Source organism: Canis lupus, chromosome 34 (genome assembly GCF_011100685.1).
Source record: "Canis lupus familiaris isolate Mischka breed German Shepherd chromosome 34, alternate assembly UU_Cfam_GSD_1.0, whole genome shotgun sequence".
Lineage (NCBI taxonomy): Eukaryota > Metazoa > Chordata > Mammalia > Carnivora > Canidae > Canis > Canis lupus.
Genome location: NC_049255.1, coordinates 41,735,959 through 41,808,047, shown reverse-complemented (window position 1 = coordinate 41,808,047; position 72,089 = coordinate 41,735,959). Strand labels below are relative to the sequence as shown.

General features: G+C 40.2%; 1 long non-coding RNA gene across 1 annotated transcript; it reads left to right on the top strand.

Annotated features, from left to right (window-relative positions):
- Positions 1-16,171: 16,171 nt before the first annotated feature.
- On the top strand, positions 16,172-43,870 carry LOC111093866. The gene is made up of 3 exons (XR_005383612.1): positions 16,172-16,241; positions 41,858-41,943; positions 43,305-43,870. It is a non-coding gene; the product is annotated as an uncharacterized LOC111093866 (long non-coding RNA).
- The last annotated feature ends 28,219 nt before the right edge of the window (positions 43,871-72,089 follow it).

The window sequence follows — 72,089 nt, the reverse complement described above, 5'->3', positions numbered from 1 at the left end:
AACTTCGGACTTTGCCATCGTGACGTGGACGTCCTTTCCTGGGCCCGCAGAGCAGGGCCTGGGCTCCAGGGGCTCCCCGCGCACCTGTGCGAGGTTAGGCCACAGGCTCCGGGGTGGCGCCACCTGCTAGCTCACTCTTCCCTTCAAAGCGAGCGGCCTCAGAAATACGTGAAAGCTCTGGAAGAGCAAGATCAGGGGACAGGGTCCCCGAAGGGACCTCGGCCGTCTGCTGGGGCCCCCACCTGTTTACAGGAGGCCTTTGTCCCCTGATCCCCGTCTCTATGTGGACTGGGCGGGGAGGGGGGGCGGCTACTACTCCAGGCCACGTCTCTAACTCGGAGTCTCCCAGGTAATATGCACAAACCGCTGCTCTTCCTCGGTGCCCCGACTTGGGGAAATTGTTGGCGAAGATAATCTGTAGTTTTCTTTTCCCTTTCTTGGGATTTTCTTTGATTTTGGCATCAAGATTGTAATACTAGCTTCGTAAAATAAATTGGGAAGTGTTACCCGCCCCCCCCCCCCCGGGAGAGACTGTGTAGAAGTCAGGCTAGCTCTTCTCCAAATGATGGGGGGCCATCTGCTCTGTGGGGTTCTCTGGGGGCAGGATTTTTTGATTTTTTAGAGAGAGGGCGGGCGAGCCTGCAGGGGGAGGGAGGGAGAATTAAGCAGGTTCCACAGCGCACACAGCCGGCCTCCCAGCCCCGAGATCCTCCGGGAACCGACACCGACAGGCGGCCCCCAGGTGCCCCTTGGCGGAGTATTTAAATCACAAGCTAAGTTTCCTTAGGAGCTGCTCCAGGTACGGCTCCCAACCTGGGTGAGTTGTGGTCGTTAGCGGGTTTTTTCTTTGCATAATTGATGCATCTTGTCTAAGTTGTCAATTAATGAGTAGATGTACCTACACTTGCTCCTACTGTCTCTTAATTGTCCTTTTAATGTCTGCAGGCCCTGTGGGAGGACTCTCTGTTCTAGTCCTGAAATTAGTAATTTGTGGGGGTTTTTGTTTTTTGTTTTTTTTTTTTTGTTTGTTTGTTTGTTTGTTTTTGTAGAGCCTCTTAGTAGAGGCTTGTCATTTTATTGACCTTTTAGAAGAACCAGTTAATTATTTTATTGATTTTCCTCTGGTATTCTTCTGTTATATAAATTTCACTGATGTCCGCTTTTATCTGTTTTATTCCTTCATTTCACTTGTTTTGGGTTTATTTTGCTCTTTTTCTAAGTTCTGGAGGTGGGAGTTTAAATTATTGATTGGAGCCGTTTCTTCTTGTCTAATGGGTCCATTTAGTGCCATTACGTTTCCCTCTCCGTGGACCTTTAGCGCGTCCACACACTCTGTGATAAGTGGTATTTTTATTTTCATTTTTCAAAATATTTGTTTTTATTTCCCTCAAGATTTCCTCTTTGAACTATGGATTATTGAGAATATGTTGTTTTGCTTCTGTTATCTTTGCTAGCACGTATAGCTATTATCTCTGTTGTCTTTATGTTATTGATTTCCAGTTGATTGCATGGAAGCTGGAAAACCTACTTCCTTGAGATTGTTTTATGATTCGGCACAGGATCCATCTCAGTAGATGTTCCGTGGGGACTTGAAAGGGATGCGTGTTTCGCTGTTGTCGGGTAGCGTCCTGGAAACGGGGATTAGATCCTTTTGTTCAATGGTGTTCGGCGAAGTGTTCTTCTATTCCTTGTTGAAGATCTATTTTTTTTTTCTATTAATTCTTGAGTAAAGGGTGTTAAAATGTCTGACTATAATTATGAATTCTTGTATTTGTCCTTTCAGTTCTGTTAGTTTTTATTTCACATATTTTGCGGCTCTATTTTTGACACATAAACATTTAAGACTGCTGTGTTTTCTCAGTGGATCGACAGTTTTATCGCGTAATCTCTCTCTGTATCCGGTAATTATCTTTACTCTGAAGTCTACTCTGTCTGGTGTCAATATAGCTGTTCCTGCTTTTCTTTGATTAATGTTTGTGTGAAATACATTTTTACATTCTTTACCTACAAACGTACCTATATTGTTGTATTTCAAGTGAATTTCTTACAGACAACATAGAGTTGGGCCCTGTTACTCTATTCCAGTCTCTTTTAATTATATCTAGATGACTGGTAATTATATTGATGTTAGGACTTACGACTGCTTTTTTCCTGTGTTTTTTTTTTTTCTTTCTATTTTTTGTTTCTGTGTTCCCTTTGTTGGCTCACTCTGAATGACTTGAATATTTTTCGCAATTCCATTTTCATTATTCTATGTTGCTTTTCCAGGGTATCTCTTCTTGCAGCCTTTTTAGCGGCGATACTACTGCACTAAAGCCAGATGCAGATAAAAGTGCCGATTTCCCATCAGCCTCCGTGAACATCTGGGGGCAGGGAGGAGTGGGAGTTCTAGCTCCTTTGGTGATTTCCATTGACAGTGTGGTCAGGGTGACCTCATTACCCCTGGATGATGGCACAATTCCAGACTCCCTACGTGGGCCCGCGGACACTGGAGGGAGGAGGACCTGCCCTGCTACTGGCTGGAAGGGATGAAATCCCAGCTTCCTATATGGCCTTCTCTTCCACCAATCTGGGAAGGATGCTGGATGCCTCCTTACAGCCTCTTGAACATGAGAGTGTCGCCTCCCAACCCAGCCTTTGCTAGTGAGGACACACATGGGGCCGTAGCTTTTTCACTAGTGTTTAGCTAGAGAGGCTACTGTCGTGAAGTTCCCTGTCTTGCTAGGCTGTCCCTTCCCTGTCCTTTAGCTGGAGAAGACAGTTTTCAATAGGGCTTTAGGTTTTGTGCCCGTAGGTATTTCCACGTTGTTGGCTTCTCAAGACTGGGGCGTGTGAGTTAAAAAGGGAACCCAGGAAACTCATCACCATATTGTTCCTCAGGTCCTGAGGGTCCAGCCCTCTGTTTTCTTCTCTTTACCCTCAGAGTCTCCTTGTCTTCTTAAAGTTTTTTTCTCTTTCTTTTTCTTTAGGGGGAGGGAGGGAGGGAGGGAAGGTAGGGAGGGAGGGAGGGAGCTAGGAGGAGGGATGGCGGAGGGAGGGAGGGCAGGGGAGGGGAGGGCTCTGTCTGATGGTAGGGAGGGGATGGATTGAGGGCGTGAGTGGGAGGGGGTGGAGGGGTTGTAGGTAGGAGGGAGTGAGTGGGATAGGGAGCGGGTGGGGTCGTTAGGTATTGTTCGGGATTTCTTCTTTGCTTTCGTTCTTGGTCTTTTCTTTCTTTCTGTTCTTTCTTTCTGTTCTTTTTCTTCTCTTTCTTTCTTTCTTTCTTTCTTTCTTTCTTTCTTTCTTTCTTTCTTTTCTTTTTTTTTTTTTTTATTTTTATACATAATGCCTAGCATATCCAGTTAGGAGAAAAAGGAAAAAGTCCATCTACTCCATTTCCCAAAAGTGAAAGTTCCAATTTCTCATGTGTGTATTCGCCTTTTATAAATCTTTTTTGGTGAAGTGTCCATTCAAATCTTTTGCCATTTTTCGATTTGGTTGTTTTCCATTGTTTACTTTCTGAGAGTTCTTTATATATTCTGGATACAAGTCCTTTGTTTTATATATGCTAGCAAATATTTTATCTCCATCTGTGGTTTATCTTTTCATTCCCTGAAGAGCACCTTTTGAAGAGCAGAAACTTCGTATTTATATAGAATTTAATTTTCAGTTTGCTTTTTATGTATCATGTTTTTGGTATTGTAGTCAGGAAACCTTTGCCTAATTCAGCATCAGGATGATTTTGTCCTGCTTTCTTCTAGAGGTTTCATAGTTTTGGGTTTTATATTTGGATTTAATAACTGAGGTTAATTTTTTTAATGCTACACAAATATTCCATCACAATATATTTAGAACCCTTTTCTTTCTGTACTGATTTGCCTCTTCACTTTTGTGAAAAATCAGTTGTCCAGAAATGTATGTGTACTTACGAAGTCTCAATTCTTTACCATTTATTTTTTTTTGTCTTTCTGCCAATACTACAGAACATTTATTTCTGTAAACTTATAATAAATCTTAAAATCAGTTGTTGGTCATTCAACATTGTTCTTGTGTTTTAAAATCATTTTGACTATTATTTGTTCTTTACATTTCCAAAAAATCTTTAGAATGAGACTGTTTATAATTTTAGCTCCAGTTTGGTTTTACACATACGCACACACATGGAATAAGAAAGGGGTGGAGAGGAGAGGGCAGAAAGGAGAAAGGAAAATTTAATTTTATTTACCAGTAGTATAATTTTATTTTTCTGTTCATTCTTATAACTTGCATCATATTCTTCACTTCTGTGTTTATCTTCCTTCTCATAGATGTTAAGTCCTTTAGTTGTTCTTTTAATGGCAGTCTTTTCAATAAAATCTTCTAGTTTTTGAATGTCATAAAATATTTTTACTCATTCTCAAAATATATTTTTTTCCTGGCATAGAATTTGAGGTTGGTGGCTAATTTTAATTAGCATTATGAAGACATTTTCCACTGTCTTCTGGAGACTCTCATGACAGCTATAAAGTCTGTACTTAATCAGTGTATCCTAAGCCATCAGGGGCCAGAACCACACAGAAATTTGAATAGGGAAAGTTTAATATAAAGAATCATCAACTGTGATGGGATTGGAATATCAAGGAATTTGATAATGAGAAAGAAAGTAGAATATAAACAATATAAGAATAACAAATATGAAGAATGTCTAATGTCAGATTGAGATTCAGACCGTGTTGAACTGTACACATTCATGACTCACTGGATCACAGTTTTGGGGGCACCACAATGGTGGACATTTCTGGAAATCTGCCTTGTAGGGTGCTGAGGAAAGCTCTTTGTGGGGAGTCACGTCATTAGAGGCTCCCTGCAGTGAAGACATCTGGGTAGTGGAGATTGAATATTGCCAAAGAGAGGTCTGGCCTTTGCCCTGGGCTCCTGGGATATATTGTTTATGAGACCTTGGAATACTCTGCCTCCTAAAAGTATCTTTGTTTGACATATTGGATAGTCTAATGTGGTTAGATTTACGGTAGGGGCTTTGGGCCATGTCATATCAGCCAACCTCCAGAGGGGATGGAAACCAAGGTAAGCCCCACAGGTGGCCAATGATGTCTACGTGACCCAAGACATCTGCACACCAAAGGCTGGGTGAACTTCCCTGGTTGGCAACACTCACAGAATATTGTTACACACACTGATCATGGCTTCACTGCGAAAGGACAACTGAAAGCTCTGTGTTGGGAACCCTCCTGGACTCTGCCCCATGGATTTCTTCCCTTGGCTGGCTGTAATCTATATCCTTTTATTGTAATAAGCTATAAATGTGAGTGCAACAACATTCAGTGAGTTCCAGAGGTACCTTTAGTGAATTATCACACCTAAAAGTGGTCGTAGAGAGCCTCAAACTTGCAGTTGGTTTCAGAAGTGAGGATGGTGTTGTGAATTATTCTCTAATTTTACACCATCCAAGAGAGGTGCCAAGGGAAGGTGTGGGGTGCTGGGTGCTGCTGGCAACTGAGCACTGCAGAAGGTGGGTCCTGAGGAAGGCATCTGAGGTACAGGAGGGCGGCACCGGAGAAGCTCCCTGCACCGTGCTGCAGAAGCTGGGGTTTGGGGAAGCTGCAGCTGTCGCCAGGTTCTGGAGAAGCCATCTGTGCTGTGGGAGCTAGACATATATCGTAGGAGCCTGATAAAAAAAGCAGGCTGAACCAAGAAGCAAAACCTCTATTTCCCATGTCACTTCAATGCCCTTTACTGGCAAAGTTTAGCCTCAAATCAGCTGGCAAGAGAAAATATTCAAATCTCTGTTTCTTTATAGCAGGTAATAAAGTATGAATTTGGAGCCAAGACACCATAAATATATATCTGGCATAATTAGATTTTAATTTCTGTTTACATTCTCTATGTTCTTTATGTTTTAAGATTTTTCTTGAAATCCTATAGCTTTGGTGTAATATATCTATGTTCTTTCCTTCCTTCTGGCCGGCTCTCCTTCCATCCTTCATTTATTTTATTGTTCAATCTTGCTTGGTATATGATAAACCAATTCAATTTGAGAATACATGTTATTATTTATCTCAAAAAATAATAGATATCCTTTTGCTTCAATGCCATTCTTTTTATTCTTTTCTTCTGGGATTGCTACTAGAAGGATTTTAAACTTCTCTTTCCATCTTCACTGTCTTTTAAGTTTTCCTTTATTTTTAAAGTTTCTTCTGTGTCTTTGTGATGCATCTCTAAAGACCTTTTCAGTGCTTTATTTGAAGGACAAATCTTCTCTTCATATGTGCTATTCTACTATATATGGTCTACTGAGGTTTTTATGGCTATTTCTCACTGGCCTATATATATTTAATTCTTTTAAACCACTTTGTTCATAGATCCAATATTGCATTCTTGAATGTCTTACTAATTAAGGATTTAAAAATACATGTGCCATCTCTGTTTCATTGATGTAAGTTCTTCAGATTATTGCTGTAGGGTATTTTCATAATGTTTGTCTTTCTTATGAACTTTAGAATTTTTGTTTTAAGGCTGAGTTTTGAAGGAATTTTTTTCTCCAGGAGTGAATCTTTCTTTAGGGTAGTTACCTATTAGCTTCAATCTTGACCCACAGGATGCCATTATCCGAATAAGCTCTTATGCTTAAAGTTTGGTTTGGAGCTCCAACTGCATGTGCAGAATAGTGGCCTTCAAACCTTTTTTTTTTCCATTAGAAAATGCATTTATTCAAGTGCATATGAGAAATTTCAATAATCGAATATCTGAACTTTTCTTTATGAAAAAGATGAGATTAATTTTTTTTTCCTTCTTGACCTTTCCAGGTTATCCACAGCAAATTCAGAGGCACTTGCTCCCAAGTACCACAGTTCTAAGAAATAAAACTTATGAATTACTAGCTAAAGAATTTGGAGTACCTTGTAAAAAAAATGGCTTACTAAATATATATGCGTGTTTAGTGTGTCAACATGACTGAAACATTCTGAAATCCCTGGATGACAGGCATCACACTGAAATATGTGCAGAGAATTTTTAGGGAATTATATCAAGACAAGCAATTTTTCAGATGTAAAGCGTGCTACTTAAAATGAAATGTTGAAGGGATAGATGTGGCCAGATATTGAGTTTACAGAAAATATTAATGAAATCTCATTTCTCAGCACTACATATTAAAGAAGGGAGGGCATGCAGAAAACTTATATTGCCAAAATTGTAACTCAAATATTTAGCATACATTAAGCTTTCACCAAATCTATTTTATCGATATGTTTTAACATTGCTGCTTTCTGTGAACATCTTATAAACAGCTGTGCAGTGTGTTAATTATACACGTTGATGATAGCTGTGTGCTGTTGGATAGTCATGTGACAAGGTGAGGAGGTAGATGCTTCTTTCTGGTAATGAGGGAAGGTTGGGCTCAGTGTGAGGATTCTCACATAATGAAAAGAGAAACATATACTCATTGAGAATGAGATCCCTTACTAGTGAATTAAGTTCAAATGGCAAGTTGAAAAAAAAAAGCAGAATTCATATCTTAGCTCCATAATTTTTTAGTTCAAGTGACTATTTCTTGTGAGGATCAGCTTAATAGCTTCCTGACTGTCCTCTCTGCTGTGATATGTATCTTTCCCTGATCACCTCTTCCAAGAAAAATCACTATACTGAATTTAATATTCCTGACTACAATTTTATGCATTTCCTAAGAATTTTACTATAGCTTTATGCACACACATACAATACATAGTTTTGTTCTGTTTTAAAATTTGATATAAATGCAGCTGGTTTTTGCTTAACATTATGCTTGTGAGATATATCTATGTAGATCTATAAAAGTTTACCTGTCTTAATTTTTATTTTTCACCACCATATAATGTCCTTTTTTATGAAGTTAATCATAAAATCATAATCATTCCCTTCAAGGACTTTTTTCTATTATCAATAGTGCTGCAAAAATTGTTATGCATATGCCTTTGTGCAATAATTTGTCTAGATGTATCTATAAGTGAAATTGCTGAGGAGTAGCATATTTGTATTTAATTTATCTGATACTGCAAAATTGCTATCTAAACAAGTAAATTTACCAATTTACCTATCACAGCAATATAGGAGTTCCATTACTGTTCATCCTTACTAAAATGTATTATTGTCAAGTATTTTAGTATCTGTTAATTTGATGGGGTAAGATGTTATCTCACTGGTTTAACTCGAATCTCACTAATTATTAATAGAAAATATATATTTATATATTAAATATATTATATATTTATGTTTATTGATCACTTTGGTTATCTCTTTTGTATCTATTCATATCTTTTCATTTTAACTGTTTTTCTTTTACTCACCGATTTTTAGGAATAGTTTTAATTTTCTTCTCTTCTGAGTTTTGTTTTGTGTATTTTATAATATTTCTTGATGCAAAACCACTCCAATGTAAGTATTTGTTTACCCATTTTTTCTTAATTTATTTCATTATTAGTGCTTTCTTTGTCTTGTTTTAAAACAAAGCATGTTTTTATTTGAAAGCTACAATGTTTCCATCCCTTTTCATATGCTTTTAATCTATCTCTTATTAACATGTGTGTATATGTGTGTGTGATTGAGGAATTCAAATATATATTTTTTCCATTATGGCATTCCATAAGAAGTTTTTTGAAAGAGTGAGTAAATCTTATCATTACATTCTTATTAAATTATTTGTAAATTATTAAATTACTTGTAAATACATCATCCTGGCTCTACTAGTAGGAAAATTACTCTTCTCTTGTATTATCATAATTTTAGTATATTTGATGATGATGCAGCAAGCAATATTTAGAAATGAAGTAAAATCCAAATGTATTTGGTGTGGGTGATAATTTTTAAAATCATGTTGCTAAATGGATGAGTAATATTTCAGTGAGAAAAATTCCACTTTTGGGGTACCTGAGTGGTTCAGCGGTTGAGCATCTGCCTTTGGCTCAGAGTGTGATCCCAGGGGTCCTGGGATCTAGTCCCACGTCAGGCTCCCCCCAGGAAACCTGCTTCTCCCTCTGCTTGTGTCTCTGCCTCTCTCTGTGTGTCTCTCATGAATGAATAAGATCTTTAAAAGAAAAGAAAAGAAAAATTCCACTTTCACCCCAAATATTTTCTGTAATCAGAGTTAATATAACTTAACGTGAAATGTAGAAACCTTATGATTAGGTCATTTTTCTCCCTACCCTACCCTCCTGAAGTCTTTTGTAAATTTTCATAAACAGTCAGATGCATTTTAAAGAAATTAAAATAAGGAAATAGCCTGTCATTCACTAAGATATTTACCTTTTCTGGTGCTCTTCACTTGTCCCTGAAGATCTGAAATTGTCCCCAGCTTCATATACTTTCAGCCTGAAGAACTTCAAATTTTCTTTTAGTGTAGATCTACAAGTGACTAATACTCTTTGTTTTCCTTTATGTAAAATGTATTTCTTTTATTCTTGATAGATATTTTTCCTGGATAGAGAATTCCAGATTGATTTTTTCTTTTTTGTTGTTGTTGTTTGTTTGTTTGTTTGTTTTTGTTTTGTTTTGTTTTGTTTTGTTTTATTTTTTGTTTTTTGCTGTGGTAAGTTAAAATAATGGTCACTGTCTTTGTCCTCTACAGTTTCTGATGCAAATTCTCTGTTACTTTATCGGTTATTCCTTGTTTTTTTTTTTTTTTTGTTTTTTTTAAGATCGGTTATTCCTTGTATGTAGTATGTATGTACATATGTTATATAAGTATGTTTTCCTGCCCTCAAGATTTCTCCCCTTGCTTTTTGTTTGCCACCAGTATGATATACTTGGCAGAGTATGTGTTGGGGAGTTTTTGTATTCTTTCTGCTTGGGATTTGCCAAGCTTCTTGAATCTGGCTTTCATCAAATTTGTAAACTTTTCGGCCAATATTTCTTCAGATTTGTTTCTATCCTGCTCACTCTTTTTTTCTTCCTGAACTACAATTATACATATGTTAGATATTTTGATCTATTGCAGGTCTCTGTTTATTTGTTAATTTTTATTTTTAATCTATTTTATTTCTTTTCAGATTGGATGATTGCTGTTGATCTCACTTCAAATCCACCGGATTTTTTCTCTGTCATCTCCATTCTATTATTAAGTGAATTATATTTGAATTTCTTTTATTTTTTAAAGATTTTATTTATTTATTCATGAGACACACACACACACACACACACAGAGGCAGAGACACAGGCAGAGGGAGAAGCAGACTCCATGCAGAGAACCTGACGTGGGACTCAATCCTGGGTCTCCAGTATCATGCCCTGGGCTGAAGGCGGAGCTAAACCGCTGAACCACCCGGGCTGCCCTGAATTTCTAATATTATTATATCTTTGCTTCTAAAATTTCCATTTGATTGTTTCTTTGTGTATTTTATTTCTCTGCTAATATTTTCTACTGTCTTTTTTATTACAGGTATATTTTTTTCATATCACTGAATATATATTTATATCACCTGCTTTAAAGTCATTGTCCGAGAATTCCAACTTTTTATCTCCATGTTGGACTCTGTTGATTGTCTTTTCCCTTGAAAATGACTCAAGCTTTCTTGGTTATCTCTATGTGTCATAATTTAGTTGCACATTAAACATTATAAATGTAATTCTGTGTAGTTCTAGATTCTACTGTATTCCTTAGAGGGGTATTAATGTATTTGGTTTTGAAGGCAATTAACTTGGTAGATTCAAACTGCAAACTCTGGCTCACTTGTGGTAGGTGACATCTACCGATGGTCTGTCTGCTATTAGCTTTCCCTATTCGTGCCTAGTTCAGGGATTTGCCAAAGACTTGGGGCAGACTTTATACGCACAATTTAGAGATTCCCCTTTTCTGAATCTCTCTTTTCCATGATCCCATCCCTCTCTCTATCACCTCTGTTTGTTGGAGCCATTCCCTGGTGGTTCTTCCGTTTCCTGGTTTCACATAAAGATGGTGGTCTTTCTATCAGAACATTCGAATTTTAGCCACTCCTCACGCAGCCAAGTCCATAGGAACAGAAAACATATGTAGTACTCTTCCCTCTTTCCTTTGCAGAATCTGCCTGCCTTATCTCCTTTTCAAAGCCCTCAACATGTTTGTGGTATTTTGTTCTCGGTTTATTGGCAGAAGGAATGTTTGAAGCTGTTTGGAGCTTATTCAGCCATTTGACAACTTTTTTCTATAGAATAAATGGAGTATTAGTATGGGATGGAATTTTTTTCTGAAGAAATAGAAATTATTAATTTTTATGAATTATTCTTTCCAGATGTAGTCATCTTAGGAATTTTATTCTGGCAAATGCTGAATTTTTCAGCACATCTTTAGAACTTCTTTTGGAATTGCCTTAAGAGTCTGGGATATATTTTTCAATTTATTACAAATTGGCATTTATTAAAATACTGAGTGTCATCCACCTCAAGAAAAAATTGATATTTTTTGTATAGGGAAAGGATTATTTGAGACTAAAAAAAAAGATGATTGTTATTGACTGAATTGTTTCCCCCCAAAACTCATGTTGCAGTCCTAATTCCCAATATATATATATTTCAAGGTAGGACTTTTAAGGAGGTAAATGAGGTCATAAGGTGAAGTCCTAATCCAATAGAACTAGTGCCCGTATATGAGGAGCAAGAGATACCAGAGCCCTCTCTCTTTGTTTCCCGTACACACACAGAGGAAAGGCCGTGTGAGGACACAGGGAGAATGGGGCCATCTTCAAGCTAAGACAGAGGACTCACCAGAAAACCACCTTGCTGGAACCTTGATCTTGGATACCCAGCCCCCAGAACTGGGACAAAATAAATCTGTGGCTTAAGCTACCCAGTCTATGGTATTTTGTTATGGAATCCCATGCACATTAATAAAATAACCTGCTTATATCATGTTTTGTGGGCAAAAGTACTATAAGTATATAATGCAATGAAAGAAAAAAGAAACTTGGGAAAGGAAAGAAAAACATTGAAAAGGAGGTTATACAATAGCACTACGTTTAACGTTAGCAGAGTCTCCTAAGGCTGCAACATTTAAGAGGAACAATCTCCATGATGAACATCTGGGCTTTGGAAGAAGAAGCAGTTTCATGTCATGATTTTAACAATACACCTAAATGTGCACTTGCACATTATTTATCCTTTTAGTGACATTTTGTTAGACTACTCTAAAATGGCACATTTCAAATTTGGTTTTGACTGTAGGACAGCCAAAAAATGTGATTTGTAGCCTGCCGATTTCAGTTCTCAGCATGCTTTCAACACGTATGGGTTTTTATTTTAAGCAGATATTTATTACCATGTTTAGGAACCCTTTGACCCCAGGTTGAAAAGATATTATTTATTTGGCTTAAATCTGCAGAACTGTCATGAATCCACAAGAGGAGTTACTTATAGAGCTTAGGAGAGATAAGAAAATAATCACTCATTACTCTTCCATCCAGCAGCTGTGACCCCAGCCGTGAGTGTTTGTATGTGTGCGTGTGTGTTTGAATTTGCTAAAGGAATGGGACGGTAAATCACCAACAATAACAGGAGGATCAATACTCTCTCTTGCCTCTTTTGTGAGATCTGGAGCATGGCCTGAATCTGTTAGACAGAATTAAATGGCTCAGGGTGTCAGGGAGGATGCCAACAAATAGACCTGCCATGCTGTCCATTAACAAAGCCCCCAGTGACCGCTGTCACTATTGTAACCACTTTAAAAAGGGGATGTTTGGGACCTGCCAGTTTTAAATGAAAGGTAGCCTGGTTATTCACTGCAGAAATTACGTGCATTTCTAACCAATAACATGTACACCGATTCAGGGATAACACTGAATAAACTCTGTGGAAAGGAGGAATCATTGTGCGTTACCATGATGGGAGAAATGACATTTGATCAAAAAACAGATAGAGGAGGTTACTGTGAACCTCAGGAACACAGCTCGTGGCTTGCGTGAAAGTTTCCATCACGCGCACAGTCTTTCCTTTGCAAAGGCTAATGCCTTAGGCTTTCTGGGCTCTTTTGTCTTTGTACGACAACAACAGCACATCATGCATCTGGCCAATTGTGCGGCGGGATACCACAGGGAGAGTTTCCATCCCAGCACCAGCTGGTGATGATTTTATGGCTACCAGCATGAGGATTGATGGCTTTCATAAATTCACATCCAGCTAGTGTACCCACAGATGCCATTCTTATTCTTATCTTGAAACTTTACTAAATTTTAGCCTGAGAAATATCCTGCAGCAGTGAATTCTGAAAGCTGATTATGCACCACATAAAAAGTCTTTTTATCCATTTTCAATCTGCTGCCTTTTGAATTCCATCCAGCTTCTGTTCTTTCTCAAATTAAGGTGAATGGGAGTATGGTATATAATTAGGCTGTGTTATACTATTCACTACTTCATTCACCTTAATCTTATTATCTCTGCAGACATTCTAGGTCAATTCCAGAAACATCGGAACAGAAGATGTGGTTAATTTTAAATGAACTGAATATAGCTATTAATACGTTTGATTGAGATAAACTCTAAATTGAAAGAAATCGTCATAGGAACTTTATTTTGTTATTAACATTGACAGGAGGGAAGGAGGCATTTTTACAGGCACAGTGCAAGGCCAAAGTCTCTCTTTTGAATCTGTGAAAAGCTGTAAAGACATGGGGAAATATCTAGAGATTCTCTATTCACTTTGAATAATAGATAGTAAATTTTCATTTGTGCGATTGTGAGCTTTCCAAAGGATGCACCCATAGCAGACCTTTGTAATATATCAAAAATATGTAGTCAGCAAATTCTAATAATTGGCATTTCTAGTGTAGAATGTTAGCAAGGAACCGAATGGCAGTATGTTAGTGAACAGTAATCTGAAAAATACAATAAGTGCTTATACGTTCCTATAACGAACCGGGATATAAATTGTTCTGCTGAAACACGAAAGGGACATTTTGTAGATAATAAACACTATATTCACTACAAATATTAAGTATATACAATCTGCAGTTTAACGTCATTCTTCTTGCATGTGTCACAGACCGCACGCCGGTGGCTAAGCCACACTGCACATCTGAAGTCCCAGTGCCCTGATTTTCCTCACTGGTTTGCTCTTTGGTGAGGCAAGTTCTGGAGACCCTTAACCTCACTCATATTCTCTCCTTTTCTCTCTGCCCCTCTCTCCTCTTCTTGTCCCTTTCAAATTCCCTGGTGTCAGCTGCATAAAAGATTTTAGGAATCCATGCTCCATCTTTACCTTTCTCTTGGTAGGTTTACTGATTTATGTGCTTTCCCATGAGGACTCTGAACTGGCCAGATCCTCAGATGGGTTTGTATTCTAGTTTAGGGCACACGGGAAGCTTCCCGGCTCCGGAGCTCAATGTCCCCTTGCCCGCAGTCATGTGATTTTCGTTCTTCCTTGTTTCTGACTTTCTACTTGAGTACTTGCTGCCTGTCCTGTTTTATCCATCTTCCCTCCCCCTCCCTTCCTTCCTTCCTTCCTTCCTTCCTTCCTTCCTTCCTTCCTTCCTTCCTTCCTTCCTTCCTTCCTTCCTCCCTCCTTCCCTCCCTCCCTTCCTCCTTCCTTCCATGGCCTGTACCTGCCAGTTTTCTGATTTCCCTAAATCCTGAGTGTCCTAACTCTTATATTACTAGCAATATACACGTGGGTCTCTGATCCCCGTCTAATTTCCAATGCACTGTCTCACCTAGACTCCAACTCCCCCTACCAAGCCTCATTACTTTAGCTCACAACTGAAACTGTCTTTGTTTCTCTAAGAACTATATTTATTTTCTACTTTTCTTTTTAATTATTAAATATACATGGTTCTTGTGAATTATTTGCAAATTACCCACAAAGTAATCCTGTTACTTTAACAGTATCATCCTGTTATGTCTATAAATAAAACTCCCATGAGTATTCTTCTGTATAAATGTTTGTCTGCATTTCACACACTTTCCTTGGACTAAATTAATCAAACTGTAATTATTGTGTTAAAGTATACAAATATTAGAGGCTTTTGAAACATACAAGTATATTATATAGTACAAATGGAGCAGAACTGGCATTGGAGAGCTATTCTCATTCGGTGAACAGAGTGTTTGTGTAGTCAGGGAACGGGTACGTGGAGTCCATGGCCTTCTTTCTATGATGCCATGGTGTGGGGGGGGCAACACTGTGCAGGTCCTGATTCAGACGTAACCTCGGGATAATATATGCATTTTGCTCTTTGGTGACGTGTGTCGCGTTAATGTGATATATCTCCTTTGTTCTACGACTGATGGAGAATTTTCTCTCCTATATCTCATTTTTATCTATAATATTTAGTCATATCATACAATCTTGAGTTTTCAATATTTTCTTCATTGTCATCTCAGTGGACCTGTTAAATTATTGCATTTCCATCATTCCCACTCCTATATCTGTGCCTGGGTCATCTTCCACACACTAGTTGTCTTTGGGTCTGTTGTTTCCAATGAGAAGCCAGTGTTGACTGAATTTTTGTTTTTCTTATTCAATGTCATTTTCCTCTGGTTACTTTGAAAATTTTATCTTTGAACTTTGGTAGTTTTACTGGTGTCCTTGAGGGCATTTGTTGGTATTCACTCTACCTGGAGTTTGCTGAAAAATTTATAAATTTGTCTCTTACCAAATTAAAGAAAGTTTTGACTCTTCTATGTCTTCAAATACTTTTTCAGAAAGCCCCTGTAGGACTCGATTAACATGTATTCTGTATCTTTTAGTATTGCCCCACAGGTTTCTGGAGCATTATTATTATTTTTTCTCTTGTACTCCTTCAGATTGGATAATTTCTATGGGTGTATTCTTGAATTCACCGATTCCTTCTTTAGAAATTTTCATTTTACTTAATTAAGCATATCCACAGAATTTTTTATATTAGATACTGCATCTTTTTATTTCTAGAATTCCATTGGTTTTTGTGATACTGTGATTAAATATATGTTAAATATATATAAATATATAAAATAATAGGTAATATATGTTATAACACGTAATGCATATATTATATATTTATTTAATATAACATATATGTATTTGGTTTTTGTCCCCATTTCTGGCACAGAGCTCCTAAAACCTTTGGCATTTCCTAAGTGATAGGAATGATAATGGTGTCCTAATATCCATAACAAACCCCTTTGAACCACACCTGAGTTTATGTTAACCTAAGCATGGTTGTCAGGGGCTGGTTGTCAGGGGAACCAAACACATGATGAGAAGGTTAGAGTTTTTAGACCCATCCCCCTGTTCTCCAGGGAGAGAAGAGGGCCTAGAGGTTGAAGCCTCCAAAAGGTTGTGCTTCCAGGTTGGTGAACACAAGGAAATTTGGAGAGTGCACTCAGAGGTCATGAGAACTCTTCCTCTTTCTGTACCTTGCCTTAGGAATCTCTTCCCTCTGGCTGTTCTTAAATTATATCCTTTTATAATAGAATGGTGATCTAGTATGTAAAATGTTTCTCTGAGTTCTGTGAAACACTGTAGCAAATTAATGGAAACTAAGGAGCAGGAGGTGGTGGTACAGGGGGTGAGGTCATTGATATTTTCACTCTACAGCTGGCCGGAAGCACAAATGACAATCTAGTCTTATAATTGGCCTCTGAAGTTGAGATGGGGGCAGTCCGGGAGGACTGAGCCCTTACCCTGTGGAATCTGATACTATCTCCAGGTAGCTAGCATCAGAATTGAACTGAATTATAGGATATCCAGCTGGTGTCTGAGAATTGCTTGTATGTGTAGGGAAACCCCTCCTCTCCACACACTGGAATCAGGTGTCAGAACCCTTAGTTACTTTTTATATTTCTATTTCTCTACTAGGATTTCTTCTTATTTTTTAACACATTACAAGTATATTTTCCTTTATTTCATTGAGCATATTTTTAAAAGCTGCTTAAAAACCAACATCTGTATTATCTTGAGTTTGGACTTTACTTTTTCTCTTGAAAATCGGTCATATTTTTGTAGCTTTAATATATCATGTAATTTTGGAATGTATGCTAGATATTATGAATCAGATGTTGTAGTTTTGGATTCTGACATATTCCTATACAGGGAAACTACAAATTCTGAATTCATCATTCAGGGTTTTTTTTTAAGCCTTAACTGAGCTACTTGGAAGCTGCCTCTTGAATGTATAGTTGAAGGTTTAGCCAGAGATTAGAACAGAGTTATTTGAAGAATTTGGGGCTCCCATGTTCTCTTCTTTGCAGGATCCTCTGCTTCACTTTCCAGATCCTATGGATTTCCATATTCTGCATTTTGCTTCCTGCATATTCTGGTGTCTATTCCTGGGCTTTATCTACTTTGCATGCCAGTGGTGGTCTGCTCTTAGGCTAGCAACTATAAAAAGTGGGAAACTTACCTCATTGATTTTTTTTTTTTTTTTTTTTTTTATGTGCTGACTGCTCTCTGATGTTTGGGCATTTTTGTTTTCCTTCCAGTCCCTTGAGTCTTCTATATTCTGCTCAGAGATCATAGTTGTTATTTATAGCATCTTTGTCTGATCTGATAGGAACTACTTGAGTATTACCAAAAGGAGAAATTTTTCTCCCCATTATTTTCTAAAAGAAATTCATGTTTTTGGATGTCTCATTCTCCTTCATGTGTAATTGAGGTCTAAAGCAGGTATATTACAGGTGGAGAGACTACCCAGAGAAGCTGGATTTATGAATTGTCAAGGGAGAGTATTCCTAGGGTGGCTGGGCTTTTCTTCTTACAACTGAGTCTAGCTGCTGGAAGTTAGACTCTTCATCCTTATCCAGAGTTCTGCTGGGGACAATAAAAATGGGTCAGGACATTGTTGTTAGAATTTTAAAAGTAATTTCAAACCCCTTGTGTCTGCAAAGGGACGTGGATTGAGAGGTACAATAGGGAGAGTTGGAAAATCACTCTCTGTTTTCTAGAAGGTGGGATTCTTGATTAACTGTCAAGAAGCAGACATAATGCTATGTTTGGCCTATACTAATGTATCTCAAGGTGTGGTCAATGAGGAACTTTATCAGAGTCTTCTAGAATATCTGTCTTAAAAGCAGCTTTCTACCCACCTCAGACCTGCTGAATAATAAGCTCTGCAGATATTTGCATTCATATGCCAGTGATACCCACATTCATTAAAATCTGAGAGCCGCTGCTCTGTATCAGTGGTTCACAAGCCTGGCTGCTCATTAGTCACCTGGGAAGCTTTTAAATCTTACAGATTCCAAGACTCATCCTCAGAGGCTCTCTTAATTGGTGTGATTTGGGACATAGGCATTGGTATTTTTTTAAAGCTGCCTGGATGATTCTAATGTGCTGTTGGTATTGAAAAGCCCTGCTCTTTGTGAATAGTCACTGCTTTTACATGGTCAAGAGAGTAACTTCTAAGACTCTGAGGACAATGCAATAAAAGATGACATGAACTTGTAACTCTTCCAGGATATTTAGGCAGAAAATAAACCCATGAATATGGCACTAACTTCCAGATACTCTTTTTGACACATTTAGAGGGAGAAGATAACGCTATGAGGTCATTCTACAATGGTATTTCTGATTATAAATCCTAAATCAACACTGAACACATTTTTAAATTCTGAGTCTGTAGACCCCAATTTGTAAATATCCTAGAGAGGGATATGCTACATCACTTTTCCCAAATTGACTTAATTAGTGACCTTTTTTACTTCTGCAACACATGAACATCTTGCACAATCAAATCTGAGAAGCAATTGTTCTCGGAGGCATTCATATAGAACAAACACACTGGTTAATCAGACCTTAGAATATTATTATTTACAATATAACTAGTTATTTTTTATTATCTGTATTTTTTTAATCCTGGAGGTTTTTGCATCAGAGAAAGGCAAATTATTTACTTATATAACAACCTCAACATTAATATTCTTCCTCTGCGTATGGTAAGGTAATGAGGGCAGATGTCACTTGCATGCACAAAAGCGGGTTTTACACTATAGATAAGGAACTCTAAAACTATACATTTTAGAGTTTATATATGAACTTCTCTCCCAGAGAGAGGAAGAGAAATTTTTTTTTTCTCTCTGATGAAAACAAACTCTTTCTGGGAAGAGATGAAAAAGATCTCTAGGTTTTTATAACAACCTCTCTTTTAAATGTAAACAAAGGGCTCCAGATTTTATTACTCTATGAATTGTAAACACAAGCGATCAAGAAAATAAATATTTAAATTTTTCTAGAGGTCTCTACTCATTTCTAATCAATCATCCTTTAACCCATGTTGCCAGTAATCTTTGCTCAGAAAGCTCTGAGAAGGCAAAAACATGAAAATATTAACACTTTCTTCACAATGCCATCTACTCTCAACTCAGAACATCCTCACTCATTCCAAATATGTTCCTGATTCAACAGTACTTTCTAGTATTAATCCTGGCAACATGCTCCCTTCATGAGATGACTACCCAGATTAACTTCAGGCCATACAGACAGGCTTACAAAGTACCCTGTTACATGAAAACATAAGTAAAAATAGATTGTCAGCCACATCAGTCCATTCAGGCTACTTTAACAGGTCATTGATGAGGGGCCTTATAAAGAGCAGAATTTTATTTCTCACAGTCCAGAGGCTGGACATCTTCCTAACAGAAGGCTGCTGACTTCTCCATTGTATCCTTACATGGCGGAAGAGGCAAGGTAGCTTTCTTGGGCCTCTTTTATAATCATCACCCACCTCCTAATACTACCACATTGGGCATTAAGTTTTCAACATACAGATTTTGGGAAACACAAATATTCAAATCATAGCACCAATCATCATGCAAAGTATTGACATGTCTTACTATACTTATCAGCTTATGGACTCTCCCTAGTCCTTCACCCCCAAGATAGTAGAATTGCTGCAGAGTCTTTATATAATGAGCTATAGCGCTATTTAATGATTAAGGCTACATCAAATTCATCATATAACCTTGTCATTTTAAGCTCGATATTGTGTTTTATTGACACTCTGCTCAACAGTAAACCATGGATTTTCACTCTGTGTGGTAAAATAGCACTATATCCTCCCTTGATAGGAATAGCAATCCCAGTTATGTGTCTAAAATCTCTTATGGGCATATAACTTCTAGGGACATTTGCCTTGTTTTGAAGCTTAGGATCGAATAGAACTAAAGATACACCTGACAACTAAAAATAGACAACCACTTCAATTTCCTAAAAGCTTTGGAAGCTGTCTAGGATTCCCCCTGTCATTAGAGATTCTTTCGTTATATTCAGTCTAGATATGGCAACTACAGACTCATCAATCTAAGTTACTCAGGCTCTCCAGAACCTAATTTCTTGATGAGTACGTATGGGTTTGTGGCGTTAGTGATCCAAAGATGTTCTTGAAGATTGTAATTTGCAATGATGATTTACACACTATCCTAAGAGCACCCTATTTTTTTTTTCCTTAGTGTTTTTCATTTCTCAAGAAGATTGTTTAATAGTTACTAGGAAAGGCTCTGACCCCAAACTTCCTAGGTTCGAATCCTAGCTCTGCTATTTTCTAGCAGTAGCAGGTATATTATTTAATCTCTTTGTTCCTCAGCTTCTTCGTTAGTAAAATGAGGTTATTACTTATGTTAAAGAGCTGTCAGAGAATTAAGTGACATAGGCATGCAAAGTTAAAACAGACCTTATCCCTTAGTATTCCATAAATATTAACCATTATAATATGGATTCTCTAAGTCTGATTCGTTCATTTTACCTGAGTATGTTGCAATTTTACCATTTTGAATCTGTGTCTACGGCACTTCTTCCAGATAATGGGAAATGGATTGCAAAACAGGTATAGTTCACAAGCTTGAAATTAAAATTCAGCAAATTGAGTATCAGGCCTAATTTACCTGGTGAAAGTTGGTAGAAGGGATGGTAGCAAAGAACAGGAGATGGGGTGGAGGTTGAACCAGCCAGTCAGTAAGTAAATCAGTAAGCAAGTCAGCAATAGATTTTTTTCTGTGAAATGAAATTAATAGGATTTAAATAATTTGAGTCATAAATCTCAAGTCAGGGCAAAGAGTTAACCTGGGACAAAAAGAAATCAGTTATGACCATACCTGTCAGACAAGAGACTGTGCTGATAAATGCCAACAGCTTGGAGTCTGCTATTTCTGCTGGCTCTTACTGTCCTAACAGTATGGATGACACTTTTGCCCCTAAATTTCCCTACAGGCGTTTCAAGGATTTAGAACCTACTGGAAAGATAATTTGGTAGAGACATCCTTGATAATATTTTCTCCCACAAGGAGAAAAGCATTCACAGGTCTGTCTGCTTCTAGCTCACTGTCCCCAGGGCACTTTGCCTGCTGTGATCATGAGTGTCCTCTCTCCATCGATTCTATAGTTGATATTCATCCCTGTTTTGTTTTGTTTTGTTTTGTTTTGTTTTTTTAAGTTTTACCCATTTAATGCTACAAGGTCATCCTGGGACAATTCTCAATTTTAGTGTAAGAGTTTATGTATGTATGTACGTACGTACTTAAAGCAATTTCCATTTTTAGTTGCCTTTGCACTGTTTTATTGAAGTACAATTAACACATAGCATTATCTTAGTTTCAGGTACAAAGTATGATTCAGCTATTCTGTACACTACTCAGTGCTCATCGAGATCAGTGGTCTTCTTCATCCAACTCATTCATGCCTCTGCCCACTCCCCCTCTGGCAGCCATCAGTCTGATCTCTGTATTTAAGAATCCATTTTTTATCTTTCTTCATTTATTCCTGAAATTCCACCTGTGAATGAATGACATCATATAGTATCTATTTTTCTCTGACTGAATCATTTCATTTAGCTTCATACTCTGTAGATCCAGTTGCAAATGGCAAGGTCTCATTCTTTTTTAGGACTGAGTAATATTCCATTGTGTGTATCTATCATCTATCTATCTTCATCATTGTCATCATCATCATCTATCATCTTCTTTATCCATTCTACTATGTATAGACATTTGAGTTGCTTCCATATCATGGCTATTGTAAAAAGTGTTGCAAGAAACATAGGAGGGCACGTATCTCTTCAAAATTTTGCTTTCATTTTCTTTGGATAAATACCCAGTAGAGGAATTTCAGGATCATATGGTGAATATAATTTTCATTTTTTGAGGAATCTACCCATTGTTTTCCACAGTAGCTACACCAGCTTGCATTCCCACCAAGAGTGCATAAGAGTTCCTCTTTCTCCACGTCCTCACTAATACTTATTATTTCTTTTCATTTTGATTCCAGCTATTTAGTCAGGTGTTAGGTGATATCACATGGTGGTTTTGATGTGCATTTCCTTGACGACTAGTGCTATTGGGTGCTGGCCATTTCTATGGCTTCTTTGGAAAAGTTTCTATTCAGGTGCTCTGCCCATTTTTAATCAGATTATTATGGGGAGTGTTGAGTTATATAAGTTCTTTATATATTTTAGATATTAACCCTATAGTGGATTATATCATTTGCAGATATTTTCTCCCATATAATAGGTTGCTTTTTTCTTTTTCTGATGATTTTCTTCATTGTGCAAAAGCTCTTTATTTTGATGTAATCCCAATAGTTGAATTTTGTTATTGTTTCCGTTGCCTGAAGGAACATATCTAGGAAAATGTCAAATTACTGCCTATGTTTTCTTCTAGAGTTTTAAGGTTTTAGGTCCCACATTTAGATCTTTGATTCATTTTGAGTTTATTTTTGTGTATGATATAATAAAGTGGTCTAGTTTCCCCATTGTATATTCTTTGCCCACCATATATTCTTACCTCCTTTGGGTTTATTCTTGTGCTATTTTTCCCAGTGATATGTGTGTATATTTTTGTGCCAATACCATGCTGTTTAGGTTACTACAGCTTTCTACTATATCTCAAAATCTAGTATTATATTACTTTCAGCTTTGTTCTTCTTTCTCAAGATTGCTTTGGCTATTTAGGGTCTTTTGTGGTTCCATACAAATTTTAGTATTATTTGTTTTATTTCTGTAAAAAATGTTGTTTGTATTTTGTGTTTTTTAAAAATATTTTATTTATTTATTTGACAAAGAGTGAGAGAGCACAAGTAGAGAGAGTGTCAGAGGGAGAGGGAGAAATAGGCTCCCCACTGAGCAGGGAGTCTGATGCGGGACTTGGTCCCAGGACCTTGGGATCATGACCTGAGGGAAAGGTAAATGTGTAACTGACTGAGCCATTCAGACACCCTGTGTTGTTGTATTTTTATAGAAATTATATTAAGTCTGTAGATTGCTTTGGGTAATATGTACATTTCAACAATATTGGTTCTTCAAATCCCTGGGTATGGAATGTCTTTCCATTTGTGTCATCTTCAATTTATTTCATCAATGTTTTATAGTTCTTTGAGTACAGGTCTTTCATCACCTTGGTTAAGATTATTATTCCTAAATATTTTATTATTTTTGGTGCGATTGTAAATGGGATTGTATTTTTAATCATATTCTGCTATCTCGTTATTAGTATATAGAAATGCAACACAACACCTTTCTGTACATTAATTTTGTATCCTGCAACATTACTAAATTCATTGATTGGTTCTAGCAGCTTTTTGGTAGAATCTTGACAGTTTCTCTATACAGTATATGTCATCTGTAAATAATAAAAGTTTACCTCTTCCTTACAAATTGTGCTATTTTTGTGCCATTACCACTTCCTTACAAAGTATAATAACTTTTTTTTCTTTTTCTTGTCTGATTTCTGTGCTAGGACTTCTAGTACTATGCTGAATCCAAGTGGTGAGAAAGGACATCCACATTTTGTTCCTGATTTTACATACAAGCTTTCAGCTTTTCATCCATCCAGTGTGATGTCAGCTATGGGCTTTTCATATATGGTCTTTATTTGTTGAGATATGTTCCTTTTAAACCTACTCTGTTGAGAGTTTTTATCATGAATCGATGTTGAACTTTGTCAGATGCTTTTCTTTACATCTGTTGAGATAATCATATAGTTTTATCCTTTCACTTGTTAATGTGGATATATCACATTGTTGATTTATGAATAATGAACCACTCCTGCACCTTTGAAATAAATCCCACTTGATCATGCTGAATGTTTTTTTTTTTTAAATATATTGTTGGATTCAATTTCCTAGTATATTGTTGAGAATTTCTGCATTTATGTTTATCAGAGATATTGGCCTGTAGTTTCCTTTTTTATGGTATCTTTATCTGGTTTTGTTATCAGGTTCATGTTGGCTTTGTTGATGGACTTGGAAGCTATCCTTCCTCTTCTCCTTTTGGAATAGTTTGAGAAGAACAGATATTAATTCTTCTTTATATATGAGGTAGAATTTATCTGTGAAGCCATCTCGTCTTGGACTTTTGTTTATCGATAGTGTTTTCATTATTAGTTGAATTTCATTGCTATTAATAGGTCTGTTCAAATTTTCTATTTCTTCCTGATTTAGTTTTGGGGAGTTATGTTTCCAGAAATTTATCCATTTCTTCTAGGTTGTCCAGTTTTCTAGCATATAATATTTCACAATATTCTCTTATAATCCTTTGTATTTCTGTGGTTTCATTGTTATTTCTCCTCCTTCATATTTGGTTTTATTTATTTATTTGAGTCCTCTCCATTTTAAAGGAATATGAATAAAGGATTATCAGTTTTATTTTCAAAGAACCAGCTCCTGGTTTCATGGATCTGTTCTGTTGGGTTTTTTAGTTTCTATTTTATTTATTTCTACTCAAATCTTTATGATTTTCTTTCTTTTCCTGGCTTTGGATTTTGTTTGTTGCTCTTTTTCTATCTCCTTAAGGTTGTTAGGTTAGGTTGTTTTATTTAAGATTTTTCTTGCTTCTGGAAGTAGGCATACGTTGCTATAATCTTCTCTCTCAGAACAGCTTTTGCTACATCCTGTTTTGGATTGATGCTTTCATTTTTACTTGTCTCTATATTTTTTGATATCCTCTTTAAGTTCTTGGTTGACTTATTCATTGTTTAGTGGCATATTGTTTCTGGATTTTCTTCTTGTGATTGGTTTTTGTTTCATACCATTGTGGTAGGAAAAGATGCATAATATGATTTCAGGCCTTTTAATTTATTGAGACTTCTTTTCTGGCCTAATGTGCTCTATTCTGGAGAATATTCCATGTGTACTTGAAAAAAAATGTGTCTTCTGCTGTTCTGGGATAGGATGCTCTGAATATATTAAGTCCATCTGGTCCAATATGTCATTCAAAGCCACTGTTTCCTTGCCAATTTTCTGTCTGGATAACCTACCCATTGATGTAAGTAGGGTGTTAATGTCCCCAACTAGTATTGTATTACAGTCAATTTCTTCTTTTATGTCTGTTAATAGTCGCTTTATGTAGAGGTGCTCCCATGTTGGGTGCACAAATATTTACAATTGCTATATCCTCTTGTTGGATTGTTCCCTTTATCATTATGTAGTGTCCTTGTTTCTTGTTACAGTCTTTGAAAGTCTATTTTGTCTTATATAAGCATTACTGTCACAATTTTCTTTTTCCTTCCTTTTTCATGATAAATGTTTTCCCATCCCTTCACTTCCATTCTGCATCTGTCTTTAGGTCTAAAGTGAATCTCTTGTAGGCAACATACAATTGGATCCTGTTTTTTTTTATGCATTCAGTATCCCTATGCTTTTGATTGGATATTTAGTCCATTCTGATTTAAAGTAATTATTTATAGGTAGGTACTTATTGCCTCCACTCTTTTCTCAAAGCCAGTGAATATTTTTTATGACATTAATTTGAATTCTCTATTGAAGAAGTCCTGAAGTCCCCTACAAGTGCAATGTCTTGTTTATTACTTGTTTTTATCACCGTTTTTATAGTTCTTCTCTATTTCTTTATTCTTCTCTTGCTGCTTCCTTTGTGTTTTGATAGCTTTCTTTAAGGACATGCTTGGATTTCTTTCTATTTTTTGTGCATGTACTATATGTATTTGCTTTTGTTTTTGTTTTTTTAAATATTTTATTTATTTATTCATGAGAGACACAGAGAGAGAGAGGCAGAAACACAGGCAGAGGGAGAAGCAGGCTCCCTGAGGGGAGCCCAATGTGGGACTAGATCCCAGGACCCCAGAGTTATGCCCTGAGCTGAAGGCAGATGCACAACCACTGAGCCACTCAGGTTCCCCTATTATACGTTTTTGATTTGTGGTTCCCATCAGGTTCATATGCAACATTTTATGCATATATCTCTCTATATTAAATTGATGCCATTTAAATTTGAACCCCTTTTAAAGCCCCTTTTACTCCTCCACTTCTTATGTGCACCTGATTCGTACTTTACATCCCTTTATTTTGTGAATTCTTCATTGATTTTTATAGATTTAAATGATCCTACTGTTTTTGTGTTTTAACCTCTGTCTTAGTTTTATAAATGATTATTCTACTACTTTGATTATATTTGGATTTATTGGTGAATTTTCTTTACCTTCATAATTTTCTTACTCCTGATTATGGCCTTTCCTTAACATTTCTTGAAAGCCTAGTTTAGTGGTGAGGAACTTCTTTAATTTTTTTTTTTTTTTTTTGCATAGAAAACTATCTCTTCTGAATTATATAGCTTTACTGGGAAGAGTATTCATTGTTGCATTTTGCATGAAACTCTTTATCTCTTCTGAATTATATAGCTTTACTGGGAAGAGTATTCATTGTTGCATATTTTGTTTGTTTGGTTTGTTTTTTCCTTTCAGCACTTTGACCTCATCATGCCACTCCCTTCTGGCCTGCAAAGTTTCTGTTGAAAAATTAGCTGAGACCTTTATGTGGTTTCCCTTATATGTAACTGTTTTCTTTTGCTGATCTTAACATTTTCTATTATTACTTTTTGCTATTTTAATTATGATGTATCTTGGTACAGGTCTCCTTGGGTTAATTTGTTGGAAGCTCTCTGTGCCTCCTGGATCTGGATGTTTCTTTTCTTTCCCAGAATTGTTCAGTTTTCAGTTATCATTTCTTCAAATAATTTTTCTGCCCCCTTACCTCTTTCTTCTCCTTCTGGAATTCTTTTTTTTTTTTTTAATTTTTTATTTATTTATGATAGTCACAGTGAGAGAGAGAGAGAGAGAGAGAGAGGCAGAGACATAGGCAGAGGGAGAAGCAGGCTCCATGCACCGGGAGCCTGACGTGGGATTCAATCCCGGGTCTCCAGGATTGCGCCCTGGGCCAAAGGCAGGCACTAAACCGCTGTGCCACCCAGGGATCCCGTCATTCTGGAATTCTTATAATGCACATGCTGTTATGCTTAATGATGTCACTGAGTTCCCCTAATCTATTTTTATTTTTTATTATTCTTTTTACAGTTCAGCTTAGTTGCATTCCATTACTCTTTCTTCCAGATCACTGATCTGTTCTGCTTCCTCTACTCTACTATTTATTGTCCTCTGTTTACCAGAACTAGATACTTCATGGATTCTCCCATGTAGGTCACATGTGTCCTACTCTTGTAGCTGAGCTTCATTTGCCTTCAGTCCAGTTGGGTGCAATGGCTCAATTGGCCTTTGTGGGTATACTGGGCAGGGTTTGGTCTCTATGCTGTTAAGGTGACAGTCTGGAGCTGGCACAGTCCTGTGGTTGGGCAATATCAGCAGTCAGACCAGTTGCTTGCCCTTAACCCATCTGCTAGGGCTGTAGTCACTTTCAGGGAACTCTGCTTGCCTTGTCTTCTGAAAGGCTTTCTTTGGCAGGTTATGCAACCAGCCATACCAGATGCTGGCACCTAGTCTGGGACTGATCAGCTGGGTACTTGCTGTACTACCAACTAAAGGTCCATGCACCTGAGACTATAGGCCATTGATATATGTGGTTATTTTTCTCTCTCCCAGGGGCAGAAGTCACTTTGAAGTGGCTCAGGTCCCTGCTAGAGTTGTTTGTAGGATGTGTGGGGACAGGAGCTGCTTTGGAGGGATGAGAGCCAAGTGGGTCAGGTTGGATGGGGTAAATCCACAGGAGAGCATGGAGGTGGGGTATGCAAGGCTAGGAGAACAGGTGGCAAGTATTCTTGCTGGTTCCTCCAAGTGTCCAGTCTACCTAGGGGTGGGGAACAATGGTGCCCACAGAACTTATGTTCTTGGGTAAGTCTCCTAAAGTTTCCTGCTGTTCCAGTGCACATTCTGAGATTAGTACATAAATCACCTGCAGTATACCCCAGATGTTTCTCAAACTGCCATTTCTATGCTGTAGCTCAGCCAGGTTATTTGTTATACTGGCTCTTTAAGGACAGGGACTCAGTTTTCTAAGGCTCTCTCAGAGCTGAGCCCCGATTTTCAAAGTACCCATGTTAAGCCTCAATAATTATAAGTACTGTGGTTAAGCCTCATTGGTTTTCAAAGCCAATATTCCCAGTGCAGGTTCCCCATGCTTGGAGTGTCTGGTGCGAGGGCTGATTATCCTGCTCCTCTGTCCTTGTGGTTCCTCCCATTTGTGGTTAGTCTTGATAGGGGTTTGGTTCCCAACTGTGTCTCTGTCCCTCCTACCCTTTTTGATGTGGCCTCCTCTCTACAGTTACTGTGAAAAGTGTTCCAGCAGTCTTCAAGTAGCTTTCTGGGTTAGTCCCACTGATGTGGCTATTATCTCAGTGTGTCCATGGGATGCAGTGAGCTCAGGACCCTCCTACTCTGCCATCTTTCCTGGGAGTTCCTAGTTGCCTTTGATCTTGATCAGTTTGGGGGCCTTCCCCTTTCCATGGCTAGGTACTCCTTCTGTGTTTTAAAGCCTTCTTTATCCATGAAAGGCTCAATTTTCTTGATAGACTATGCAAAGTTGATCCATCGATTTACTTAGGTTTATTTTAATTTGTCATTTTGATCAGCATTTTGGTATTTCCAATTCATGTGGCATGTATATGCTTGGTCTCCAATACATATGTCTGGAAATGATCTCTAAGTTTTCTGTGTATTTTTTTTAAGTTACTCCCTTTTGTGAATCCCTGGGTGGCGCAGCGGTTTGGCGCCTGCCTTTGGCCCAGGGCGCGATCCTGGAGACCCAGGATCGAATCCCACGTCAGGCTCCCGGTGCATGGAGCCTGCTTCTCCCTCTGCCTGTGTCTCTGCCTCTCTCTCTCTCTCTCTCTGTGACTATCATAAATAAAAAAAAAAGTTACTCCCTTTTAGGGAACATAGCATACCAATCTAAATTGCTGCTCAGTTGAATAATTTAATTAGTTCATTTCTCTCAAGTAAGAAGTTCACTATACACATAGTAGAAATTTACTGACTTTATAAAAAGAGTTTACAACGCACTGGTATTCTATTTAATAGATATTGTAAGCTATCTTTAGGCTTTATATATAGTTAATGATATAAATTAGAGTTAAAATTGTGTTTTGAACAGTGGTAAGCAGAGTTTTGTTTAAGTAGATACAATTCCAATAAGGAATGAGCCATAGCTGCTATGGAGATGACCAAAGGCATGACCAGAATATTTGATATCCTTGTAATGCAGAAAGCCCAGATTGTTGTGTGTTGATAAAAAGCTACATAGGACTGCAGCTGCTACCTTAAAGCCAGAGCTGAGAAAAACTCTCACTTCTGATGTAGGCCACTGACACATGCTGTGCATATTTTCACAGACTGGCCACAGGTGACCCAGCTGGTTACTTAGCGGCATTAAATTTAAATGTCAGACTGATTAGTAACTGTATGTGTAGAAATACATGTGCTCTATTTGTGTGCATGTGTGAGTATGCCTGTGAGCATGTGTGTGTCTCAGGGGAAAAGGGCATGGAATAGATTACAGTGCAGCTGGCCAAAGAGGTTGTATTTTCCATGACTGCTTTCATTTGAGAGTTGGGGCTTTATAACCACACCCTCTAATAGATCTGGCTTGGCAATTTGTTGTATACAATTTTTCTGTATCAGTTTAAACTATGCATCCCAAAACATTTGTGCTTGCATCCTCTGGCTCTAAATAAATCTCCTATTTTCATACCTCCACCACAGCAGTTGGCCAACTGATACTTCAGAATAGCATTAGATGGCCAAATAAGTAGCACCATCTGCTCCAATTTAGAGGAATCCTCAGTGGTGCTGTGACAGCTGTCTGGTTCTGAGTCCTGAACACTAGAATTCATTTGTCAGAGAGGACACATATCCAGTGTTAGAATGGCCATTTTCTATAAAAGGAATGATTTTTCTAGCAATACAGTACCCTATTTTTATGGAGGTCAGACTTCTGGAAACCATTGTCTATTCTTCAAAATATAAAACCAAATGTGAATGTTGACAAAATAGTCTTTCTGAGCTATTAGATTTAAAACCCAAACTCTCAAGCCATGCTTTAATGTATGAAAAGTCATTATAGCCTCCCTAAGTACCTAATTACATTTATTTAATACACAGTCCTTAATAAGCTTGATTATCTGGTTTGTGAGCATAAAGTATCACAGAAGATGCAAGCTAGAATTAGACATGGTAGGGTTATAAGTGACTCAAACTCACTAATTAGAAGTGGAGAATCTGGTGAATTGCTAGGTAGAAAATATGAAAATGCAGACCATGATTTTATACACATTACAATGATATATTTTTGTATTCATTCACTTAATCACTATTTACTATGTTCCAGGCACTTTTCTAAATACTGAAGTACATAGAAGAGTTAGTGTGCCAAGTAAGGTTCTTGCACCTAAAGAATCTGAAGTCTAGTCAGATGGGCTACCTCATTAATAATGCAAGATAGGTTACACAAATACCTTTAGAGGAACAAATAACTTAACATGAGAGTTCAGACTCGCTTGAGATTGCTTCAAGCACAGGAAGGATTCACTTAGGCCGTGGCCTTTAAAATTGACTTTGAATAAGTGTGTATAGTTTGAATATATAGATGGAAACAGCATGGCATTTTATATAAACAAAAGAGTGTGAGAAAACTATGAAAGATAGAGGGCCACCAGGGGGATGAAAGTTCCACGAGGCGGAAGCGGAGTCTGTCCTGTTTATGGCTGGGTCCCTAGTAAAAGGATGGGCATGCAGTAGCTTTTAATATTGTTGGAATCAACAGAAGAATAAATGTATGTATGAATGAGTAGCTTAGTTGTATTTACATAAAAGGTCTAGGACTAGATTAGTAACTAAAAGGTACAAGACCAAAAGGAATGTACAAATGTAACCACCACCATAATCAAGATACAGAACATTTTCTTACCCCACCCACAAAAAAAGAAGAAAAGAAGAAAGAAAGAAAGAAAGAAAGAAAGAAAGAAGAAAGAGAGAAAGAGAGAAAGAGAGAAAGAAAGAGAGAAAGAGAGAGAGAGAGAAAGAAAGAAAAAGAAAGAAGAAAGAAAGAAAGAAAGAAAGAAAGAAAGAAAGAAAGAAAGAGAAAGAAAGAAAGAGAAAGAAAGAAAGAAGAAAGAAAGAAAGAAAGAAAGAAAGAAAGAAAGAAAGAAAGAAAGAAAGAAAGAAAGAAGAAAGAAAAAAGGAAGAAGGAAAAAATATGTCTACTTGCCTCTTTTTAGTCAGTTCTCTTATTCCATCAGCCCTTGGCCACAGCCAGACACTGATCTGTTGTCACTATCAATTAGATTTCTCTCTTTTTTGTTAAATATTTATATGTATACTAGAAACAGACATATAGGTGACCTATTTTGGGGAGTGAGCAATCATGGACTTTGAAAGGACCAATAGGTTCAAGAAAACATTTGATAAGATCATTGAGTAGAGAGTAATTTATTTTAAGAAGGAACAAAATGAAAATTCTAGAGGGTCACCTGGGTGGCTCAGCGGTTGAGCATCTGCCTTCGGCTCAGGTCACGATCCTGGGGTCCCAGATCGAGTCCCACATCGGGCTCCCCACAGGGAGCCTGCTTCTCCCCCTGCCTGGGTCTCTGCCTCTCTCGGTGTCTCCCATGAATAAATTAATAAAAATCTTTTTTAAAAAGAGAAAATTCTAGAAATGAAAACTAAATAATTTAAGAGCTCAATATAGTGTTGAAGGCAGAATAAATCAGAAGAAAAAAGGATTAAGAAGTAGGAAAATAGGTCAGTACAAGATATTAATGATAAAGTGGAAAGAAAAGAGAAGGGAAACAAACAAAAAAGAGCTTAATATACGAGAAGTGGTAAAAAGTTCTGGGCTTTTGCTTCATGCTTTAAAATCTGGAGATTTGTTTGTTCATTCCCTTAGTCCACGGCTATTCCCCTCCGAAGTCGTGCACTGGTTAGTGGCATGCTCCCAAGCTTGCAGAGTAGTAGCTCCAGAATTCTTTTCCAGCATAAAAAAAGAACTTGAGCCAGATGTTAAAATAAGAAATGAGAGTGGAGTACAAATAAATCTCTTTTTTTTTTTTAAATAAATCTCTTTAGAAAATGAAGCCAGTAATAAAAGTTTTCTAACACTTCAACGAGGTCAAATGAGTATTTTTATGTATACTTTTAATTAATATTTAATCAAATTAATAAAAGTATTCCATAAAATGGTCCCATTTTAAAATATAAGGCAGTATATTTGACGAATGTTCAGAACATTTCCACCATCCAAAAAAGTGATTTCCACATATTTAGAAAATCATTTTTAAAATTTATTGATTTTTACCATAGTCAGATAGTATATTCCATGTAAATTCAATCATTTTAAAATTTATTGAGAATAATTTTATGACATCATATTGTCCATCTTATTAAAGTTTTGTGTGCACTTGAAAAAAAGTATGTATTCTGGTATTGTTGGCTGTTCTATAAATGTCCACTAGCTCAGCGGGTAGAGAGTGATGCTCAAACCAACTGTATCCTTGCCGATAGCCTTACGTCCTTGTTTTAGCGAGAAGAGGGTTGGAATTCCACACTCTAACTCTGTGTTTGCCTATTTTTCCTTTAAACTGTTGAGTATCTGCTTCATCAGCTTTGGAGCTCCCGTTAAGCATTTTTATTCTTAATGAATTGAGCCTTTTGTTGTTATTAAGCATTATTCTTGAGGAATGGTCAGATTCCTCATCCTGAAGTCTACTTCTGTGATATCCAATAGCCACTGCCACTTTCTTATTATTAGTAAGTATGTGATTGGTCACCCTTTTACTTAAAAATATGTATGTTTTATGTTTTAAATGCATTTCTTACAAACCGAACATACCAGTCCAGCAATCACGGCCTTTTATTTGGAGTTACATAGAAGATTTATATTTACTTTTTGATCTGGATGTGTTCAAGTCTAGAATCATTATATTTGTTGCTTCTGTTCTTAATTTTTCTCCTTTGCTTGTCCTTTTTTCTGATTATTTTTTATTATTTAATTTTATGTCCTTTTTTGGAGTTATAAGCTGTCTCTCTGTTTTGCTCATTAGTGGTTGCTCTAAGATTTACAATATACAATTTTAATCTATCGTTGTCTATATTCAAATATTATTACATTCCTTACATATGATGTATGAATCTCACCACAATATACCTCCATTTCTCCCTCATTTTCTTTGCGCTATGGTTGCCGTGTTTAACTTTCATATATGTTCAATTCATTGTTATAAGTATTATGCTATAGCCTCAACTCTAAAGAATTTTTAAAGTGAGAAAAAAATTATATTTTTTGCACATTTTAAATATTTCTTACTCTCTTCATTAATTTTTGAAGATCAAGGTTTCACTCTAAAGAGCTTTCTTTAATACGTCTCACAGTGTAGGTCTGCAGACACCAAGTTCTCTTAGGTACTATTTATATGCAAATGTTTTTGGTTTCCTTTTACTTTTGAAGGACTTTTTGCTACATGTAAAATTTTAATTGTTTTCAGCAACTTTGTCAGTAGCAACTTTGCCTACTTTTTTTTTTTGGTCTCATGAAAAGTCAGAGATTATCCTTATCTTTGCTCTGCTATATGTACTGTGGCTTATTTCTCTGGCTGCTTTGAAGTTTTCCCTTTATCACTGTTTTCCAGTGTATACCATGGTATGATTTCTCTGTTTATCTTGCTCAATATTATCAGCTTCTTACATTTTCATTACTTTGAAAAAAAATTAGCTGTTATTTTTTTACACATTGTTTTGGCCTACTCCTTTTTTTTTTTTTTTCCTTATACTCAAATGACAGGTATGTTTGACCCCTTGATGATGTCCTACAAATCACTGAGGCTTTTTACATTTTGTTTTATTTCTGCCTGTGTGCCTCAGTTTAGATGGTTGCTACTATCAGAACTCGAAATCTACTGGTATGTTCTTCAGTGTCAAGTACAAGCTTACTTTTAAGTCTACCAAGCTGATTTTTTCATCTTCCATATATATGTATGTATATATACATGTAATTTTAAACGATTAATCCTTTGATTTCTATCATTTCTATGCCTGTTTTTATATAGATGGTTATAGATGACCTTTTTCCAAGTCTTCACATCCTATTAATTTTGGATCAGATCCCGGCCATTGTGATATGATTACATACATCGTATCTATAGTGGGAACCAGACTAACAGTATCTTGAACAAATCTACCATGAAGACCATGCTGTGGCTTGAAACTTTCTTGAGCACAGACCCTCTTTCCACATTCTTTCTTTTTGTTTAATTACTACCCTTGAGTATACTCCAGGGCATAACACCCTTGATCTGCCCTAGAGATATGACTGTGACACATACTACCTTTTTTTGGAAGGGGATGTTTTTTCCCCTTTATTGTTTATTTAAAAATGTAAACAATGCAGGGGCACCTGGATGGCACAGTCGGTTCTTAAGCATTCTCTCCTCGGGTGATTCCCCAGCACGTACTCCCAGTTTCTAGGGTACAGAAGGTCTTAAGGGAGGGGATTACAGAGAGCTACTCATCTTGCAGCTGCCTAGACAGGGTTCTGTCCAGTAAGGCCCCTTAATAAGCCATTTCTCATCAAGCTGGACTTGTCAGCCTTTTATTTTGGTCTCCTTTTTAAGTTAGTTTTAATCTTTGTTATGAAAGTTTTAGAATAGCCTTTTACCCAGTGTAGCATTATTACTAAGGTCTGACTCTCTGGGGTCTCTGATAAATACCCTGAATTTTTATTGAGCATTCTACTCTCTGCTGGTTGGAGGATGAATATCTTCTACCCCTGTGTGATCTCAGAAATTGTATAGTTAAACATTTTGATTTTTGCTTGGTATCATTGAGCTTCACTTTACGCATATACAACGTGGTCTTTAGCAACCCGCCCAGGTAGACCTCCGTACAGATTTCTGAGGTTCTCCCTCTGATGACTCACTCCTTCCAGGTCCCTGGCCTGAAAATTCTTCCTGCCTCAACTTTCTCACGGTTGAATCTCTATTTTCTCAACTCAACAAAACTTCCTTGATCTGTTTCAGTCCTTCTTCCCAGAACTGTGTTCTTAGAATACTCTACTGAAGTGAAGCCAGGGAAATTATGGGGCTTACCTCATTTGTGCTGATTTTATCAGAAAGAAGGGTCCCTTGCTCCTATGTTCCCAATGCTTGATAATAATTCCACGGATTTTTATTAAATTTTCTTTTTTTCTTGTGAAAGACAAGGTAATTATTTTTTGAAATTTCCAGTTAATACTATATATAGTTCCAATAGGAAAAGATACCAAAATTTTGCATATTTGGTTGAAAGTTAAAATTTTTATTTGGGTTTAAGAAATTACTAATACAATATTTTAATGTAATAGAATAGTCCGTGATGTGCCAGAAATTATAGACAAAAATGAATTATAAAGTTTATGTAAATTTTACTTTAAAAATCTTTTTGACTACTGAATCTAGTGTCAGAACAGAATCCCTGAGTCATGGATTCTCAAATTTTATAGTATACAAGAATCTGCTGGAAACTTTGGCAAGGAGTGAATTTCTGAGTCCCTACTTCAGGTATTCTAGTTAACTAACTGGGTTTTTTGGGGGGATTGGGGGGTGATGTATCACAGCTTTTTAGTGATACTCCTATTGATTCTGATGTAGGAGGTCCGAGAGAAAATTCAAATGAAATGTCCTTGTGCTGTTGATATTTTCCTTCTGAGTCACTGTTTAATGACAAATGACCATATTGATTCTTTAAGGTGAAAGCATAATTTAAGTGTTGCAATGCCTCAAGGTGTTGTGGGTCTTACATTCAATCATTCCAAATAAGAAAATACAGAAACTCAAAGTTTTGTTTTCCTTCTTATTTGAATTTTTTGCCTCTCGATTCAGGAAATGAAATGTATTTAAATTTGATATGAATTAAATATCACAAAGGTAGCCTGGAAGATGTTTTAAGTGACTTATAATCACATTGAAGACATATTTTAAATGTTTAACAGAGTTCATTTGGAAACTCAAACCACCTTACATCTAGAAAAATGTGGGAAAAAGAATATACCTTTTATGACAAGGTTTCGTGGCACTTGGGCTTGGTTTTCATTTTCTCCAAAGGATATTTGGCATCAGGCAATATGCCATCTGCTAGACTGACTATCTGAAGTAAGTCTCTGAAGCCCATTGTGTCCAGGGAGGTATGGGAGATGGAGGACATTCTCCCTATCCTGAGTTTTCTATTTTCTGTCCAAATCTGGCCTTTTGCAAGGTTGGGAGGGAGAGGTCACTGTGCCACAGAAAACCATAAATAATAAAAGCTCTTGGGGGCTCCTGCGTGGTTCAGTCAGTTAAGTGACCAACTCTTGATTTTGGCTCAGGTCATGATCTCAGGGTTGTGGGATGGAGCCCTGTGCCCTGTGTCAGGTCCACGCTCAGTGGGGAGTCGACTTGAGATTCTCTCTCCCTTTGTCCCCGTCCACTGCCCTGCTCTCTCAAATAAACAAAACTTAAAAAAATAAAAGAAAAGAATAAAAGCTCCTGTTTGATGAATCCACTGATACACTGAATACCAGGCCACACTAGTGTTCTCTTGACTCCTCCAAAGGTTCAGATTGAGGTCATCACAGGCCTACAAGCCTGATTCTGACAGCCTTCCAAAGGATAACTGTCTCATGTTAGGCTCATTTTTTGGTTTCAGGAAAAATTTAAAGACTGAGGAGTGGCTGATTCTGAGAAAGTTTTAGGAACAATTTAAATTTTTCCTTGCAATGCTGGAGCTCGTGTATTTTTCTTCAAGCCAGGAACTTGCCAGTTTACCTTATAGTAGAGCAGTCTCTAAATTTCAACCCAAACCCATAGATTAGAATCTGATTTGCTGGAGGCTCTGAATCTATCCTGGAAATTGCTTTTAGCAAAATTTGCAAAGTCCAAGAGTGCTGGCTCTTGCCAATACAGAAAAGAAAAGAAAAATGAACTTGGTGCTCCTAGATTTGTACTTTGATAAATCTAAATATATTCTAACAAATACTAATGTAGGACATGCTAGACCTATTTCCCTACTAGTTTTTTTTTTTCCTTTTCCTATTTAATAAAATCTTTCCTTTATTGAAAAGTTCCTATATAGCCAGACAAAAGGCACTCTGCATGTTTCCCTCATTAAGCTTTTATAGCAATCTTATGAGGCAGGTGCTATTTTTATGCTCATTTTATAGGAATGCTAACTGAAGATAAATATATTAAATAACTTGCTTAAGAGTGAAAGCTAAACGTGGGAAAGCATTAAGTGGCAGAGTCAACATTTAAATCCAAGATACTTGACTCTGAGGTCTATGATCCTAGTGGATTACACTGTATTTTAACCAACCTTTCAACCTCTCCTCTTCAACTATATGCTACCTCTACACAATACCCATGTGTTTAAGTTCTATTCGTCCCTAAAAATCTTCCCTGACTTATGATACTATATCATCAACCTCACTGAGTTTTGAAGCTAAGAATTTCTTCTAGGTTTAGAAGTCAGTGTTCCAGTAACATCTGATGGGTTCCTTGTTTGACTTCCTTTGGATCCCCTTTAAGTCTCCTTTTTATCAATCAGATTGGGAATCCAATACTGTAGATATGAAATGCTCATATTTTCCCAAGACACCTTTATTCCAATGGCTTCCTCTTCTAGTGTTGACCTGCTCTGGAGTAGGGCCTAGATTTTTCCTCCTCTCTTCTTTCCTACTTCACAAAGTTCTCCTTGGATTTTGTATTCTACTTTCTAGGACTAGATTCTGTTCTCATGTCGTCATCTTTTGAGCTGGACATCTTCCACGTAAAGACACAGGGTTTAGTGATGACCACCGCTTGGATCCCCTATTGGTATGATTAGATTATATTCCCTGTTGCCACTTGATTGGATATGCTTGAACAAGGATTTATTAAACATTTTCTGAGTGCAGGCTCGGTGTTAGGGTCCCAAATATGTGAAGAAGTATATTTTCTGTCACTGTAGTGTTCACAGTCCGATGACTTCCCTGTATTAGGACCGAGCCATTTCCTTTGGGAAATTAGCCCTATTCACCGACTTTTTCCTATGCACCTGCCTTCTTCCTTTTACCTAGTAGGAATATCTCTGCTTGATGTGTTATAATTCTATTTTCTAACCCAGATTCATTAAAGAACCACTGTAGCACATGCATGATAATCTGAGCAGTGGCATATCTTGTCTCTCCTCTTCCTTGCCACTACAAGGCATGACCTGAAGCTTACCATTCCAATTGTTTGCTTTCATCCTCTTTAGATACAAACACTAGTGGTCTGGCTTTTTTTGCTCTATCAAACATTAGAGATTAACCAATATTGAAGTGCCTACCAAGTCTCTAAGTAAGTATTTACTGAGAGAGAAGATTGTTGGGGAAAAGTGATTGGAATCTTCTAAGACAAGCACTGGCAAGCAATATCCCATAGGCCAAATCTGGTCTATTTCTTGTTTTTGTAAATCAGGCTTCACTGGGACCCAGCCAAGCTCATTCATTAGTGTTGTCTCTGGCTACCTCCAGGCTGTAACGGCAGGAAAAGATGAGTACTGGCAACAGAGAAACAATGGCTCACAAAATTTAGAGTATTTACGGTTTGATGGTTTATAGAACAGTTTACTCATAATTATTCTAAGACATTCTTAAACTCTTTAGGAAGCATATTAATCGTGGTCATCTTAAGTACTGCTCTAATGATTAAGAGAGTAAATTTAAGATGGAAGTACAGCAAAAAGGATACTCTCTGACAGATTTAGTTTCTTGGGCCACACATATAGCCTGAATAATAATCAAGAAGGCATTTGGCTTGAGCTCTTATTCATACTTCTCAAGTCTCTGGCCATATCAATTACCCTTGATCCCACCTTGTTCTCTTATTTTTTCCAAGAGGATGTCAATAGCCCTTTCATACATTTTATAAAGCAGTACAAGGTGCTTGGAGTCGTAGGATCTTGGCTGATGTCTTGTTGCCATGTTGCCAAACAATCTCTAAGCAGCAAAACTCAGTTTGTCCAACCTTCTTCAAATTCATGTTCTACCACTAATTTGGCTCCCAAGTAGAAGAAACCTTCATCCTTTAAGCTTAGTGCTTTTATATTTGATTTTGGCTGATTTGTTTTCTGAATTTAAATAGTTTTATGGTCCTTGAAAAGGTGGTTTTGCTCTTTTAGGTTTGTAGTTCTCTCTTATAACAAGTTCTCCAGAGACTAAACCAACTTTTTAATAATGATAGTATTAGTAATTATGATGAAAACAATAACTTTGAATGCTTATTATATATTATAATTATAAAGATAATGAACATTATGATAATAAGCTATACTAGTTTTGAATGCTTGTTATATATGTGGGAAATGGTTCCAAGTTCTGCACATAAATTAATTCATGTAATCCTCCCAATATTTCAGTCAGTCTGGCACCAAAGCCCATGTTTTTAATCACTATGCAAAAGACATATTACTAGGGAGTTTTTGTTGGTTCTTTAACATGGGCAAAACATAAGTGGTATTACTAATTGAATGTCTTGTGGGTGTTTCCTAAAAAAAAATTGGATACACCCACGCATGCACATATATATGAATATACATATTTCATATACATATATGTATACATATTTTAAGTACAGAATAAATGTTGAAACATGAATAGAAAATTTGCTTACCAAAAATATTATCAAAAATTATATGGAAGGTATTCTAGTTTGGAAGGAATGCTTCAATTACTTAGCGGATGTATTCATACTCTCCTAGGAATCATTTTGCTGGGAGTTACACACTTGTGTATATTGGATTAAAACACAGAAGCAAACAAACAAAATAACTTTTACTAGCATGCACGGATGATCTATGTAATTTAAGGGCAAGAATTGCAAGAAGCAAGCAGCTGGGGGCTAAGTTAGTCTCCATTCTCTTTTAGTCCCTAGGTTCTCTTGCTCCTTCTCCCTCATCCCTTCACGTGCATACCTATCACTCAGGACCTTACTGGCGTCTTTCTAAGCATTTGCCCCTTTGTAGATCTTGCCTCTTTCTGTTTCTGAGTGAACATGGAAGGGCTGCATAGTAAAAGCTCCTATGACATTAACTAGAACTTCTGGATACAAATTTCAGACTCCCAGATGAGAAAATCAGTGAGTCATCTCAAGCCAGATGTCCCCTTCTGGGCTCAGTGAATAATGGCTGGCATCAGGGTTGGGATTTGTTCACATAATCTGGTAAGGGAGCAGAATTCCTAAGACTGGGTCTTGAATAAGGCATGGAAACTTAATAACAAGTTTGCTGTGTACAACACACGGTGTCCTTCTCTCTCTCTCTCTCTCTTTCTCTGAAGGCCTAAGAAGTCATATTAATGTTTCCTAAAACCAGGCAGTAGCACTTTTCATTGCCTTCAATGACTATGAGAAATGTACTTACAAGAGAAAAAAATACATTGAATGTGAAAAAGGAACCTTGTATTCCTGGCCTTCACTCGTTGGGTGTTGCAGTTCCATAATACCTGATATCTTTCTATATTCCTGTGATGCCACCAAAAATTACAGTGGAGACAACAAATGCCAGAATTTTTTTTTAAGATTTTATTTACTTATTCATGAGAGACACAGAGAGGCAGAGACACAGGCAGAGGGAGAAGCAGGCTCCATGCAGGGAGCCCAATGTAGGACTCGATCCCGGGTCTCCAGGATCAGGCCCTGGGCTGAAGGCAGGTGCTAAACCGCTGAGCCACCAGTGCTGCCCAATGCCAGACTTTCTGACACTAGTTCTAGTCTCATCAGTCGCAGACTTGATCCTTCCTTCAAAATTGCCAGTGGGCATTCGATCTGCAAAGATTAGCCCAAGACCGTGGAAGGGGTGAAACGGAACCGTTTCCAGAAGTATCCTGCAGAAACCAGAACGCTGGGCTGCCCAAGTGAACTGGTTGGCCCTAGCTGGTCAGGGCCAGGGCGATTTGGCACGTCGCTGGTGGAATTCCAGCCATGAGTTTCCTTTCCTTAGGACTCTCCATAGGTCACATCCTGAATCTGCAAACCCACGTCGCCACTACTAAAGAGGGGGTGTCAGGAGACGCTCTAACAGCCAGCTGAGTAGCCAGTCTTTCCGACATCAGCTCTCCTCATATAACAAGTCTTTAAAAAAAAAATTGGGTAAAAACGTTTCTCTTATTTGAGTGACCCATAGTTAGAATTACTCTTTGTTTTAGCATATCCCGATTGGGAAAATTTATCCACACAATGTGGGAAATGAGACAGATGCTAGAAGTGAGCCTTAATTCCATACAAAACTAACAGGAATTAGAAGACACGTTTATGCTTTGGAGTAGAGATCTTATAGATGTATCACAGGGACATATTTCCCACTTGCACGTGACCTTCCAGGTATAGAGGGCTCTTGTCCAATTATCTAAATTGCCTAAGTTCTGATTGTCCCAAAATTCTCCCCAGGTCCCAAAATTCCCCCCAATAGAAATGTTTAAAGATAATATAGAATAGATGAGAGCATATGGACATCGGAATATACCCTAGAATGTAATCCTTAAAAGCCACTGTATGAAGTTATTCTATTTCTACTTTCCCATTTATTTTAAATAATGGGTACTAATAGTTTACAGAGCTGATTAACCTAAACTAAAAGAGATGTTTTCTCTAGAAATAAAAAAAAAAGGCAAATTATTTCAGTAGGAACTACCCTGCTGACCAAGTGAAAGTTAGATTTAGTAGGAAAGTCCTTCATTCACTTCTATCTAAATCAGTAATTTCCAGACTTTCCCTTTTCTCAGACTGGAGGAGAAGGTGTGGCCAGAGAGAGACTTCTGAGAATTGGGAAGGAAACTTGAGGGGGCACAAGCCTGATGCTTCTATGGAGGTGGGTGAGCTTTTTGAAGAGCTTGAGTGTTGGGATGAGGACCTGAGGAGAACGTTTAGGATGCACTGGAACTGGGGTAGGCTGCTGACCAAAGATAAATAAAAGGGTAAGAGAAGGAGGACTCTCCCGAGGCCGACTGCAAGTGGAACAGCAGGGGATCTGGTCAACGGTACTCGGCTGACTTCGTGTGGAAGCAAGTGACAGGTCCTGGAATGAACACAGGACAAGGGTGTGTGAAATGTGCACGGGAGAAGGCCAAGGGGCCGAGGGAGTTAGGGAGATTGGCAAGAGAATCATGAAATCCTGGTCTAAGAGTTCAGCCCAGAGAATAAAGGATGGGAAGTCAGTAGAAGGCTGGGAAATTGTGACAAAAGTGCAGAGTCCCTTTACATCCTTGGCTTTCGTTGTAGTTAAGCACAGTAAGCCCTCATTGCCCACCAGGGTTGTAGGGTTCCCCAGTATGGAACCACGTTGTCCACATCGATTCCCGAGATCTCCTTTGAATGTCATGGAAATGTTCATGGTTCAGGGATTAACAAGACTCATTGCATGGATGGGGATATAGGGGAGCTGGAACTAAAATTAATCCTCACTAAGAGAATTGACAATATCCTGAAGATCTAGTTGTTCTTTTAGCTGGGTGTCCTCTGGAACAGAGAGATAAGAAAATGATAAAGCTTTCTCCTGCTTAGAATCACTGTCCCTGATTTCAAATATTTTCAGTCCTCTTGTCTCTTGGGCTAATTGTCATTATAGACGAGGGCTCTCGCTGCTAAGTTGCTTGCCCAACACACTGTGCAGCAAAAGATTAAAAGATAATTGGATCAAAAATTTCACAGGAAAAACACACCAAGATGAAACATCTTTCGGTTAGGCCTATCCCCGGGAGGAACACTAGGATTAAGTGAGCCACAAATAGTACATGACGACCTCACCAAATGCTGTATTACTGAGCCTGAGTAAGATGGTTATATAAGAAGGAGAAGCTGCTTTACTTGTGATGAAAGAAAAAAAAAAAAAAAAGAGCTGTTCACACTCTCCCGTCTCATATGCCAGACAATCTGGAGTTGTTTTGATCCTCATAAAAAGAGCTGATTTTAATGTGGCCATCGGGCGTTTTTAGGATCTTTATAGGCCCAAAGCCTTCTTACTGGTGGAGACCCCACCACCACCACCTATTCCACGTTATAAGTAAATTAGAATGTACTGAGGTGTTCGATCAATTCTGATCTGCATATTTATTTCTGTAATGATTACTGCAGTTATTCTGTTCATATATTTTATCACAGTTTAATTACGGCGCGTGCCGCTTTTAGTGCTGCTGTGTTCTTTTATTTTGTAACGGGGTGGTGTTCTTCCAGGTGTCGCACATTTTGTTGGCCTTTATGAAATTCATCAGTTATGGGCACTGTGGCTGATGACACCCACGAATAGGTGGCCCTGCACCTAGGAGGACGGGTTGGACCCTGGAAGGAGCTACGTGAGACGAAGCCCCGGTCGCCGAGGATGGGTTCAAGTCCAAGCTTTGTATCTAACCTAGGTGACAAAGGCGGGCCCTCTTGTCCCCCTCTTGTTTGCCAGCACCACCACCAATGCTGTTTTTCTCTGCTTTTAGTAGAAAGAGATAAATAATTGGGCAAACACAATAAAGTGATAACACTTATGAAAGACTTATAATAGGTTGCCATGGGAACAAATAGAAGGGGCAGAAAGTTCAGGGAAGCCATTTTTTTTTTCTTAGTGAAAATATAGAGAACAGTCATGCTGCAGCATTCCTATTTTTTATAGGCTTTATATAGAGAATCAAATAACATCAAAAACTTTCATACTTTATGGGACAGCAGAAACAACACAGGATTGGAATCAGATTTGGTTTTAGATTCCAATTTGTTATGGGAAAACTGCTTAACCTGTGTGGACCTCAGTCTCTGCTTCTCTAAAAGGGCCGTGCGCTGAGTTGAAGGGCATTCCTCTCCAGATTTATATTCTATCCAGAACCTGTGGATGTGGCCTTATTTAGAAATGGGGTGTTTATAGATGCCACCAAATTAAGATGATGTCAAACCGGATTAGAGTGGAGCTTCGTCCAAGAACTGGTGTCCTTCTAAGGTGAGGGACATCTGGATACAGACCTGTGGGAATGCCAAGGAGCGCCAGCAGCCCCCAGAAGCTAGAAGAGGCAAGGAAGGCTCTCCCCTTAAGGCAGTGGAGGGAGTGAGGCCCTGACGACATCCTCATTTCAGATTTCTGGCTTCCACAGTGGTGAGCATACATTTCTGTTGTTTTAGGACACACACTCTGCGTAATTTATCCTGGCAGCCCTAGGAAATTTGTAACAGAACCCGCCTACCTCACCGAGCTCTAGTGAGGGTCTGACCTGGTGGGGCGCAGCCACTAGAATCCAACTTCCTGGATATTCGTTGTGGAGCAACCGTACCACATCAGGACACCTCGGTCTGCCTCGTTCCCCACATGTCAGTCCTCTCACTGCCAGTTGTCTTCTACTAGCTTCCAGCCACCATACTATTCATTGACTCTTGATTTAGATTTTCTAGCTTAATATTGCATAGCCTGAAAATCAGTGGTTTGATTTTTCTGATTCCACCTTCCTGCATTGTCCCAGTGGGCTGGGACAGACATCCTAGATGAGATCATAAAGGTAAAAGCACACATCATATTATAAAGCACTACAAAGATGGTCGTTATTTGGATAAAAATCTACCCATATCCAAAGTGGATAAAGGAAGTCGTGTGCACCCATGTGGAGACACGTAGAGAAGGCGCTGGCTTGGATTCTGGTCCTAACACTGCAACTGGCTAATATGACCACGTCATGTATCTAACTGGGCCTGAACATCCAGCTCTGTCAAATTCAGGGAGACAGAAGGGAGCACGTCAAGGTCTTCTCTAACTCTAATATCTTCTGAACTCTGCGTTTTTGGAAGGCTACCTTTTATGAGCATTTATAACTTACACACACACACACATATATTTTTATATATATATATATATATTTTTTTTTTTCCTTTACAAGGGATTCCTTTACTAGAGCTAGGCAGACAGGGTCATGACTTGGCCCTGAGCAATGGATGTGGTGGGTCTTCCTCCCCAACTTGGCATGTCCCTGCCAAGGGTGGGCATGGGAGAGGTGGTTTTACAAAAACATGATGAGACTAAGTCTTCATTTCCATGAAAAAGGGGAAGTTGGAGGAGCAGCCCGCTGGAGAATTTGTACATGGAACAGAGTGTGAGCACCCACTCCCCACGGGCTGAAGCTTGCCACAATCTCCACTAGACCCTCCCTGAGCTGTGTGCATCCAAGTATGGCAGGACCCTGTGGAGTCCCTGGTGCTCATGAGGGACTGGTCACTCTATAGCTCTTAGTGTTTCCACACTATGCACATTATTGTACAGCCGAAGCTTCAGGTGGGAAGAAGGATCCCAACCCCTACTCCAAGCTCAGACCTAGGACAGAGCCGCCCTACTCCCTGCTGGCTGAGTAAGCTGAAGGGTCATCAAAACAGAAGGGTCAGCACTGGACGAGATGCAGCCAGTGGGAGCAGACAGATTTGGAAGGGCTAGTGGTGAGAGGTGAGGTCAAGGGTGGTCAAGGGCATATGGACTGGGCAGGTCCAGGACTAGGCAAAAGGGCTCAGTATGGGGGCAGGAGGTGGCTGGGGTCAGGCTGAGCATCTCATCAAAAACCACCAGGCAGCAGCAAGCTGGGCAGGGGTGAGGTGCTCAGGGTCCTCATCTGCCTCCAGCTTCAGAGGCCAGGTGACTGGGGCAGGCCGTGGCTCCAGATGTATGAGGGGGGGACAGGAGGGAGCCACTGGTGGCGGGTAGGGCTGGACTAGAGAGGCATCGCATAATGAGGTTTGTGGGCATGTCCCTGCTGGGCAGGATCAGTTGTTCTGGAAGAGAGAAAGCAGGTCATCACTGCAGTTTGGGGAGTCAGGTGTGCCCAGGCACAGCAGGATAGAACTCTGTTTTAAATGATCCCCTTCCTTAACCTAAAATTAGCTTTTAGGTGATTTAGAAAAGTGATTAAGAACAAGTAGCCTCAAGACAAGATAATTAGATGCTATAGCAGGGAGAAAAAAAATTAATGAGAGGGAAGCTATCTATTGTAGCTTTTTCCTTCTCTCTCTCTCTCTCTCAAGAATCAGGTATCAAACCCTCTAATATTGAAAAAGAGGTGAGTTTTCCACTTAATTGTCAAGCTCACTGGTCAATGAAAGTGTCCAGGCCCAGACTACAGGGAGCCGAAGGCAACTCCTGGAGCAATGTGTGCAGATTAAATGGCCTTTGTGAAGAACTTACTGGCTCTGGTGTCTGACGTGGTATTGTGCTGTGGTTTCCTGGTGTGGTCCTTTCCTCAGAGGCCTGTCTGATCCCGTCATATCAGACATTGTCACAGGGTCCCTTTCTCCTGTTCTTCCTTCTCACAAACCCAAATTAATCCCAAGTGGTGGTCAGGTGGTGTACCTGATGGGTGGGGTAGAGGACATGAAGTTGGGAGGAAGAGTGTCCCTCAGACTATCACAGGGGTAGAGAGGAGAGCATGTATGTCCTCAGTAATGACAAGCATCTCTCTCTCATTCTCTCTCTCTCTCTCTCTTTGTGGGGACAGACTGTCTGCCTGCTCTGGAGGGCCAATAATCCCAGGGAGAAACAACTAGAGGAAAGTTCAAAAGGAGCAAAGAAGAATATGTGACATAGGGTTAGGGACAGATAGTCCAGCATGAGTACAAGTTAGGAAGATATGAAAACCCACTGGCCTTTCAGAACGTGTCAGTCCTGATAAGTCATTTCCTTCTGGGATCCATTTTCAGTAGACCTCAGGATGCACACCTGAGAGCAGTGGGGACTGGGACCCAAATGTGTGTGCTAACCAGGAGGAGCCCTAGGGAGACAGCTTCTGCTGTCCCAAGATTGTGTATCGCTCATGTAAAAGGGAGAGGTTATCAGCAGTTTTACCAAAGCTTTCTTATAATCCTTCCTGTTATGGAAATGTAAGGACAAACTGGGAAGTTTTCCTCAAGTGATAATGTTTTGCTAAAGAAAAATAGCTTAGCATTCTGATTTTACTTCAGTTAATCTTAGGCATCTTATAAAAATATCAATTTAGGGTTTTATCTAAAATCGGATAAGTAGTTTTAATTCAGATGAGGGGGCAGTGGTGGTGTGTGGTAGGTAGCTATGTATGGCATCTTTATATTGTGGTTTCAATCTGGGCAAAGTTTAACTCATGTCTATATATATGTGTATATATATGAATATACGTGTGACTGTGTATTCATATGCACATACACACATTTGACATTCCTACCTAAAATTCTATTTATGATTGTTAGTATTTTCATTATTTTCTATAATTCTTTATGCTTTCTTCACAAAACTATTAGCAAAGACATTTGAAAGAGTACTATTTAGTAGTTGTTTTAAACATGTCAAGAGGGAGGGGGTTTTAAAATCATTTTCTCTTGATTATATTTGGCTTATCTCCATTGCTTTGTATAAATCATCCTACAAAGAATTTTCAATTTTATTTTAAATTTTAAATGTGATGTGGGTTTAATGGGGGGGCGGGGGTTACCTTAGGTTTCTATAAAATGAGAATAAAAACACAAATCCTAAATATCTCCACAGTATTTGTGACTGACGGACTAATGTACATTGAAATGACTTGCAAACTGTAGGTAGCTAGGTCTATTAATCACAGCCAAAAGTTCACTTCATGCCTAGTTCTAGGTAATGATAATTATTATTAGTGCTCATATTATTGTCAAGTAGTACTTTAGATGCATTTACTTGTTTAGTGCTTATTGTGGTATGCTATCATCTTATTTTACAAATGAAGAAACTGAATCTCAGAGACTTTGCCAAGGGCACACATCTAGAAACTGGGCCTACGTGGGAGGTGAACGGGGTGGTCGATCTGCCTCCAGAGTCAGCTCTCTTTAGAGCTTCAGAAGTCAAATATTTTTAGCCATAGTTTCATGTTCCATATGTTGTTGGTTTTTTTTTTAACGTGTTCTGTTAGGAAGATAGTGCAGTAGGAGAATCCTGAGTTCATCTTCTCCCATTGATACACCCAGATAACAGCCACATCAGTGCAACCAACCCAGAAAATGACCCGTGAAAAAGTCAGAACAGACTTTCCATAATTAATCATAGAGAGGAGGCACACTGGAAAGGGTACGAGGGGTAATAATGTGGTTGAGAACCAAACCCCCCATGAGACTAACCACAAGTGGTTAAGAGAAGGGAAAACAGACTCCATTCATTCAAACAGGGGACCCACACTGGGAATATGAGTCACCACTAACATTTGGCTTTGAAAATCAATGAGACTTAACTGTGGGAACCTTAAAAACCAGTAGGTTTAACTCTGGGAGAGCTGAAGGGCAATAGGAAACTGAGTCCCTTCCATGTAAATAATCCTTTAGAGATACGGCACAGAAGCAGCAGTTGAAACTGCCTGGAGTATATCCATATACACTAGTTTGACTACAGCCCTTGTAGCTAAATCTTGGAACTGGCAATGCACAGAGAGTGCCTTGATTATCAGTGTGTCAGCATCCCCAACAGAGGGACTGGAGGCAGAGATCTGACGTGACTACCAGCCCTGCCCACCAACAAAAGCTTCTTAAGTCCACAGTGGTCCCAGATAGTCCCTAAACCCATCCCGTCACAGGAGAGGTGGGCCATTGCAGCTGACTGGGTTTAGGGCAAGTGGGCTCGGCCATAATGGTAGGGCACACACAACAGGAGACACTCCTGAAGCATCTGGTTCTAGTGAAGAGGGGACACATGGCTACAGGGTAGCACAGAACCTCTTCTTTATACAGTACTACTTTCAAGATCAAGTGACATAACTGACTTTCCGAATACATAGAAACAATCACAGAAAGTTAGACAAAAGGAGACTGAGGTATATAAACCAAGGAAAGAACAGGACAAAAACACATCAAAAAAGGTAAATGAAACAGAGATAAGCAATATGCTTGATAAAGAATTCAAAGCAATGGTCATAAAGATATTTACTGCACTTGAGAAAAGAATAGAGGATCTCAGTGAGACCTTCAACAAAGAGATAGAAAATATAAAAAATAATCAGAGATGAAGAACTCAATAACCAAAATTAATACACTAGAGGAAATAAATAGTAGGGGAAGCAGAATGGCTCGAAAACTGGAGGACAGAGTAATGGAAAACAACCAAGCTGAACAGCAAAAAAGAAAGAAAATATGAAAATAGGTTAAGGGAACTCAGTGACATCATCAAGCATAACATTCACATTATAGGGATCTCAGAAGGAGAAAAGAGACAAAAGAGCAGAAAATTTATTTGAAGAAATAAGAGCTGAAAACTTCTCTATTTGGAGAAAACAGATAGCCATATCCGGGAGGTATAGAAAGCCCCAAACAAAATCAACCCAAGGAAGTCCATGCCAAGATATAATAACTAAAATGACAAAATATTAATAAAAAGAAATTTAAAAGCAGCAAAAGAAAATAGTTATATACAAGAGAAACCATATAAGGGTCTCAGCTGTTATTTCAGCAGAAGTTTTGCAGACCAGAAGACAGTGGCATGGTATATTCAAAGTGCTGAAAGAAACAAACATGCAAAAAAATATTACTCTACTCAGCAAGGATATATTTCAGAATAGAAGGAGAGATAAAGAGTTTTCCAGACAAACAAAAGTTAGAAAAGCTCATCACCACTAAACCAGGCTAATAAGAAATGTTAAAGAAAAATCTTAGAGTGGAAAGAGAAGGTCGTAATTAGGACTAAGAAAAGTATGAAAGGAAAAACTTTCAGAAGTAAATACAAACATAATTAAAATACTAGATTAATTACTTATAAAATCAGTATGGAGGTTAAAGCACAAAAGCAGTAAAATCAATTATATCTGTGAGAATCATTCAAGGAATCTATAAAATAAAAGGATATAAGTATGACATCATATACATAAAACGTGGGCGTATTAGAGTAAAAATTTAGTGTTTTATAATGGGTTCAAACTTAGGTGACTATCACCTTCATATAGTTTGCTATATGCGAAGATATTCTATATGAATCTAATGTTAACCACAAATCAGAAACTTGTGATAGGCAAAAAATAGAGGAAGAAATCCAAGCATATTACTAAGGAAAAATAGCAAGAGAAGAAAGAAACAAAGAACTACTAAAACAACCATAAAAGAAGTGAAAAAAGGGCAACAGGTATATACTTATCAATAATTGATTTAGATGTGAGTGGACTAAATGCTCCAATCAAAAGACAGGGTTACTGAATGGATAAAACAGCAAGATCCATGCATATGCTGCCTACAAAACTCACTTCAGATGTAAAGACACATGCGGAATGGAAGTGAAGGGGTAGGAAAATAGTTAACATGCAAATGGAAGCAAAAAAGAAAGCTGGGGTAATAATCTTTATATCAGACAAAATCGATTTTCAAAGACCGTAACAAGAGACAAGGACACTGCGTAATGATAAAGGGAACAATCCAACAAGAGGCTACAGCCATTGTAAATATTTATGCACCCAACATGGGAGCACCTCAGTACACGCAGCAACTATTAACAGACATAAAAGAAGAAATTAACAGTAATATAATACTAGTAGGGGACATTAACACCCTACTTACGTCAATGGATAGGTCATCCAGACAGAAAATTGACAAAGAAACAGTGGCTTTGAATGATACATTGGACCAGATGGACCCAACAGATATATTCAGAACATCTTTTTTTTTTTTTCTTTTTTTTTTTTTATTGGTGTTCAATTTACTAACATACAGAATAACACCCAGTGCCCGTCACCCATTCACTCCCACCCCCCGCCCTCCTCCCCTTCTACCACCCCTAGTTCGTTTCCCAGAGTTAGCAGTCTTTACGTTCTGTCTCCCTTTCTGATATTTCCCACCCATTTCTTCTCCCTTCCCTTATTTTCCCTTTCACTATTATTTATATTCCCCAAATGAATGAGAACATATAATGTTTGTCCTTCTCCGACTGACTTACTTCACTCAGCATAATACCCTCCAGTTCCATCCACGTTGAAGCAAATGGGGAGGAGTATTAGGGTAACAGCAGACCTCTCCACAGAGACCTGGCAGGCCAGAAAGGGCTGGCAGGATATATTCAGGGTCCTCAATGAGAAGAACATGCAACCAAGAATACTTTATCCAGCAAGGCTCTCATTCAAAATGGAAGGAGAGATAAAGAGCTTCCAAGACAGGCAGCAACTGAAAGAATATGTGACCTCCAAACCAGCTCTGCAAGAAATTTTAAGGGGGCCTCTTAAAATTCCCCTTTAAGAAGAAGTTCAGTGGAACAGTCCACAAAAACAAAGACTGAATAGATATCATGATGACACTAAACTCATATCTCTCAATAGTAACTCTGAATGTGAACGGGCTTAATGACCCCATATTCAGAACATCTTATCCCAGAACAGCAGAAGACACATTTCTTTTCAAGTGCACATGGAATATTCTCCAGAAGAGAGCACATTAGGCCAGAAAAGAAGTCTCAATAAATTAAAAAGACTGAAATCATATTATGCATCTTTTCCTACCACAGTAGTATGAAACTAGAAATCAATTATGAGAAAAACTATGGAAAGAATATTAATACAGGGAAACTAAATAATATGCTATTAAATAATGAATGAATTAAAGAAGAAATTTTTTTAAAGAATAAATTAAATACAACGAGAGAGAGAGAGAGATCAATGAAAATGAAAATACAACAGTCCAAAATATTTGGGATCCAGCAAAAACTGTTCTAGCTGGAAAGATTAGAGCAAAACTTCAAGAAGCAAGAGGAATCTCATCCTAACCTTACACCTAAAGGAACTAGAAAAACAACAAAGCCCAAACTCAGTAGAAGGAAGGAAATTATAAAATTAAGGCATAAATAAATGGTAGAGACTAAAACAAAAACAAAATAACAAAATAACCCAACCACTCCCCTCCAAAAAACCCCCAATAGACAGATAAATGAAATCAGACGCTTGTTCAGAGCATTATGAGAATATTATATATATATGTCAATAAATTGGAAAACCTAGAAAAAGTACATAAATTCTAGAAATATAACCTTTCAAAACTAAATCAGGAAGAAATAGAAAATTTAAATAAGGCAATTAGTAAGCAATGAAATTCAATCAGTAACCAAACAAAACGTTACCAAAAACAAATGTCCAGGACCAGATGACTTCATTGGTGAAATCTACAAAATAGAAGAGTTTTATCTATTCTTCTCAAACTATTCCAGGAAATAGAAGAGGAAGAAAAGCTTCCAAATTCATTCCCTGAGGTCATAATTACCCTGATCTAAAATTTAGATAATGACACCACAAAGAAAGAAAATTATAGGCCAATATGTCTGATAAACAAAGATGCAAAAATCCTCAACAAAATATTAGCCAGTAGAATCCAACATATATTTTTCAAAATCATCCACCTCGATCAAGTGGGCTTTATTCCAGGGTTGCAAAATTGGTCAATATTCACAATTCAATCGACATGAAACATCACATTAATAAGAGAAAATAAAAACTGGATGATCATCTCAACAGATACAGAAAAAGCCTTTGACAAAGTACAATATCCATTCATGATAAAAAAAAGACTCTCAACAAAGGTCTAGAAAGAATATACCTCAATATAGGGATTTATTAAGACCCTATATGAAAAACCCACAGCTATCGTCATACTCAACTGTGCAAGATTAAGAGCATGTCCCCTAAGAGCAGCAGCAAGAAGTGGAAGTCCACTCTCACCACTTTTGTTCAACATAGTACTGGAAATCCCAGCCATAGCAATGAGGTAAGAAAAATAAATAAAAGGCATTTAAATTTGTGAGGAAGAAGTAAACTTTCACTATTTGCAGATGACATTGTACTATATACAGAAAAGTCTAAAGACTCCACCAAAAAACTATTAGAACTCATAAACAAATTCAAGTAAAGTCGCTGGATACAAAATCAATATATAGAAGTCTGTTGCATTTTTTTACACTAATAGTGATATAGCAGAAAGAGAAATTAAGAAAACAGCCCCATTTATAATTGCACCAAAAATAATAAAACACTTAGGAATAAATTTAACCAAAGCAGTGAAAGACCCGTACCCCAAAGCTTATAAAACACACATGAAAGAAGTTGAAGATGACTCAAACAAATGGAAAGATATTCCATGCGCTTAGATTGGAAGAACGAATATTGTTAAAATGTCCACACCACCCACACCAATCTACAGATTTAATCCAGTCCCTATCATACTATCAAGAACATTTTTCAAAGAACTAAAAACTAACACTAAAATTTGTATGGAGCTATAAAAGACCCCAAATATGCAGAACAATCTTGAGAAAAAAACAAATCCTAATCCCAGATTACAAAATATACTGCAAAGCTATAGTAATCAAAACAGTACGATACGGGCACAAAAAAATACACACATAAATCAACAGAATGGAGTAGAGAGCCCAGAAATAAACCTGCTATTTTATGGTCAAATTTCCTATGACAAAGATGGCAAGAATATACAGTAGGGAAAAACACTCTCTTCAACGGATGGTGCTTGGAAACCAGGAGCGCAACCTGCAGAAAGAAACTGGACTACTTTTTTACACCATACACCAAAATACACTGAAAATGGATTAAAGTCTTAACTGCGAGACCCGAACCCACAAAAGTCCTAGAAGAAAGCATAAGCGGTAAATTCTTTGATACCAGCTACGGAAACATTTTTCTAGAATTGTCTCCTCAAGCAAGGGAAACAAAAGTACAATTAAACTATTAGGACTAGGGCAAAATCAAATGCTTTTGCACAGCCAAAGAAACCATCCAGAAAACAACAAAGCAACCTACTGAATGGGAGAAGATACCTACAAGCGATATATCCAATTAGGAGTTAAAATCCAAAATATATAAGGAAATTCTATGACTCAACGCCCAAAAACCAAATAATCCTATTAAAGATGGGCAGATAATCCAACTAGACATGTCAAGGAAGATCTACCGATGGTAAACAGGCACATGGAAAGGGGCTCGGCAGCGCTCATCATCGGGGAAATGCAAATCAAAACCACGATGACACGCCATCCCATACCCGTCCTAATGGCTGGAGCCAAAACTACAAGAAGTGGGCGGTGGTGGCGAGGATGTGGAGGCGAAGGAGCCGCCCGTATTGTTGGGGAAGCGAACGGATGTAGCCACTGTGGCCAACAGTGTGGAGGTTTCTCAAACAGACAGAACTAGCCTATAATCCAGTCGTTGCACGGCTGAGTGTTCCCCATAGGGAGACGCGAGCACAAATGGTTCGTGCACCCCTGCTTATTGCCCCGTTATTTATGAGCCAAGACATGGGGGCAGCCCAAGTGTCCCCCACCGAGGAGCGGGTGGGAAGAGCGCGCGTGTCCACACGCGCAGGATGATCACTCAGCTATGGAAAGGACTTGAGACCTGCCGTCTGTAGTGACCTAGGCAGGCTTGGAGAGTTTGATGCTCAGTGAAATGAGTCGGTCAGAGAAAGACAAATACCTCATGACTTCACCCTATGTAGGATTTAGAACACAACCAATGCACAAGGGAAGGGGGGATAACCCCAACGAGAGACTTCAATGCTTCAAGGCTTCAAAGCCTTCAAGTGGAGGCTTCCAGAAGGGAGCTGTGGGGGCAGGGTGAGTGAAGCAGGTCAGGGCCTTACCTACTGTGATGACCCCTGAGCAATTCCAGGACTGGTGAATCATGAGACTCCTAATACTATGTGTTCACTGGACTGAATAAAACATAAATAAAGAAGGTGTCCTTAAGAAGAAATCAAATGGTGCACCTGAGAGGACGTCACACCAACGTGTAACCGGGAGCCCCCGGGCCAGCATTGTCCCCTGCCCCAAAGGTGTAGATTTCCTTCTGGGGGAAAATGAGAGCATGTAGGGATGGGCACACGGGCACATCCATCTGCTTCTGTGACGGAGGAGCGGACCCTCAGGCAGAAACCGGGGTTCCCAGCGGGCCCGTTGGGGAGGGTCTCTGAAATGTGGGGCAAAGAGACATGAGGTGGGGAAGGCCAGTTGGAACTTTGAAAGGAATCTTAAGTCGTTTCAAGTTCCCTTTGGCCACCCTCCCGTCTCCCATGGGAGAATCCTTCCAGTGGGAAGGAGGTCGAGGACGAAGCTGTGGGCCCGGGGGCACTGCCCTAACCCCGCGGGGAGGCGGCAAGAACTGCGGGCATCTGCCCCAACTTCCATCGGGGAATCACTGCCCGGTGGCATTCGGGGGACCCCCTCCCTGGCCGCCAGCACCCCCATGAGCACCATCCCTCACCCTCTCGGCTGCTTGAGACCTGGACTTGTTAGCTGTCATGAAAGGAAAGGAACGAACTGACTTTTAAAATCGCTGCACGAAGGAGTTCTGTATCAGTGCCATTAAATTAAATTTCTGCTCTGGATAATGCATAAAAATGGCTTGTGATTTTTTTTTTCCCCCTTGGGTGACTCATTTTGTTTGAACTCCAAGGCAATTCTGCAGAAATGGAAAGAGGCTATTTTAAAATGAGCTGTGAGCGTGTCATTTAAAAATCATTTTTTAAAGCGAGGAGATCTCCAGCAGCAGCAAACGGTGGAAAAGAAATGCGAGGATCCTGAACTCGGTTCTCCAGAGCATCACCTTTGAAGAAGCAGCTTAAGAATGTTCCGGGGCTTTTAAAAAGCAGTTTGAAGGGAAAGAAGGAACAGGAGTGAAATCTTAATTTTGTTTTTTTTTGTAAAGATTTTAGGTATTGTGGACCCCGACGCGGGGCTCGGACCCAAGACCCTGAGCTGGAGCCGCACCTGGGGCGATGCGGCCGCCGACCCGCTCCCGGGAGCCGCGCTGCTCCTCGGCCGGGCCCGCTGCCCCCTGCCCCTTGGGGCCGCCTCCCGGGAACGCGGGCCCCGCGGAGCACCCCGGGCCCCAGGCTGACCCCCCGCCCCCCTGCACCTGCGCCCCCGCCCCTCCGACCTCACGACCCTCCTGCACCTGCATCCCCGTGCCCCCACCTCGCGGCCCCCCTGCACCTGCACCCCCGCGCCCCCACCTTGCGGCCCCCCTGCACCTGCACCCCCGCCCCCTCCCGCCCCCCGCATCCCTGGAGGCCTCGCACACCCGGCGACTGCACAGCTCCCGCCCCCGCCCCCGCGTGGTCTGTGTTAAAGTAGGAAAATCTTTCCGAAGGGTGAGACGTTACAGGAATGACTTTTCAGCTGTGTGAGACGTTAATTTAGATGCACAATTCAGAGTTCAAAGGAACCTTTTTCTGGCCTGGGCCCCGGAAGCAGGCTGGAGGGGTGGGGGGCGGGGGACCAGCGGGGCAGGAGGGTGAGGGCCCAGGGGATGAGGGCCCAGGGGGTAAGGGCCCAGGGGAGACCCTGCCTGGGGACAGGGGGGTGAGGGACCAGGGCGGTGAGGGCCCAGGGGAGACCCTGCCTGGGGACAGGGGGGTGAGGGCCCAGGGGAGACCCCGCCCGCAGGCCCCGGCTGCACAGATCTGAGCAGGGGCTGGACCCTGTCCCCTCTGCGGCGGAAAGGGCCACACATGCTGGAAGAGGTGAGGGGCTTCATGTCTTGGTGACCTGTGGCCTCAGGAGCCCACTTCCTCCGAGTCCCTGGGTTCAGGTGCCGTGTCACCTGTGCTCCCCCACTGTCCCACTTGAGCTCCTTGGGACTGGCCTATGCTCCATCCACTTCCACGCACAGGGAAAAGCACAACCGGCCCTGGGGTGGGCCGTCCCAGAACAGAAGTGTGGACAGCTCGAGACCGGAGCGAGACACCCAGGTTTCCCCACACGAGCCTGTGTCGCTCCGGCTGGGATCCTTCACCCCACAGCGTCATTTCTTTGAAAACTCAGTCGCCTCCTTCCTACCTGTACTTGCAGGCTTTGCCTTTCTTTCTCAAATATTAAACCCAAAATATGATTTTCTAGGAAGGCATTTTGCTGCCAGCCTACAAAACAATCCCTACAAAATACCCCTTTGACTCACTACTTTAGACCTCAGCACAAACGAGCATTCCGGAACAAGTTTTGAGGTTGGGGTGGCAAAGAGAAAGAGAGAGAGCCCTTAGCAGGATGCAGTGCATGGGCAGAGGGGAGGCAGAGAGGGCCAGGATGCAGAAGGGCGTGGGGTCCTGGGGACAAGCAGGCCACACGCCAGTCGTAGGGGACGTTCATTCCTACCCCTATGTGCCTCTGCATCTTCCTGCGTTTCCAATGACTCAACTTCTTGATTCTAAGTTCTCTGTTGCTGCTGCTTTTTTTTTTAACCATAATTGTGGCGTTGCAAGTTTATTTTGTTACTGTCTCCAGATTTTCAGATGTCGCCTTTCAGAATCACTTTTATCACCCCCTCTCTAGCAGCCAGCAGTACTTTCTCCCCACAGATTCTTGCATTAATGACTCAGGATTATAGCCTCCTGTGAATCGTTTATTATTAAATCTCTTTTCCAGCAGATGAGATTAGAATAAAAAGAAGTTAATAAGTTGCCCAGAGTCGCAAAATGAGTCATTAGATTCACGGACAGATTTCAGACACTGAAGCTACAAGCCCTGCTTCTCAATAGACCTGCTGACTGTGAATTCATTGAACTTCCAGGCAAAAAAAAAAAAAAGGCTGAATCATACCATCCTCTTTTGTGTCCTGGCAGGATTCACTGCTTTTCATAGTTTATCTATTGATCTTAATAATTTTTACAGGAAGTTTACAAACATCCCTAGAACCTTCCACCTTGCATAAAGACCAAATGCTAGTCTTTTCAAAGTAATTGAAATGCTCCCCGTCTAAATAGTAAAGTAACGTATCAGTCTTGCCTACAGGCTGCCCACTTGCCTTCATTTAACTTAGTCAATCCCATGACTGGGTGCTTTTGACCTTAGGTCACTTGAGCAAAAAGGTCTTTCCTTGAAATAAGGTTTGGGAAGAAATGTTGGAACAGCAGTTAAGGAAATCTTCAGTACTTGGGGAAAAGTAGCGATGGAAAGACTTCTGAATTAGAAAATCACCACACTCGACGGTGTCAACGCCAAGAAGAGTTTGCTGGGGCACGTTCTGAACCTCCGTGTGTCATAATCCCACAAAGGTCTTAGGTATCAATGCACTTCCTTGTTAATCAGGAAGCAAATGAAACGACTGACTCTTTGAAAATGATGTTGGAGGAAGTGTTCAAAGGGGGAGCCAACAGGTAAGCACGTGGAACCAAATGACACGAAATTGGGCCCCCACTGAGTCGGCAGGCCTGGGGACGAGAGTGACCGAGGGTCTCATTATTCTCATGATGATGGACACCTGTCACGAATCCTGGCGCAGCTCAATGTTCACTGTGAAGCTCAAATCAGGTAACAGATGGAAAGAATCATAAACCTTATCAAACACAGGCCATTGCTTCCCCCTCAAATACGAACTCCTTCCAGTGTGGTGCCAGGGGGTGACCTGTACGTGGGACAAGGCAGTGGGTGTAGAGCTCTACCAAGCTGGGTTATCAGACAAAACACAGGATACCCAGTTCAGTTTGAAATTTAGATGAGAATGACTTTTAGAACATTATCCCTTATTTATTTGAAATCAAATTTAGCTGGCATTTCGTGTTTTCTTTGCAGAAGCTAGCAAACCTCTTGACCAGGGAAATGTTTTGGGTTCAGCACTGACTGTCGAGACCGCAGCTCAGAAACCTGCTGTCGTGGCGCAGACGGTAGGCCACGTCCTCTGTCCCGCGTTGGAGATGCAGCTGCTGAGAGAGCCAGACACCTACGCCAGCCTCTCTCTGCGTGTTGCCCCGGAGGCAAATTAATATGAAGCCATGTTAATCGCCCCGGTGTTCCCTTGGGGAGCGAGTCCTCCCCTCCCACGGGGATGCCAAGCCAAGGAAACGCCAGGGTTCGGTTCCCTGGAACGGGCACTGCCAACATTTGCTGCCTCAATTCTCCTTTCTCTTGGTTTCCGTGGATATCTCCCCACCTATCCTCTTCTGACTGATACGTATTTTATGTTGAAAACACCCTTTAATTGAGTATCACCCATTCTTGCCTGAGAACAAACCTTTCTCTTCAATTTGACTCTGCACACCTTTGCCTGATCTTTTACATCTTGGTGTTAAGGCTGAACTTTTCATGTTAATCTTATTTTGCAATATTTAACTTTCATGGTGGTAACTTTCCTAGGGTCCACATACAGAAAACAGATATCAAGTATATGGATAAAAGATACACCATCACAGAAGGGCACTTTTTTAGTTCAAAGAAGATGCAAAAAAAAAGATAATAATAATAGCAGGGTATGTTTGAGAATGTAAGATCACTTTTTTTTTCTAGCTGGCTTGCTATAGGAAGTAAAAGAAGATGACCTTTAAAGAGACTGTACAGTCCCAGAAAAATAATGAGCTGCACACAATCCTACCCCCGTTAATAAACAGTCCGTGGCAGAGGCTGTGTGACCCAGTCTCAAACTCAGGATGCAGAGTCATAAGCAAGAAGAGGAGCAAGAGCTTCTTTAGAAGTCCTGCCGAAGCAAACCTGTAGCAGGAGAAAGCTGTCCCCACAGTGAGCCAAGCATCGGCCTCCTGAACCTCAAAGTCTTCACGGAGTTGGGAGCAGTAGGATTATAGGTAATCCTCCCCGCAGGGAGAACAGCATTAGGTTTTACTGTATGTTCCTGGTAGGCACTTCTACTCAGAGACAAACACACTGAATGACAAAAACCCATGTTCTGAGGACCTGCAAGTGCATGCCAGGGGCTAGTTCAGATCCTTCTGGGAGTGTAGTCATCCCAATGGTAAGGATTAGATTTCAAAAAATTGAGACTGGGCATTTTTAATTCAAGAAAGCTCCTTATCCCTGAATACTTTTAGGTAATTTTTGGAAATGTAGGCAAATGGTATAATACTTAGAAACTAAAGTATTTCTTACTTATAAATCATCCTATGGCCACTTCTCTACTTCAACAAGCTTTGTGTGTCTCTAATTCTTTGTTCATAAAGAAGAAATGAAAAAAAAATAAAAAAAAGAAGAAATGATTTTAAATTGTCAAATGACAGCGCAGACTTACAGCATGCTCTGACTAAATAAGCCAAGCTAAAAATGCTTTGAGAAATAAGCGCTACTTAGAAGAAACCTCTCACGAAAAGAAAAAGTAGTTCCAAATAAATTCACTCTTTTAAATTACAAAGAATGTTAAAGTGTGCTCTCAGTTCTCCAGTGGACTGAAGCGGTGGGCATCACCTACGTAGAGGTCGTGCGTAAGGTTGAGATGATTGAGAATTTCACACACACAGCAAATCACCAGTGTTTGATTTAATTTCTTAGGAGAAAAAAACAAAACAGGAAATTATTCTAATGGAAAAAGAAAAAAAGACTTCCAACTCTTTTATAGTATTAAAATATACGGACATTAGAGAGATCATTCAGTTCAGAAATATTGAGTGAGATCATTTATCAGGCACTGATGGAAGCTGGGAATGCAACAGTGAGCAATGACTTAGGATTCCTTTCCCTATGAGTCTACGGTCTAGCACTCTGCTGTCTAACGTGGTGGCTGTTAAAATTAAATAAAACTAAAACGTGAGATCTTCAGTCATATTACTCACATTTTAAGGGTTCAATATTATAAGAGATTCCAATTATCACAGAAAGCTCCATCGAATACTGCTGTAGTGAGGGACGTAAATAGTAACCAAATCATCACATATGTAAATATTACAAACGGTGATAAATGCTCTGAAATCAAAGATGAAGGTGCTCCAGAGCATAAAACTGTGATCTGCACTAATCTGGAAAGCTAGAAAAGGCTTTCCTGAGGCAATAATGGTTGAACAGATGTGGAGGGATAAGTAGGAAATAAACAGCCATGTGGATGAAAAATAGAGAGATGGTGCCAGAGAGGAACATGGGAGAAGGAGCCTGACGCAGGGGCCCTCCAGGTTCAGAAGCCTCAGTTGGTCCCCAAGGGGCTGGGACGCAGGCGATGGGTATGTGAAGGAGCAGAACGAGCTGGTAAGGGCCACTCGCAGGGAAGATCGAGTCTCTCTCCTGGGAAGGAGCTGTGGAAGGATTTTTAGCTTGGCTGTGACTTCATCAGATTCTCATCTTAATAAAGCAGAGTGGGGCTCTGAGCCTCTCAATCCTTTTGTTCTTTTCTACCCTGCTGGGAAGGGGGTGGGCAACACCAACACGTCAGAGATAGCTCATGGAAGGCCACCTCTAGCAGGAAAGGGCAGTTTAAATACCTCTTAGATTCTCCTCTTGGAAAAATGAGAATGAGAAAATCCAGAAGAAAAAAAAATGCCCGACTACAAGGAAAAAAAAAATGAATAGCTCTGGAGGATGCAGTGGGAAAAGGGAGGAAGGTGGCATACCCAGTAACCTCTCGGAATAATGAGAATGAGAAAATCCAGAAGAAAAAAAATGCCCGACTACAAGGAAAAAAAAAATGAAGAGCTCTGGAGGATACAGTGGGAAAAGGGAGGAAGGTGGCGTACCCAGTAGGACTTGGACATGACCGTTCAGGGTGGATGCATTGTTCACTGATAGTTTCTTCTAGAGGAACAGTAATAATAGTAAAAAGTGACATTTGTACAGTGACTATTCCGTGCCTGGCACTGTGTTAGCTGCTTTACATTTGTGGAATCATTAATCCTTTATAGTGTGTGTGTGTGTGTGTGTATCCTGTAGGATGACTCTATTATCCTCATTACCTAAGCTAGTTGGTCCTCCTCAGAGTCAGCATTACCAGGAAGCATGGTAGGATTGGAATCTCAGGCCCTTCGCCAGACTGACTCCATCAGACACTTGTGAGTGAGACCTGCCACTGAGTGGGCTGCCCCCTGAAGTGTGAGGACCGGTGATTGGGAGCAAGACGCCTGCGTTCACGTTTTAGTTCTCTCCATCTCAGCTGAGGAATCTTGGTCAAGTCACTTAACACTTTTAGAGATAAATGACAAAATTGTTTGAACAATGTTACTCCCGTCTTCTTTGTTTTCCTTGTTTTTCTATCATTGCAGAGTGGTTATCTCAGCAATGAGGGATTTTTTTTTTGTACAAATTTCATGATAACAGGTTAAATAACGATAGCGCAGTTAAAGTGAGATGGCTTGAATTATGACCTGTACACTGGTAACCTTCTCAAATAGTGTTGAGAAGACCATGAGTAAGCGATGAAGAAAAACAAAAATCGAGTTATTTGATAAATAATATAGATTATATGGCCAGTTTTTCACTTTTTAAATGAGCTATACTTTAAATATTCCTTTGCCTTGCTTCTTTGGTTCAGAACAGTGCTGTTAAGTATAGTTGAGAATTGGTCACTTTTACTGCTCTATAATATTCCATATATTACTGTATAATAGTCCACTGCGACCTATGAGAGCAGTTTTTGGCAATTTGTTTTTACTAATGCTAACTAAACTTCTATGAACATATTTGAACATGTATTTTGTCTTAATGTGCAGGGGTTTCTTGAAAGTAGATCCTGGGAGCAGAACGGTAACATCATAGGATATGCACATCTTAAGTTTTACCAGATAATACCAAACCATATCGTATCAATTTACATTCTCGATGCAGGTGTACGGTATATATCATTGTTTCACACCCTCACCAACAGTTTATTGCTGTTTTCTGTCCCAGATGATACACTCCTGTATTTCCTTATCTGCCTAATTCCTGAAATCTTCCTCAGGGACTTTAGCGTCATGCTAACAACTTACGATATTACTAGTTCAGTGTATAGATTCTTAGCCTCCTCATACTCCATGGCCTTTTTCTCCATCAGACCGTCCATTTGCTGGCCACACCTTGAATATCACCAACTGCTCACAACTTTTCTACTCTCAAAGTTTCTTCATCATGGCTCTTAGAACTTAGGGTGGTGACAGTTGCAGCCTGCTTCCATCCAAGTTCAGAATCAATTGAGAAGTTTTTTAAAATAAAGATTTTATTTATTTATTCATGAGAAATTTAGGTATCAGAGAGATGATGCCTTACTATTGTTGGTGCTGAATTGGAGAATGTAGCTTGGGCTTAGGTGTAATGAGGTTCCCCCTGCTTTTGTTCCTGGATTAAAGCTTACCTACCCCAGTAGGAAGTCCTCCCACATGGAGAAAACAAAAATCCCTGATTCCTGATGACAGACTGGCGTCCCCCGGATGGGGCTGAGTTGCAAAGCCTTCTCTCCTGACCTTACCACCAACGAAGTCACTCCCCCTCACCCTCGAGAGAGGCATGAAAAGTGTTCCTACTGCAATTTTTCCTTCTGCAAAAATGAGTTACCTCTATTCCTGAGAAATGTATTGGAGAGCTAGGCATGCCCTTCGAACAATACCTTTATTACCGTTTGCTTCTGGGCTCCATCACCATCACAGAACCTGTTTCCCATCTGCCTGTGATCAAAATACGTTGTCTATTCCATTTTCCCAAAAGTCATCACATCTCTTCTAGTCCAACTTGTTCTCCCACCAGGCTGTACTTAAATCTACTTGGTTCAACTGATATCACCTGATATCACCCAAGAATTTTTGTTCCTTGACTTATATCCATTCATGTGTTGTCAGTCCCCACCTCTGAATCACCCTCAATTTTTGCTTTTTAACATTTCCACTTCTGGGTTTATTTTTTTTTCCTCCCAGGTTTATTGAAGTATGACTGACAAATAAAATTGCTTATCTTTAAGGTGTACAATGTGATATTTTGATATGTTTACATATTGTGAAATAATTATCACAACCAACTCAATTAACCTACCCATCCCCTCACATAGTTACCATGTTTGTGTGTGTAGTGAGAACACTTAAGATTTACTCCATTAAAGATTTCAAATATACAAAGTATAGTATCCATTCATGATAAAACACTCTGCAAAATAGGTCTAGAGGGAACACACTTCAATGTCATAAAAGCCTTCTATGAAAATCCCACAGCCAACATGGTATTCAATGGTGAAAAGCAGAGATTTTCCTTTACAGTCAGGAACAACGACAGGGATGTCCACTCTCACCACTTATTCAACAAAGTAATGGATGTTCTAGCCTCAGCAATCAGACAACATGAAGAAATAAATGGCATCCAAACTGGTAAGGAAGAAGCAAACATCTATCTGCAGATGCCATGATACTACATATAGAAAGCCCCAAAGACTCCACCAAAAAACTACTAGAACTGATAAATGAATTCAGTAAAGTCACAGGCTATAAAATCAATTTTTAAAAATCTATTGTATTTCTAAGCACTAGTAATGAAAAATATACTAATAGCTAAATGTAAAATTAAGCAGACAGCCCCAAGTACAACTGCACCAAAAACAATAAAATACCAAAATATCTAGGAATAACCTTAACCAAAAGGTGAAAGACTGGTACTCTGAAAACTATAAAATATTGATGAAAGAAATTCGTGACAACACAAAGGAATGGAAAGACATTTCATGCTTATGAATTAGAAGAAATATTGTTAACATGTCTACATGGCACGAAGCAACCTAAAGAATTAATGCAATCCCTATCAAAATGCCAAGAGCATTTTTTATAGAACTAGAACAAACAACCCTAAAATTTGTATGAAACCACAAAAGACCCAGAATAGCCAAAGCAAAAGAATAACACAACTGAAGTATCACAATGCCAGATTTCAAGTTATATTACAAAGTGGCAGTAATTAAAACAGTATGATACTGGCATAAAAATATACACATATCAATGGAAGAGAACAGAAAACTCTGAAATAAACCCACAAATTACATGGCCAAGTTAATCTTTGACAGAGGAGGAATGAATAAATAATGGGAAAAAGCCAGTGTCTTCAACAAATGGTGTTGGGAAAACTAGACCACCCTGCACACAAAAAAAATGAACTCAAAATGGATTAAAGACCTAAATATGAGACCTGAAACCATAAAAATCCTAGAAGAGAGCACAAGCAGTAATGTCTCTGACACTGGCCATGGCAACATTTTCCTAGATAGGTCTCCTGAGTCAAGGGAAGTGAAAGCAAAAATAAACTATTGGGACTACAACAAAATAAAAAGTTTCTGCACGGTGAAGAAAACAATCAACAAAACTAAAAGGCAGCCTACAGAATGGGAGAAGATATTTGCAAATGACTCATCCAGTAAGGAGTTGGTATCCAAACTATATAAAGAACCTGTGCAACTCAATACCCAAAATGCAAATAATCCAATTAAAAATGGAAAGAAGATACGAACAGACATTTCTCCAAAGAAGACATCCAGAAGCCAACAGACACATGAAAAGATGCTCAGCATCACTCATCGTGGGGGAAATGCAAAGCAAAATACAGGGAGATGTCACCCCACACCTGTCAGCATGGCTAAAATCAGCAAGACAAGAAACACAAGTGCTGACAAGGATGTGAAGGAAAAGGAACCACGGTGCACTGTTGGTGGGAGTGCGAGCTGGGGCAGCCACGGTGGAAGATGGTATGGAGGGTCCTCAAAAAATTAAAAATAGAACTAAAATAGAACCTAAATAAAATAAAAAATAGAACCCTGTAAAATAAATAAAATAAAATAAAATAAAATAAAATAAAATAAAATAAAATAAAATAAAATAAAATATAAAAATAGAACCCTGTAATCCAGTAATTATGCTACTGGCTATTTACTCAAAAGATACAAAAACACTAATTCAAAGGTAGCAACTCTGATGTTCCCTGCAGCATTATTTATGGTAGCCAAAGACGGAAGCAGCCCGTGTGTCCATCCAGAGATGGAACAATAAAGATGTGTATATACACATGTATATGTATAACATACTTTAAATATTTATATTATATATATATATATATATATATATAATGGAATATTACTCAGCCATAAAAAAGAGTGAAATCTTGTCATTTCAACAACACAGATAGAACTAGACAGTATGACACTAAGCAAAATAAGTCAGAGAAAGACAAGTGCCATGTGATCTCATTCAATGTGGAATTTCAGAAACAAATGAGCAAAGGAGAAAGGAAAAGAGACAAACCAAAAAACAGACTCTTTTTTTAAATAAAGATTTTATTTATTTATTCATGAGAGAGAGAGAGAGAGAGAGGCAGAGACCCAGGCAGAGGGAGAAGCAGGCTCCATGCAGGGAGCCTGACGCGGGACTCGATCCCGGGTCTCCAGGATCAGGCCCTGGGCCGAAGGCAGGTGCTCAACCGCTGAGCCATCCAGGGATCCCCAGAAACAGACTCTTAAGAGGACAGACTGATGCTTACCAGAGGGGAGGTGGGGAGAAATGGGGAGAAACCTTTCTGCATACAATACAGCATTTTTATCTAGAGTCCTAGGCTTTTGAGTTAGTCATATATTTACTGATTATAATTTCAAGCTACCCGATTTTAGATGTGGTCTCATAATTTTGTAGCAACCCAATGACTCTTATCTGGACGAGAGTAAAGCCCATCAGTTGCTTTAAAACTTACCTTTGCCTTCTCATCCTCTTTCAACCCACCATCACCCCGCAGATGACCTCTCTCATCTGAAAAATGACATCACGCTGATTGTTCCTTCTGATTTTGCCTTGTATTGAAGTCCTGTCTTCTCTCTTCTGCTAGACGTCTGCTCTATATGTGAAATTTGCAGTCTCCGTCTTTGCGCTATTTCCTTATGCACCTGGTCTACAGAGTGATTTAAAAATTTTTTTTGAAGATTTTATTTATTCATTAGAGACACACACACACAGAGGAGAGAGAGAGGCAGAGACACAGGCAGAGGGAGAAGCAGGCTCCATGCAGGGAGCCCGACGTGGGACTCGATCCCGGGACTCCAGGGTCAGGCCCTGGGCTGGAGGCAGCGCTAAACCTCTAGGCCACCCGGGCTGCCCTGATTTTAAATTCTTGAACAAAAGGTTGAGTGGAGGAAACAGTCTCTGAGCCCCCGAGGCTTTGCAGGCGCCACCGAGGAGAGGTCGAGCGGTGACACAGACTCGAAGCAGCCCCGCGATGCACGGCGGATCTCTGCTGATGCGGCCGCAGGTTGTGCAGTGGGTAAGCAGCCCGAGCCGGTCCACACCGCACGCTTGCTCTGCTCGGCCTTGCCCCACTTGCCAGCCTCTCCCCTCAGCGTGTCCGGAGCAGCCTGGGCGTGGTCAAGGGGAGCCCAGCGCGGTGTCTGCACACACCCACGGGTGCTGCAGTGTAGGGGGAGAGTCCTGTGGGGGGGACCATTAACCTACAGAACCTTAGTAGCCTTGGCTTTGCTGGGGAAATACACGACAGGATCAGAGAGATGACACCCGGTCATCGATGGGGGTGACAGATGTGACTTACAGGTACTTGGATAAGCGCACATTCTTCCTATTAACAGGAAGCCATAGCGTCACCTAAGAAAGGCCTCAAGTCATCCAATGGTTCTGACAGCAAATAAATATCAGTCAAATCAGCAAAGAGTTGTTTCTTATCTGAGAACATAAAAAAAAAAAATCAAATCTCGACTGAATTTACATATTGTTATCTAGCCATCATCCAGCATTTTGTAGACATCTACTACGGTTACTGGACCCTCAATTATTCCTGCTTCCGTTATTTGCTATAAGGTGGATTTGGTCGCCAAAATATTTCAGAATTCCAATCTTGCCTTTGCTATAAACTAAATGTATAAAAAAAAATAAAAAATAAATAAATAAACTAAATGTATGATGTAGGATAATATATTTTACCCTTTCTCTATCGTTGATGCCTCAAAAAGCTGACATGGACATTAAAAAAATTCTCAATGTATCTTCAATGAAAAATAATATTAGATGGGATCTCATTGTGGTCTTGATTTGTATTTCCCTGAAGGCAAGTGATGCGGAGCATTTTCTCATGTGCGTGTTGGCCATGTGGAGGTCTTCTTTGGAGAAATTTCTGAATTGTATCACAGAAATAATGACAGAAGAAATCCCACTCTTAGGTCAATAGGAACTATATAGATGCAAGATAGAAAATCTACTTCTGAGCCTTGGTCAAGAGTTTCGGATAAATTACAAATCTCTTCGCACCCTTCCTAAAGGCTTAGCGCTTTCTTCATTGCAACATTTGACAAATTGGGATCAACGGGATGGACCTGTAGTTACTTTTCAGAGAGCTATTTACTCTGGGTTGTTAAATCTGACAAATGATGGAGGGTCCTACAGAGGCTCAGCTGTTCTGTGGGGGGAAAAAGAAAAAAAGAAAGATTTACCATTCCAAAGGAAGAATTGCTTTCACTACACATAAATATTAGTCTTACATTTAAATTCATATAAAATACAGCCTTAATTGCAAATTTACCCTTTTCTAGTATCTCATAAACATTAAGAGAACTGTAGGTGATTTGTCCTTTGAGAAGCTTCCATAAATACAATACTTAACCAACTGAGCGTGAAAAAAGAGATTTATTACCAAATATCAGATTCAAATAAAATGTCATAGAAAGAGATTTTATAAGAGACTAGCTCCAGAGGTTATTTCAATCACGAATTTGAATTCTCGTGGTTAGAGAGAGACTAGACTTGCTCTATTCCTTCCGTCTCTCTCGTTCAGCCCAACATAAATTTCAGATTTGCTGAAAGTAGCTATTACATATCCAAAATTTAAATGAAGCGGACCAAGTTCTAGCTCTGTGATGTCTACTGCTCAGGACCAAAGAGAGAGAAGACACAGGGTGGGGAAGGAACGAGGGAGCACCCGGGGGTCCCGCATGGCCCGCAGGGCGTGTGTGCCCGGTGGACACTTGCCCAAGGGCCTGAAGGGACCTCCTGAGACACGGGCTGCAAGGACCCGAACCCACCTCCTGGGGAGATACAGGCCGTGATGACCTGGACCGACCTCCTGGGGAGACTCGGGCTGCAAGGACCTGAACCCAACTCCTGGGAGACTCGGGCCCGAGGACCCGAACCCACCTCCTGGGGAGACTCAGGGCCACGAGGACCCGAACTGACCTCCTGGGGAGATACAGGCCATGATGACCTGGACCGACCTCCTGGGAGACTTGGGCCGCAAGGACCCAAATCCACCTCCTGGGGAGATTTGGGCTGCGAGGACCCAAACCCAACTCCTGGGAGACTTGTGCTGTGAGGACCCGGACCGACCTCCTGGGAGACACAGGCCGTGAGGACTAGAACCCACCTCCTGGGGAGACACAGGCCGTGACAACCTGGACCGACCAGGCTCCTGGGGAGACACAGGCTGTGACAACCTGGACTGACCTCCTGGGAGACACAGACTGCAAGGACTGGAACCCACGTCCTGGGGAGACTCGGGCCACGAGGACCCGAACCGACCTCCTGGGGGGATTTGGGCTGTAAGGACCCGAACCCAACTCCTGGGAGACTTGGGCCGTGATGACCTAGACTGACCTCCTGGGAGACTTGGGCCGCAAGGACCCAAATCCACCTCCTGGGGAGACTTGGGTCACGAGGACCCGAATCTTCCTCCTGGGGAGACACAGGCCATGATGACCTGGACCGACCTCCTGGGAGACTCGGGCTGTGAGGACCCGAATCCACCTCCTGGGAGACACGGGCCGCGAGGACCAGAACCTACCTCCTGGGGAGACACAGGCCGTGACGACCTGGACTGACCTCCTGGGAGACACAGACCGCGAGGACCAGAACCCACCTCCTGGGGAGAGTCGGGCCGCGAGGACCTGACCCCACACCCGAAGGAAGCCGCTGACACCCCCCTAGGCCCGCGTGCTGAGCCTCCACAACAGGTGTCAGATCCAAGGAAACATAACCGTGTGCGCTTGGATCCAGGAGAAGTCACAGGGGTCGGATGGGAGAGGTGACTCCTAGGGCGATGCAGGGAAGGACACAGGTGCCACCTGAGTCTGGGGAGCTTCCGTCCGTGTCCTCAGCCAGGGGCCACCCTAGGGGCCGCACTCCGCAAGCCACCTGCGGTTCCGGATGCAGCTCCCAGGGCACCTCGGAGGTCGAGGAGCCTGATTCTGGTGACAGCCGGGTGTGCAGGGCTGTGGGATGGTGCCTGTGACCCTGGAGTCTCCACGGGGTTGGAGGAGGTGACATCGCCAGCGCGGTGCCGTGGCTGTGAGTGGACTTGCACAAGCGGCGCTTAGAACAGGCTGGCAAGGGCTCGTGGGGCCGGCGGTGGCGAGGGTGCCCGGCGTCCCTGCCCTGGGTGCCCTGGTCCGTCAGCGTCACCAGGGGCCTGGGCTGGTGCGGGCCGCGGAGGGGGCCACTGCAGGCGGCCGGGTCAGCGTGGCACGGGGCGGGCCAGGGCCGAGAGGGGCCGGGGAAGGGCAGCCCCAGGGCAGGAGCCGTCGGGGGACCCGGACAGCACCCGTGGGCCTCGAGCTGCGCCTCGGAGATGACAGGCATTTACTCGATGAGAAGGGCGGGAAACGTGCAGACAGACTGGCAGGGCCTGGGGGAGGAGGGGGAGTGACCCGGAGGCCGTGACATTGAGGCAGTGTCAGGACGGGGCGGGCACCCACAGAGAAGGTGACCCCGGGGTGGCTCAGGGTCGCCGAGGGAGCCCTGCGCTCAGTCTGCTCGGGACCAGAACCCGGGAGCCACCGCTCGGCCTCTTGACCCATCTCCCCCCAGGAGCTGCGTGGCGCTCGGGACACCTGGTCGCACAAGCCTCCCCGTCCCTGATGTAAAATGAACCTACGATCCCTGGGCCGCCGAGTGGGTGTGACAACGGGGTGCTTTATGCGAAGGATTCAGCGAGAATGCGTGTTCGGCATGACTGTGGGTGTGTTGTTCGAGCCCGTGTCACACGCCGTGGGCCGTGTGGCCGGCGGGAAGGCAGCCGTGAGCTCTGGCGCTCTGGGTCCGCGGGGGACAGGCCGCGACAGGCCGCAGGGCTCCGCTCAGGGTCAGCGAGGGAGGCCGGAGGGCACAGACCGGAACCTCAGTGTCCGGAGCAAGTGGGCCCCGCGCGACTTTGCAGGGCCCGGAGCAAAATGAAAATACAGGCCTCTTGTTCACACAGCAGGGCGAAGGCCGCTAAAGATACTAAACGACAAAGCCTTTACCTTTTACAAATATTTTACTGATACGACGTAAGGGGGTAAGCAGTGATGCATGGATACCGACATAAACACAGAACCAGCAGAAAATATTTAACTGTCATTGTTTTAATAGCTCAATAAATAGCACTTTTTTAAATGCAGCGTCTAAGGTAATTATAAGATTATTCACCTTGTCTGCCAATTTTTTTTTTCGTTAGGCCACCACAATGTATACTTTTAACAATATCATTTTCAAATGATATAACTGGAAACGATACGCGTGCTCTTGTCAAATGCAAGGTCACGTAATTTTCGATAATTTTTGATTTTGAGGTTAAATTGGTTTACGAGGCGTCTTATAGGTCGTGACAAATTTTATGGGCTAGGCTAACTTTCTGATAAATTATTGCGAAGAACTACATTACAGTGTCGCCTTTACGTTCCACTACATTATAGAGCCAATGATTCTCTGGCAGCAACATTTCTAAAAAGACTTAGTTCCTCATAGAAATCACTTTTGTGCGATCTGAATTTAATGTTATTTATTTATTTATTTATTTTTAAATGAAGGTTTTTATTTTTTTTTAAGATTTTTATTTATTTATTCATGAGACACACACACAGAGACAGAGAGAGAGAGAGAGGCAGAGACGCAGGCAGAGGGAGAAGCAGGCTCCATGCAGGGAGCCCGACGCGGGACTCGATCCCAGGACCCCGGGGTCACGCCCTGGGCTGAAGGTGGTGCTAAACCGCTGAGCCACCCGGGCTGCCCTGAATTTAATTTTAAATATAGATTCATACAATGGTCTTATAGTTTCCTCTGACGTCTCTCGTGCCTTACCACGCAAGAGGTCAAGCGCGGCTTCACGATTCGCGTCGCGTTGGAAACACCTGTCGGGGCCCTCAGTTATCTTCGCTTACACGGAGCACACAAGTATAAAATTATCTTCCGCGTTGAATTTAGTCCATTCAAAGCTTCATAGAACCACAATGTACTTTTCTGTTAAATGCAACAATCACGGTGAGTTTCTCCTTCGGAGCCTGTGGGTCGGGGCTTTTCAGTGCCGGGTCTGTTTTCAAAGCTGCGGATCCTAGACTCACGAATTCCAACTGGAGGCCTTTGTCACAGCGAGCGCCTCGAGGTACGACTCTT